This window comes from Carcharodon carcharias, chromosome 4 (assembly GCF_017639515.1).
Source record: "Carcharodon carcharias isolate sCarCar2 chromosome 4, sCarCar2.pri, whole genome shotgun sequence".
Classification (NCBI taxonomy): Eukaryota; Metazoa; Chordata; class Chondrichthyes; order Lamniformes; family Lamnidae; genus Carcharodon; species Carcharodon carcharias.
In genome coordinates, this window is record NC_054470.1 from 141,837,089 (window position 1) to 141,909,177 (window position 72,089).

Here is a 72,089-nt window from a genome sequence, read left to right on the forward strand (position 1 = left end):
GCAGCCGGCATTTTAAAAAAAAATCACAACAGTTTTTGTTGAAGCTACAACGACACAGAGGTGGGAAGTCTGGACAGTACATCAACAGTTTCCAAGTCATCAATGAATGTTCGGGAAGTGGCTGCTGGTAATGAGCTGGACCAGGCATCGATGGAACCCAGGATCCAAGCCCCCCCATTCAGCTGGTGAATCAGTACTCCTCCAAGTTGAACACCACTTGGAGGAAGCACTGAGGATAGCAAGGGTGCAGAATGTACTCTGGGTGAGGAACTTCAATGTCCATCACCGAGAGTGGCTCGATAGCACCACCACGGAATGAGCTGACCGAGTCCTAAAGGACATAGCTGCTAGATTGGTTCTGCGGCAGGTGGTGACGGAACCAACACAAGGGAAAAAACATACTTGATCTCATCCTCATCAACTTGCCTGCCACAGATGCACCTGCCCATGACAGTATTGGCAGGAGTAACCACTGCACAGTCCTTATGGAGACAAAGTCCCATCTTCATGTTGAGGATAGCCTCCATCGTGTTGTGTGGTACTACCGCCATGCTAAATGGGATTGATGTTGAACAGATCTAGCAACTCAAGACGGGGCATCCAGGATGCACTGTGGGTCATCAACAGCAGCAGAATTGTACCATACCACAATCTGTGACCTCATGGCCTGACATATCCCACATTCTACCATTACCACCAAGTCAGGGGATCACCCCTGGTTCAATGAATAGTGCAGGAGGGCATGCTGGGAGCAGCACCAGGCATACTGAAAAATAAGGTGTCAACCTGGTGAAGCTACAACACAGGACTACTTGCATGTCAAACAGCATAAGCAGCAAGTGATAGACAGAGCTAAGCTATCCCACAACCAATGGATCAGATCTAAGCTTTGCAGTGAAGCCCACATCCTGTAAATGAATAAAAAAACTATGCTTATTTCCACGCCAGAACAGCTTGCTGCAATGCAGACTCAAACTCCTGCCAACATGGCTGTGGGTGCCAGTACTGAAAGGGATGTGCAGGCTATTATAACAGCTCAGCAATCTGTCCTCCAATTGGCTGCAGAAGTGCCAAGCTGGGGGAATGGCTCCATGGTGCAAGAATCTGCATACTTCTCTGAGGAGGGCAGTATTCATGCTCCCAACACTGCCACTCTGCTACTGCCCCTGCTAATACCACTCAACCCACCAGCCCAGACTGCAGCCATGCTGAGGTGTTGCATTTAAAACTAGGACCCCAAGGTTCAGAGCATTTTGTGGCCATCCAGCAAGGCTATCTTAATATGTGCATAATTTTTGGAGAATAATAAAAGCCTTCAGTTCTAACTACCTTTTTGGATGTGTTTATTCTGATCTTCAGCCAGTTGTTTGGGCTGATAGGGGATTCTGTCATGTCTTTAGCAGATCATTGCTCAGTCATTCTCTGTAAAATGTAAATGTAAATGTGTTTCCAGGTAAATTATGACAATCAGAATCATTGCACAAAGATGCTCCATGATGTGGTATTTTACTTTGAATATGGTCCCTGGTGTTGTGTGCCATTCTTCAGTGGGGTAGATGGTCAAGTAGGTTTCTCCACAGCTGGTGCTACTGTTGAGCCAGACATTGGATACCCAGGTGCTGTCCTTGTGTTTCTTTCCCTGCACCCTGGGTTTTCACCCTCACAAGAAGGTAATCAAAGGGAAAACTAATGTTTCTACCCAACTGAAGTTTAATAATTCCACCTATGTGAAGTGGCCTAGAAGCATTTTCATTTCACTACAGATCATTAAAAGTGCTATCATATCCGGCCCCTCATGCTGCAGTGACTTGTCACTTTGCACTTGCATCATTCCTTGTCACAAACATTTTTCAGGCCTTTTTGTCGTTGGCCGCTCTCATCCCTGGGTTTTATTCGGATTTGCGATGAATTCATTTTGTTTTTATTACTGTCACCCTTGTCTGTCGCCCACTGTTTTCTCTTTGAAAACCTGCTCAATCCATTTTCTTCACCACCCTGCTAGTCCCGAACCATACAGGCAATATAAAAAGGAGCATATGCCAGCCTACTTCACGCAATTTTTATAATGTTGAAAATAATTCTACCGTTCTCAATGTTTACCTTTGTGTTGCATTTGGTGACAATACACACTTTAAGAGGAATACTGGTACAGCAACTCCGTCCTTTAATTTTCACTACCAATTTTTGCAAAATATTTGACATCCTCTGTGGGACTGTTGTCTACATTATGTCTATTATGTTCCTCACTGATGATCCTTGCCTGCATACTATTGGTTGTTGTGTCCAGGGCGCCGCCAGCAGCTTTGATCCTTACAGCAAACGGACAGGGATTTGCCGCGTCCTCTGTCCCACCTGGCACTTATCACCTGGCACTTGTTTGGACGGTGATCCGGCCCCGCCCCCGGCCACTGGGCTTGAAACTGTCACTCCTCGAGTTTCCACTGACGGTTAGACAATACGCTCTAATTGAAAGCGCAGTCAGCCAATAAAAAAAGGGTGTGGGCATGCCGTCCTATCATAAGTGGCAGGTGGCCTAATCTGCCCAATGGGCGCTGGGGAGAATTGGGAGGCGGGACTTGGTAGTGGCTGGTTACCCAGGTAGCCGACTGCTGGAAACGGTGCAGGGTCTGGTGCTGCAATGAGTCTGTCGCTCAGGTAGGTCGACCTGTGCTGTTATTGACAACGGAGCAGTAAATAACAGCCCCGCTTTTCCTTCTAATTCCGGTTGACTTTGGTGATCCTGCAGCGCTGGTTGTTTTTGCCAAATGCGAGGTTGCGGCCTCTTTCTGTTGTTGGCTTGGCGGACGGCAAATCTTGCAGCTCACCCCGTGATGAACTAATGGCGGCGGTGGGGGTTTCCTGGACAATAGCAGCTTGTCCTTCAGTGCCTTTGACTTATTCGGAGCGGATGAGTTTTTCCCAGTCATTATTACTGTGCTGTTTGTGGGGGCTTACTGTTCGCAGATTGGCTGCCTGGTGATGACTTGAATTTAGATAGCACCTTTAACGTAACACCCAAAGGTGCTTCAAAACAAAATTAGGTACTAGGCCACATTAGGTGATATTAGGGCCAGAAGTTTAGAGGTAGATTTTAAGGAACAGAAGAATGTAACAAATAGGCCCGGAAGTACAGCTTGCTCTACCATTCAATAAGGTCATGGCTGATCTTGCGTTTCGATTTCCACATTCCCGTCTAACCCCGATAACCTAACATTTTCGTAGAGATTAGAGAATTCCAGAGTTTGGGGCATCCGTGGTGGTGTGGTTAAAATTGGGGTTTCTCAGGAGGCCAGAATTAAATGAGTGCTGGTGTCTTGGTGGAGGAGATTACAGAGAGGTGATTTCATGGAGACATTTGAAAACAAGGATGAGAATCTTAAAATTGTGTCGTTGTCACATTGGGAGCTGGTGAAGGTCAGTGAGCACAGGGGTGGTGGGTAAATGCCATTTGGTGTGTGCTTGGGGCACAGGCTGCAGAGCTTTGGATGATTTAAGTTTATGGAGGGTAGATTGTGGGAAACCAGCCAGGTTATGCTGGAATAACCAAGGCTGGAGTGAGGTTTCTGCAGTGGAAGAGCTAAGTGAGATGGGTGAAAGTAGACAGCCTTAGTGTCACTGATTATGTGGCTGAAACATTTTTTTCTGGGTCAAATGTGACATCAAGGTTGTTAATGGTCTGGTTCAACCTCAGACACTTGCCAGGGCGAAGGATGGAATTGGTGGTGAGGGAGCAGAGTTTGTGGTGGGTACTGAAGACAATGGCTTTAGTTTTTCAAATATTTAATTGGAGGAAGTTTTCACCCGCCTGGATGTCAGATAGGCAATCTGTCAATTTGGAGACAGTGGAAAGGTTGAGAGAGAGAGAGAGAAGTGGGTGAGGTGGTGCTGTTGTGGTGTTAGTATATATGTGGGAACTAATGTTAAGTTTTTGGTGATGTTGCTGAGGGGCAGCATGTGAAAGATAAATAGGAGGAATCCAAGGATTAATCCTTGTCGGACACCAGAGATAACTGTGGGAATGGGAAGAAAAGCCAGTGATAGTGATTCTCTGGTGATTTAGATAAGAATGGAACCAGGTGGGTGCATCCCACTCAGCTGGAAGGTGGTGAGGTGTGGAGGAGGATTGTGTGATTAACCGTGTCAAAAGCTGCAGATAAGTTGAGAAGGATGAGGAGGGTTAGTTTGTCTTTGTTACAATTACATGGATGTCATTTGTCACTTTGATAGTTGTTTCAGTATTGTGGTAGAGATGGAAACCTATTTGAGAGATTCAGGTATGAAGCTCTAGGGAATAATTGACATATATTTGGGATGTGACAACATGTTCCAGTACTCTGGAAAGAGGTTGGAGGTGTGGCTGTAGTTTGCAAGGATGGAAAGGTCAGTGGTTTTTAAGGAGAGGGATAGTGATGATGGCAAATTTGAAGAGGAGAGGGAGAGAACCTGAGCAGAGAGAAATATTAACAATCTCACTATCCTGAGAGCCAGGAAGGAAAGTTGGGTAGTCAGCAGTTAGTGGGAATAAATTCGAAAGACCAGGTGGTGGGACTCATGGACAAGAGGACATGATGAACAATAGGAGAGAAACCAGGGAAAGAACCAAATTCAGGGCTAGAGCAGGGGATGCCTTAGAAGTTTGACCTGATGGGCTAGAAGAAGAGAGGGAAGTAACGGATTATTTGAATGCTCTCAGTCATGATGACGAAGAAATCTATGTGGTCCTTGCACTTGTCATTGGAGTTGAGGATAGAGAGCTTGCAGTAATGAAAAGTCAGGGGTTACCTTCATTCCAGGAAAATCCTGGAATTGAGGAGTTTTTGCAGATGTGTGCAGGACTCTGGTGCTTTGTAGTTCAGTCAGATCTTAGTGAATGGCGGACAACTAGTTTAGCCATATACATTCGTTTGTGCCCCTTGGACTTGAAGGTGTGGCGATGATGGCTGTTACTTGTCAGCATAAGCCTGGATATTGTCCAGGCCTTGCTGCATTTGGACATGTCTGAGGAGCCATGAATGGTGCTGAACATTGTGCAATCATCAGCGAACATTCCCACTTCTGACCTTATGATGGAAGGAAGGTCATTGAAGCAGCTGAAGATGGTTGGACTGAGGACACCATCCTGAGGAACTCCTGCAGTTGCGTCCTGGAGCTGAGATGACTGACCTCCAATAAGCACAGCCATCTTTCTTTGTGCAAGATAAGACTCCAATGAGTGGAGACTTTCCCCCCCGATTCCTATTGACTTCAGTTTTGCCAGGACTCCTTGTTGCCACCCTTGGTCAAATGTGGCCTTGATGTCAAGGGTAGTCCCTCTTGCCTCAGCTTGAGTTCAGCTCTTTTGTCCATGTTTGAACCAAGGCTTTAATGAGGTCAGGAGTTGAGTGGCCCTGGCGGAATCCAAATTGGGTATCGGTGAGCAGGTTATTGCCAAGCTAGTGCCGCGTGATAGCACTGTTGATGATCCCTTCCATTACTTTACTGATGATGGAGAGTAGACTGATGAGGCAGTAATTGGCCGGGTTGGATTTGTCCTGCTTTTCATGTACAGCACATACCTGGGCAATTTTCCACATAGCCGGGTAGATGCCAGTGTTGTAGCTGTACAGGAACTTGGCTTGGTTTGGGGTGCAGCAAGTTCTGGAGCACAAGTCTTCAGTACTACTCCTGGAATATTGTCAGGGCCCATAGCTTTTGCAGTATCCAGTGCTTTCAGCTGTTTCTTTATCATGTGGAGTGAATTGAACTGGCTGAAGATTAGCATCTGTGATGCTGGGGACCTCTGGAGGAGCCGAGATAGATCACCTACTTGGCACTTCTGGCTGAGGATTGTTGCAAATGCTTCAGCCTTATCTTATCCTTTGTGTGCTTTTCACCAGTGTTTCATCTTTTTATGCTGATGAAGATGAAAGATATGGATGTTCATGTTGAATATATTTAAAGATGAATTACATTTACCACCACCTGCAATAGTTTTAGCTGTCTGCGAGGGTCAGAAATTGAATCATGTTAATGTGCATAGTATAAATATACCGTAGAAAGGATAAGTGACTTCTACTCTGGTACTATTTTCAGTTCATGAAAAGTGATGCCATGGTAGAAATGGATGAACAAAACTCAGAAGCTTTGGAAACTGACTGACTTGTTTCTGTTTTGAGTTGTAGAGATGTGGATTGTGGCTTTTGAGGTGTGGGTTTGGGGCGAGAAAACCTGCTGCTTTGTTCAACTGGGCTAACAGTAAAAGATGAAAGGCCTGTCATTGAAACTGAAGGAAGGACAAATGGAGGTGATGTTCCTATGCACTTTGATGTTATAGGCATCTATGACCAATATTTTTAGTGTTAATTGTTCAATTGACATCCTTAAGGTTTTGTGTGATGCTGATCCCCAGAAATTGCATGCAGTGGCTTTTTTGAGGTGGCTCTTTGGGCTGTTACATGTTAACCAGATGGACTGAAAGCAGTTACATAGTCCAAGCCTTGATAATGTTCCCAAATTACTGCACCACTTGGTCCTGAATGTTGCAAGCACCTGAGAGCTCCAAATTATTGAGGGATTGTTGAGACAAACCCAAGTTTCAATTATATTGATTTTACTGTTAAAGAAAGACCATTGTCTGTCACCTCTTATCAGCATCATCTAAAATAAATGTTTAAGTTAAAGCTGTCATCCATCAGAGATCCCCAGTATCAAAATAAATTAATTGGTACAAGTGCCTCTGTATCTTCTAATCAATATCTTTGAGATTCATTCTTGAGCCATGTAGAACAAGAATACTGCATTGAGCAAATCTATTACCACACCCTGTAAAATAGCCCATTGCTTACGATAGATTGTTCTACTATTGTGAGAGATTTGACAAAGCATTATAGGAATCCTCATTTGTGAAAAACATTTGTTGTTGCCAGACATTAGTACTAGATTAGAAAACAGTACCATCAGATCAAGTGGCTGCTGACTGGAGTACAAGTGAAAAGTTATTTTGAGGCTGAAGTCATGGTAGGTTTGAGCTGTCAGTAGTATACTTGTCATTTTGTTAAATTGAAGCCCTGACTTAATGTTGCAGTATACTGCTGTATTATATAACAGGAAATGTAGTATTTGGATTTTTTTTTATTATCCTTGTTTTGTTATAACTCTAGATTGCCCTGAGGCTGTGCCCAGTTCTGTGAATTTCAGGTAACAGTGGAGGCATGTGTGAAATAATATGGTAGAGTGAGTAGCATGGCAGTGATATGATCAAGGTCTTGATAACCATAAGGTCTGCCCCTGTGATTTATGATGTTATCATGCCCCTAAGACCTGAAAGAGATCATAAACTGTTTAAATCAAGCCTTACTTTCTTTTTTTTTTAAAAATGGACTTTGCTGAACCAAAGGATCGTTGCTACAGGTCACATTAACAAGTTGGCTACGGTTTCTGGAAATTTCCAACAGCCTTTAACAGGATAAAGCTCATCCTTGTGGAATCTTGCACCCCTCATTGTGAGGACACAATACAATCAACAAAACCAGGGACAAGCTGTTTCTCCAGTCAGGTCCTATAACAAAGGGAGAGCCATTAAAACTTGTTATACCTGCAGAGGCGCTAATAGCCACCATCTGTCTCCTAAGGTGACAATGGATTTTGACCAGAGGCATAGAAACTGCTTGTGAGCTTGCACCTGACTCATTAATGGGCAGCATCACATGAACTAAGCTTCTGGCCTTGGAAACTTTAAGTATTACATTTCTAGTCCCGCAACTCAGTCTGTTTAACCTCTAGCCTACAAACAACACAGCCGGACCCCAGGCTGAGCAACAGCCTACATCAAGTCTAAGCCTCCTTGGAGCTGTTTCCCTGGAATATTTCTATCATTGCCTGCTGAAAAGACCAATTCTCTATATGCCAACCTCAGCTCTCTGAGTCATGTCAACTTTTAAAGGAATTCTGCAATCCTTGCTTCAGCTAGCTGATCCTGCCTGAACTATAACTCCCTTGTAAAGGAATGCTCATTGGACTCTGAATTTCTGGACTCACGCAATCCTGTGAACTGAGATCCATACCTGTGGTTCTTTTTCTTTAAGTTATAGTTTTAAAGACTCCTCTTTCATATCTTAGTGTGTGCACGTAATTGTGACCATTTTTTCTATGTATGACTAAACGATCACCAACCAAGGACAGGATTTTCCCGTCGGCGAGCGGGCCCTGCTGCCACTTGCTGACACGTAAAATGACACGCGGTGACATTGTGCGGAACTCCCGACGTCACCGCGCCCCATTTAAATTTTCAGGTAGGCGGGGGCACAGCGAAATTAGCTGTGCACCTGTCAATGGCTAATTGAGAGGCCATTGACAGTCAATTAAGTAATTAAAGGACCTGCCCGTCCAACCCTAAGGTTGGTGGGCAGGCCAGGAGCCCTGACGTGAATTAGAAAAAGCATGAAACCTCACCCATGGGTGGGATGAGGTTTCATGTAGATTTCAAAAATTTTAATGAAGTTTTGGTAAAAAATTATGGACATGTCCCAACTCAAGTGACAGTGTCACATGAGGGGACATGTTAGGAAAACTTTTATTTTTCTATTTTGAGCTTTTTTACATTTTACAGCCGATTTTCCCTGCACTTAGCCTCAGGGAGATGAGTGCGCTCTTTCGTGCATGTGCGAAAGAGCGCCCACTCGGTTTTGGTAAAACCCCCCTCTGCACAGGAAGCGCATAGCGATTCCATGTGGATGTCACACTGGGCGGGCCTTAATTGGCCCTCCCTCCCATGTAAAATGGCACTGCGTCCCTTGTTGGGGGGGGGGGGGGTGGGGAATTCAGCCCAAGGGTTTGGGGATACCCATCTTACTTCAAAAATTTAAAAGGCCCCTGCTTACGGAGAGCTAGTGAGAAAATAAAGGAGTTCAGGTGTCGTTGTGTCCCCTCCACCCCATAACAATGCAATCTAACTATTTTAAGTTGTTGTGAGAAAGTAAAGGATCCAATCATATGTTATTGTAAATAGTGTAGGCTCTTCATTCCAATCCTTTTCAACTCACTGAGTTCCTCTGGAAATTTCAGCTGGATAGGACCACAGAAGGTTTATAAATTTGTTGATTTTTAAAAAATTTGTTCTAAGGTAAGTCTTAGAATGGTCACAGCATAGGCCTTTTGGTCCATATCCCTACCAGCTTATTGCAAGAGGAATTTAGTTGCTCCCACTCCTCAGCCTATGCCCCACAAGGTGTTCATCTAATTCTCATTTCAAAGCAATGATTCAATCCATCTCCACCACACTCTCAGGCAGTGCATTCCAGATTTAACCACCTCCTTGCATAAAGGAAGCTCTTCCTCAAGTTGCTGTCGGTTCTTTTGCCAATCTTTTTTTTTATGTCTCTTTTTGGTTCTTGACCTTTCCACCAATGGGAACAGTTTCTGTCTATGTCTAGACCCTTACATGATTTTTGAGCACCTCCTATCAAATGTACTCTATCATTTCTCTAAGGTGAACACTCACTGCCTCTCTATCACAACTGAAGAGTCTCTCATCCCTGGAACCATTCCCATAAGTTTTTTTTAATTTGCAGCCTTCCTAATATGCGGTGGCCAGAATTGGATACCATTATCCAGTTAAGGCTGAACCAGCATTTATAATAGTTCATCCTGTGATCCAACTGCGTGGAGTCTTCAGAGAGCTCTTGAGTTAAACCTGAAAAACCAACTAGTCCAGACAGTGTTCCAGTCATGTCTATCTGATGCTTTGCCTGTGAGTTTTTAGTGTTCCACTAATGTTTCCTTTTCTGAGGGAGTAATTCCGTGTCGATGGAAGCAAGCAAATGTTCCAGTGCCAAACCAGCAATGCTGGACAAACTACGCTGCATTGTCTTGCCAACACTTTTTTTTTCTAAGGATTGCAGAAAAGTTCATGATTTAAGTGGTCAGATATCGATCCTTAACTTAATTATCATTAGTTTGGGCTGGAAGATTGACAGTTTACTGACTGGTTGATGTTGTGAACTGATTTTTTTTGTAAGAATGCTGATAAGCTGGGAACAACCTCACCACTATTAGAATGGATTTTTCAAAGATGTTTGATTTAGGGTTGATTCTACAGCTGTGTTTAAAAAGTTGATAAAGTTAAACAGGTATGATATTCTTATCCAATGGATTGCTAACTTTCTCACTGACTGCACTGTTGGATACTGTGGCTACCTATCTGAAAGTGTTCAATTAACAGTGTACCTCAGCACTTGGCTAGGGCCTATTCTCCTAATCAGTAATGTTACCCTCTTCTTCTGGCCTCCAGATACTGGAAACACATGGATGATATGGCAGTTGTGGAGTCTAGGCGGTGGGGTGTGATCAGTGAGCCTCGGGAAGCTCTTGATGCCCTCAAGGAATGATGTGAGGAAAACAGTATTGTTATGACCGTGCAGTTGATACAGCTGAGTTATTTAAAAATCCAAGAAGGAAACTTTAAACAACTGTCATAACTCGTAACCTATAATTTTAAGTGATATGTTTGAGATGCAACTTCAAATTCAGGAATCAGACCACCAGTTCTTGAGGTTTTGTATTAAGTTAAATGAAGCCTTTTTTATTAATTTACACAAGTTAAATATAGACACATGGCTACAAATTACTGCGATCAGAACTTTTAACAAATTCCCAAATTAATCTCCACTAAGGTAACAACAACTCTCAGACTTAACCAGCCACCAGGCAAAGCATTTTCACCTTATGAATTCAAAATGAGGTTCTTTTCACTTTGGTTCCTGTGGAGACAGTTGGAGGCTTACAGGTGCTTTTGATCTCACATTGCCTCTGCTCTATATACACACACACACAATTACTGAAGTTATACCTAGCACAGCCCATCGAATGTAAATTCTCATTGTATCACCAGCCTCTGAACTAAACCTCTCTAACAATAAAACCCCTTTCATAGTACCAATTTTATTAGTAACATAAAATATTGCTCGGTATCTGCTAGATAAGTGTCAGTTCTCACCCCACTTCTTGTAAGCTTTCTTCAAAAAATGTAAATGCGCTCTACTTCTGTGTATTAGCCTTGAGATGTAAACATCAAAGCACCCGGACTAGCTGGCTTTAATCCAATTAAGACACACTGAGACTAAACCTCTATTTTAAAAGAAAAATACTTTTTCAATAATATTATATACATTAATAGCTTCATGACAGGATGGTATGTAATGTCATGCACGTAAACTTTCAGTAGACATGAGCACATGCCCTTGACATAGACAGTTGCACAATGATACAGGTGAGAGCTTTAAATCCTGGGTATACATATTAAAACCAACTTGAATTGGGATAGCCAAGTGGACAGTATGCTTTTTTTAGAATGAACATCCTTTTTAGCCTCCCAACCAGTGACTTGTTGATTTACACTGGCTAAATCTATTCTTTGATCGAATAGGCTGTGCCTGTGTAGCACCCTGGCCTCATGCACATGCAAACTGCCCAGATCGGAAAGAATGCAGAAGTGTGTACTAAGGTTGATCTTTGGCCCAAAATACAAATCGTACAACTGTGCCTTTTTGTGTCACAAAGCCCAACTCTACAAACAATGAAAGTTAATATTTTGTGCTAACTTCGGAAAATCCTTTAAGCAATCTACCCAATTAACTAAAACAAAAACAGAATTACCTGGAAAAACTCAGCAGGTCTGGCAGCATCGGCGGAAAAGAAAAGAGTTGACGTTTCGAGTCCTCATGACCCTTCGACAGAACTTGAGTTCAAGTCCAAGAAAGAGTTGAAATATAAGCTGGTTTAAGGTGTGTGTGTCAGGGGCGGAGAGAGAGAGAGAGAGAGAGAGAGAGAGGTGGAGTGGGGGTGTGGTTGTAGGGACAAACAAGCAGTGATAGAAGCAGATCATCAAAAGATGTCAACAACAATAGTACAAAAGAACACATAGGTGTTAAAGTTAAAGTTGGTGATATTATCTAAACGAATGTGCTAATTAAGAATGGATGGTAGGGCACTCAAGATATAGCTCTAGTGGGGGTGGGGAGAGCATAAAAGATGTAAAAAAAAAAAAAAAAATTTTTTTTTTATATAATGGAAATAGGTGGGAAAAGGAAAATCTATATAATTTATTGGAAAAAAAAGAAAAGAAAGGGGGTGGGAATGGGGGAGGGAGCTCACGACCTAAAGTTGTTGAATTCAATATTCAGTCCGGATGGCTGTAAAGTGCCTAGTCGGAAGATGAGGTGTTGTTCCTCCAGTTTGTGTTGGGCTTTACTGGAACAATGCAGCAAGCCAAGGACAGACATGTGGGCAAGAGAGCAGGGTGGAGTGTTAAAATGGCAAGCGACAGGGAGGTTTGGGTCATTCTTGTGGACAGACTGCAGGTGTTCTGCAAAGCGGTCGCCCAGTTTACGTTTGGTCTCTCCAATGTAGAGGAGACCACATTGGGAGCAACGAATGCAGTAGACTAAGTTGGGGGAAATGCAAGTGAAATACTGCTTCACTTGAAAGGAGTGTTTGGGTCCTTGGACGGTGAGGAGAGAGGAAGTGAAGGGGCAGGTGTTGCATCTTTTGCGTGGGCATGGGTTGGTGCCATAGGAGGGGGTTGAGGAGTAGGGTGTGATGGAGGAGTGGACCAGGGTGTCCCGGAGGGAGCGATTCCTACGGAATGCCGATAGGGGGGGGTGAAGGGAAGATGTGTTTGGTGGTGGCATCATGCTGGCGTTGGCGGATATGGCAGAGGATGATCCTTTGAATGCGGAGGCTGGTGGGGTGATAAGTGAGGACAAGGGGGACCCTATCATGTTTCTGGGAGGGAGGAGAAGGCGTGAGGGCGGATGCGCGGGAGATGGGCCGGACACGGTTGAGGGCCCTGTCAACGACCGTGGGTGGAAAACCTCGGTTAAGGAAGAAGGAGGACATGTCAGAGGAACTGTTTTTGAAGGTAGCATCATCGGAACAGATGCGACGGAGGCGAAGGAACTGAGAGAATGGGATGGAGTCCTTACAGGAAGCGGGGTGTGAGGAGCTGTAGTCGAGATAGCTGTGGGAGTCGGTGGGTTTGTAATGGATATTGGTGGACAGTCTATCACGAGAGATTGAGACAGAGAGGTCAAGGAAGGGAAGTGTCAGAGATGGACCACGTGAAAGTGATGGAGGAGTGGAGATTGGAAGCAAAATTAATAAATTTTTCCAAGTCCCGACGAGAGCATGAAGCGGCACCGAAGTAATCATCGATGTACCGGAGAAAGAGTTGTGGAAGGGGGCCGGAGCAGGACTGGAACAAGGAATGTTCCACATACCCCATAAAGAGACAGGCATAGCTGGGGCCCATGCGGGTACCCATAGCCACACCTTTTATTTGGAGGAAGTGAGAGGAGTTGAAGGAAAAATTGTTCAGTGTGAGAACAAGTTCAGCCAGACGGAGGAGAGTAGTGGTGGATGGGGATTGTTCGGGCCTCTGTTCGAGGAAGAAGCTAAGGGCCCTCAGACCATCCTGGTGGGGGATGGAGGTGTAGAGGGATTGGACGTCCATGGTGAAGAGGAAGCGGTTGGGGCCAGGGAACTGGAAATTGTTGATGTGATGGAAGGTGTCAGAGGAATCACGGATGTAGGTGGGAAGGGACTGGACAAGGGGAGAGAGAAGGGAGTCAAGGTAACGAGAAATGAGTTCTGTGGGGCAGGAGCAAGCTGAGACGATCGGTCTACCGGGGCAGTTCTGTTTGTGGATTTTGGGTAGGAGATAGAAGCGGGCCGTCTGAGGTTGGGCGACTATCAGGTTGGAAGCTGTGGGAGGGAGATCCCCAGAGGAGATGAGGTCAGTGACAGTCCTGGAAACAATGGCTTGATGTTCAGTGGTGGGGTCATGGTCCAGGGAGAGGTAGGAGGAAGTGTCTGCGAGTTGACGCTCAGCCTCCGCGAGGTAGAGGTCAGTGCGCCAGACAACAACACCACCCTTATCAGCGGGTTTGATGACAATGTCAGGGTTGGACCTGAGAGAACGGAGTGCAGTAAGTTCAGAGAGAGACAGGTTAGGATGGGTGAGAGGAGCAGAGAAATTGAGACGACTAATGTCGCGCCGACAGTTCTCAATGAAAAGATCAAGAGAAGGTAAGAACCCAGAGGGAGGGGTCCAGGTGAAGGGAGAATATTGGAGATGGGTAAAAGGATCCGTTGAACTGGGAGAGGGCTCCTGCTCAAAGAAGTGAGCCCGGAGACGAAGACGGCGGAAGAAGAGTTCAGCATCATGCCGAGCCCGAAATTCATTGAGGTGAGGGCGTAAGGGTATGAAACTAAGTCCTTTGCTGAGCACTGAACGTTCAGCATCGGAGAGGGGAAGGTCAGGGGGTATAGTGAATACACGGCTGGGGTTGGGATTGGAAGATGGGGTGGGGATGGAGGGACAGGCCGGGGTGGAGGGTCCTAGATGGGTGTTGGTGTCGATGAGTTGTTGGAGCTTGCGTTCCTTAGCACTTGAGAGAAGGAGAAAAAGTTTCTTGTTGAGGTGTCGGATGAGCCGAAGGATAAAATGAAACTGGGGGCACGCGCAGCTTTGAAAAAGGGTACGGCGGTGCTGCTGGAGGGAGAGGTCGAGTGTGTTCATATGGCGGCGCATGGCACTGAGTGTGGATTTCAGAATGTGACGGGAACAGCAGTCCGAGAAACGTTTTATGTCCCGGAGATACCTGTAATCCTGGGTGGGTTCAAAACATGAGGGGTGGAATTTCAGTTGAAATCCACGTGGGGTAACTCTTTCGAGTACAAACCCGTTTCCATCTGTTTTTCAGATGAAGTTACATTGTTTCATAGTTTGCCATTGTGAGATTTGAACTCTTGATCTTGGGCTTACAAAACCAGTTCCATAACCACTTGGCTATTTAGGCCAAGCTCCACGTGGGGTAAGTCGGAGATGGAGACAGTCACTGAGAAAGGAGATGTGGCTGTGAAAGCGGGTTTTAGTAAACAACTTGTCAAACACCAGGAGGGAAATGGAAAGCAAGGAAGGGGAGGAGGGCAAAAGAGAGATACGGAAATCTTGTCGCAGAAAAGAACAGAACTTCTTCAAGGAGGTAGGCATTTCTTGAAGAGCAGTGGCAGTCAATTAAACACCGAGATAAAAACAAAAAAACTGCGGATGCTGGAAATCCAAAACAAAAACAGAATTACCTGGAAAAACTCAGCAGGTCTGGCAGCATCGGCGGAGAAGAAAAGAGTTGACGTTTCGAGTCCTCATGACCCTTCGACAGAACTTGAGTTCGAGTCCAAGAAAGAGTTGAAATATAAGCTGGTTTAAGGTGTGTGTGTCAGGGGCGGAGAGAGAGAGAGAGAGAGAGAGGTGGAGTGGGGGTGTGGTTGTAGGGACAAACAAGCAGTGATAGAAGCAGATCATCAAAAGATGTCAACAACAATAGTACAAAAGAACACATAGGTGTTAAAGTTGGTGATATCTAAACGAATGTGCTAATTAAGAATGGATGGTAGGGCACTCAAGGTATAGCTCTAGTGGGGTGGGGAGAGCATAAAAGATGTAAAAAAAAAAAAAAAAAAATTTTTTTATATAATGGAAATAGGTGGGAAAAAGAATCTATATAACTTATTGGAAAAAAAAAGGAAGGGGGAAACAGAAAGGGGGTGGGGATGGGGGAGGGAGCTCACAACCTAAAGTTGTTGAATTCAATATTCAGTCCGGATGGCTGTAAAGTGCCTAGTCGGAAGATGAGGTGTTGTTCCTCCAGTTTGTGTTGGGCTTCACTGGAACAATGCAGCAAGCCAAGGACAGACATGTGGGCAAGAGAGCAGGGTGGAGTGTTAAAATGGCAAGCGACAGGGAGGTTTGGGTCATTCTTGCGGACAGACTGCAGGTGTTCTGCAAAGCGGTCGCCCAGTTTACGTTTGGTCTCTCCAATGTAGAGGAGACCACATTGGGAGCAACGAATGCAGTAGACTAAGTTGGGGGAAATGCAAGTGAAATACTGCTTCACTTGAAAGGAGTGTTTGGGTCCTTGGACGGTGAGGAGAGAGGAAGTGAAGGGGCAGGTGTTGCATCTTTTGCGTGGGCATGGGTTGGTGCCATAGGAGGGGGTTGAGGAGTAGGGTGTGATGGAGGAGTGGACCAGGGTGTCCCGGAGGGAGTGATCCCTACGGAATGCCGATAGGGGGGGTGAAGGGAAGATGTGTTTGGTGGTGGCATCATGCTGGAGTTGGAAATGGCGGAGGATGATCCTTTGAATGCGGAGGCTGGTGGGGTGATAAGTGAGGACAAGGGGGACCCTATCATGTTTCTGGGAGGGAGGAGAAGGCGTGAGGGCGGATGCGCGGGAGATGGGCCGGACACGGTTGAGGGCCCTGTCAACGACCGTGGGTGGAAAACCTCGGTTAAGGAAGAAGGAGGACATGTCAGAGGAACTGTTTTTGAAGGTATCATCATCGGAACAGATGCGACGGAGGCGAAGGAACTGAGAGAATGGGATGGAGTCCTTACAGGAAGCGGGGTGTGAGGAGCTGTAGTCGAGATAGCTGTGGGAGTCAATTAACTATTAACTATTAACCCAATTAACTAGCTTTCTCCACGATGCCTGGAGCGATCAAGGCAACTTAGAAGTTGGGCTAAGTTCAACTGCATAAAATGCAGGACTGGAAGGCACCTATTCCATACATGGTTTGGGTCCCCTTTATGAAGCACTTAAATGATAGATAAAAGCAAAATACTGCAATGTTGGAAATCTGAAATAAAAACAAAATGCTGGAAAAAGTCAGCAGGTCTGGCAGCATCTGTGGAGAGAGAAAGAGTTAATGTTTTGAGTTAGTGTGACTCTTCAGGTGACATTTTATGTACTTCAGTGCCTGTAATATAGGAATGGTGTATTAGTTTGTAATTTCAATTTAACATTATCCTTTTTATATCCTATTTAATCTTTTTTTCTGCATGCTTTTAACCTGGTGACATAGTCTATATTGTCATGACTCGCTGGGGGTAGTGTGCTGCAATGTCAAGCCCCAGTGCTCCCTGAGCTGAGACGAATGTGGAAGTTTGATCAACCCACCTAATTGTTTAATTTCAATTAACACAATGAGCACCAGGTTTGTAAACTTAACTGTTTATTGAACAATCTGTCATTAGCCAGTGGCAAAAAGAAATATGAACTGCTAATTTCTAACTCTAACCTAAACTCTACCCCTTACACACACATACAAGGCACACAAAAACATGGATTTTAAGGGTGGGATAAAACCGTTCATTAGCGCCAATTCCAGAGTGCAGGATTTGCTGGGTTGATTTTGATTGATGTCTCCCAAATTCCTTTTAGTCCTTTGTTAATGACAAAGTCTTCCAGCACTTTCAGTCTTTAGTTCACTAGTTGACCACTTACTATTCAGTATTTCTAATGGTAATTTTCCCCTTTGCCTCTTGACAGGGGTTTTCAGAGATCAGCTTATAGAGATGAGGAGAAAAATCCAGCTAGCTATTATTGAAAGGTTACTGGAATCTTGCACACAGGAGACTGAAGTTTTAGGTCTTTTACCTTTCAGGTTAGGAGCTATTCTGCTGCACCTCTCACTCTCTCGCACTTGTTAGGAGTCAATTTAAAATGTTGCCAGGCAGTTCCCCTTTAGACCAGACTCCTCCTCAGCACCATCCTGTCTTTCATGGTACATTCTCCCAATCCTTTTTTCCTATCTAATACTACATCATTGTTCCCATTCCTTGCCAAATTAGTTTAAATCTCTTCCACAGCTTTAGCAACCGTCCCATGAGGATATTGGTCTCAGCTTTTTTGAGGTGCAACCTGCCTGGCCTGTACAGTTCCTGCCAACTGGAACTGATTCCAGGAATTTGAAGCCCCCCACCCTCCTACCATCTGTCCAGCTATTCATTAATTTGCTCTGACCTCCTAATTTCTATGCTCACCACTGTTCAGCACAAGCTGGGGATTTGTACCTTTTTGAGGTTTTGCTTATTAATTTCTTTCCAAACTCCCTAAACTTTTCTTGCTGGACCTCACCCCTCCTTTCTACCGATATAATTGGTGCTGATATGGACCATGATCTCTTTTTTTGCAGGTACTCCTGGCCCCCTACGTACACATCCAGAATGCTCTGCAGCCACTCTGTGGCATCCTGGATTCTGGCATCAGAGGCCAACGTAACATCCTGGAATTGCATCTGGCTAGAGAAATGCCTGTTTTCCCCAACTATAGAATTCTCTCTCTCGCATTACTGATTTTCCTTCTCTGCCCCTCACCCTCTGCATACCTGAACCACTGTGGGTACTTTGTCTCTGGCTGCATTCTCCAGAGGAACTAACATCCTCACCAGTATTCAGAACTAAATACTGGTTTAGGGAGTGATATACACTTGGGGAATGCATTATTTATCTAGCAGTCATCATTCTGCCTGCTCATGCTTAACCTGTGGAGTAGCCACCTGTGTAAGCATGCTATCCATGAAATGTCATCCTGGGGGTTTCACTGCAGTGACACCAGCTGCCACTCAAAGTTCAAACCTGGAGCTTGAGCTCTTCCAACTGACAACACTTCCTGCACATGTGCTTGTCCAGGACACAAGTGAATTTCATGAGGTTGAGGTGCCCTTCATACCTCTATCTTGTTATTAACTAACTTAAGACTTAAATGCTCACCAGCTACTCACCAATCAACGTTTTATGCTGCTTCACAATTTTAGGTATGTTAACGTAAATGTTTTAGTTGTACATCTGAGATAAATGAAAAATTAAGATCATTGAATGTTACCCCTCTTTTTAACTTTAAGACCCTAGATCTGATTAAATACTGTATAAAATATGATACACTTAACCGAGCTTTACTTTATAAAATAATCAAATTGGCTTGCTTTTCAGTTTCTATACAATGAAGAGAATTTCATTTTTTTTCTAATATTACTGTGGGACACTGAAGTAGACTTGTGACAGCTATGTGTAAGTTGGTCTGTGTGTGACTAATTGAATTAAACTGAAGACAGTCGGACTGCAACGTTTAAAACATCAAAGAGGTTAGGTGTAAAGGCAGGCATTTTGAAATGGAAATGAATGAACTAACGTTTGCATTTGTAGATAAATTGAGAGATTGAAATGAAACAAAGGGTAATTAGGTCACAAGGAAAATGTTTGCATCTTGCAGGAGTTCATATGATATCCTCACTACTTGTTTACTTGTCTTTGCTTTTGGGCTAATAAAATTAAGATGGAAACATGAAAGATCTTATATTTGGAAGAGTTTGAGTTTCAAGAAGTTTAGAACAATGAGTTTTAAAAGATCAAAAGGGAGAAAATGTATTTAAGGAAAGATTGAAAGTTGTTTTGAGGGAAGTGGCATTGTGAGATCTTGAAAGATGGGCTGTGCGAAGATACACCTGTAAAAAGCAGCCTCCAGCCACCCCAGAGAAGTGCTTGTTCCAGAAAGTAAGTGTTTGTTACAAGCCTTGGATTTCCATTGTTGAGTGAGAGGGAATCTTGTGAAATAGCTCCCTTATATCAAGAGGTGGGTGCCCTGTGGTAATATTACTGGATGTTTTATAGATTAAGAATCTATTTGGACTGTTGCCTGAAAAGGATATTTATGGCGAGTCTAGCTAAGTAGAAATGTTGTAAGACTAAATTTGACTGTGGAACTAATCTTGTGTGTTTAAGTTTTCTTAATAAATATTTTAATTTCATATTTAAAATCTCCATGTGGTAGCGGACTTGTTACTTCTGACTTCTCATAATAAAAATACAAATTGTAAATCGTTGTGATAGCTTGACCAAGTTTCCCTTTGGGATATGGTCAGCCTGGCAATTACCACCTTCTATATCATAACGTTAATTGATCTAGCTTGCATTACAAGTTGATTTAAATGCCTATAATGTAGACTTAACCCTGCGTGCCCCCTTGCACTGTGATGTCATTTATACAAGTTTCATATGCCCATGTGTCACTGATTCGGGCAGACCGACCTCTCACCGCACTATTCTGCAATCTCCCCCTCTGGGACTGCATCACCCAGTGCTGTTGGTTTATTTCCCTCCTACAGATGCTAAAATACTGTATATTTGCAGCATTTTCTATTTTTATTTTAGACTTACAGCATTTGCAGGTTTAAAATTCTTGTTTAAATTAGATTATTATTTATTTGACCACTAATTCCTTCACTTGAGTTCATTGCCTTGATATTCTATAGGAAGCCTACAAAGTAAGTTTTAAAAAAAACATTCCTTTGAATGACCTGAGTGACTTTATATTTAAGCAGACAATGTCTTTGCCAAAATATCAAATGTACTCACTATAGGGTTAACTGATTACTAATTTAACCAGATTCTCTTTTTGTACAAGTATTGTAAGGTGGAACGGCAATAGAGTTGTTTATTTAGAAATTGAATGAGTGATGCATAATAGCTCCTGAGTTTCAAAAATATTTTGTACAGAAGAGCTTTGTGAAAAAGCTATATATATATATAAATGCTGTTGATATGGCTGAAACTTTAGTTTTGAACAGCCATTTATTAATTTTTATTCAAAAAAAATTGAGTTTTTTTAACCCCTGTCTTTCAGAAACGAGCTTGCCATTGACAAGCCAAAAAGGAAAAAGCGTCGAGAATTGACGGAAGAACAGAAACAGGAGATTAAGGAAGCTTTTGACTTATTTGATACTGATAAAGATAAAGCAATAGATTATCATGAACTGAAGGTATGTTTTGGTTTGAATCCATTTTGATAGCTGAGCACTGTGCATTAAGTAGTGCAACTGTTATTTCCACAGCTATTTGGCTCATGGATTTATCTCTTTATCCAATTGTTCTTCGGACGATTGGTAAGTATGTAGTCTGTTGTGGAAAATGCATGTTGTAGATTTGAGCTTACTGATAATTTTATAGTAGCCCAGCAGGAGGTGTATCTTTCTACTAATCTTTGCAATAATACCAGCAAAATATCACACCACCAAACAGCTGGATCTCTTGCTATGCCATCAACCCCTGTGTGGTCTGGAAAGTCATGAACATCTTTTTAAAATAAATGAGAATCGGTGCATCCACTGTAGCTTTGCTCAAGGTGTTAATTTGTCAATTCATAATTTCCTTCTGTCACCATGGGGAAATATCTACTTGAATGAAACTTGGGAATTATAAAATTTACAAATTTGTGTACAGCAATATGAAAAATGGTTGCCTAGTAAGTTTTAAAAATTTCTGCTGACAATCTTAACCTGTAGTTTTATAAGATGGCGAAGTGAAAAATCATTTGACACATGAATTTGTCATTTCACCTAAAATTTGAAAAAAGATTCCTTCCTCAAAGGAGCCATCTTCCACTGTGCCCACAGTTTTTCCAGCTTTTTTTAAAGTTGTACAAAATTTAGAAATACCTTTAACTGATTGTGTCTTGAGACTTTCTCAATTTACAGCAGCTATAATTTCACTATCGTCGAAAGCCGATCTTTCATCGTTTGAAAGGTCAGTTAAATTTCAGTTGTTCCAATTTAATTCAGACTAATATTATTAACTAATTGAAGTACAGAACAAACAAGTTAATCAAAATAGCACATGCTTCACTTTTCTTCCTTTTAGGAGTTGTTCCAAGTCATTTTATTACATTCAATACTTTTAAAGTTAGTTTTTTTTTCAGTGAAAAGATCTTTAACACCCCTGCATAGAGGGGGGAAAAGAGGGTGGACCTTTCCATAGCTTGTGGGCTCAAACATTCAGTGTTATTGAAAACAACTTTTGCAACTTCTGACATTAGAAAAAAATGCAGTATCTCTTCCTTTTCTCATTCTTTCATTCCATCCTAGATTAACTTTTTAATGCCGTTTCTCTCAATCCAATTTACAATTTCAGATCGCTTCCTTTCAAAGTAAGGGGTGGGGAAGAATTGAATCACAATAGTATGTCTCAGATTTGTAGTATCCTCTGTACTGTCTTTTTCTACAAGTCTGAGGAATATATTTTGATTTCTGCTATCTTCCTCACTACCCAGTGCTCTGTTTGTTACCTGATCTGTTTCCCCGTGGGCTTGCAAACAATGGTCTGCTGTTACTTACATGTTTGAGACAATTCGTAGTCATCAACCATTATTGCAGCTGCCCTTTTATCTTAGAAACTTTGATCTTCCATGTGGGACCTTATTCCTAAAGGGACATTTCGTTTTAAAATTATTCCATTAGCATTACCTCTAAGGTTTTCAAAATCTTGATCAATCTGCATAGCTCTCTACTACCTATCAAATTTCATTTTCCTTTTCTCCAACTGATTCTTTCTTAGGTTTCTACGCTTTTGCCTGTGCACTTCCAGAACTAACTGGTAACATTGAGAACAGCATTCACTCTCAGTCACTAGATTTCATATCTGAAAGAAATGAGTATACTTCTAATGCTTTCCCAATTGAAATGTAGAGAAATTACTCAGGATTGTGAATCTTTGGAATTTTCTACACAGATGGTTGTGGATGCTCCATCATTGAATACATTTAGGGCTGGGATAGACAGATTTTTGGTGTCTTGGAATTAAGGGATATGGGGAGCAGGCTGAAAAATGGGTCAGTAATTATCTTGAATGGTGGAGAAGGCTCGATGGACCCTTGTTCCTATTTTTATGTTGTTCTTAGAACTGTCCAACTTTCCTGTGGCAATTGTAACTTGGTTGTTTGAGAAAATTGCTACAAGATACACTTCAACTCCTTCCTTACTAAATTTGAGCACTAAGTGAATATTCCTTGCCAAATCAAAACCAGGAATTAAATCTGAGTCATAGTCAAATTTTCCTGCAACACCCTGTTTGCATAATCTAAGCTTTTCTTTGTCGAGATCAAATTTCCTTTTTCTCTTTGAAACTTAAGGTTTTCTGTGTTCTCATTCTTTGGAATTTGAATTCAAATTTTAGTATTTCTGTTCCGAATTCATTTCCAGCTAAATCTTGGCTAACTCCCATCTGTGTGCTAATGTTCAGGTGTTGAGCCAATACTTCAGCAGTCTTTGCCTTTTTAGTGCCTACTTTTGAAACCCTTTCCAACTTCTCTGCTATCACCTTCAAATTAACCTTGTCTTAACTGTTGCAAGACATTAACAGACAGATCCTCCCTTTTGAGAAATGCTTCAGCAGTAGAAGTAGCCATGTTAGCTTTTTGAATAAGTACTGCAATCTTAGTTTGTTTAAACTTTGGCAAATTCCAGTGTGCTCCCAGCCTCTAGATTCATATCCCAGAAGAGCCTCAAATTTGTTACAGCCCCCATAGAGACCTAATACCAATCTTTTCAAAAAAAAAGTTTGAATTGCCAGTGATCAACTTGAAATCTTGTTGTGCAATTCATTTAAGTTTAAGACTTTCATTTTACTTTTTAAAAAAAAACTAAAAGCAACATTGTTGCCTAGCCTAATACATTAAAATACAAATAAGACACCCTTTATCAGTGCTTTAGCATTGTTTTTAGCAACTGTCTCTCTCCCCACTCCCCGAACATTTACTTCTTAAAATTCATTCATGGGATTTGGGTGGCACTGGCTAGGCCAGCACTTATTGCCCATCCCTTATTGCCATTGGGAACTGCCTTGAACTGCTGTAGTCAGTGTTGTAGGTACACACACAATGCTGCTAGGGAATTCCAGGATTTTGACCCAGCAACAGTGAAGGAAAGGCGTTATAGTCCCAACTCAGGATAGTGAGTGGCTTAGAGGGGAAATTCCAGGTGGTGTTCCCATGTATTGCTGCCCTTACCCTTCTAGAGGGTAGTGGTCATTGGAAGGTGCTATCGAAGGAGCTTTGGTGAATTGCCTGCAGTACATCTTGTAGATGGTACAAACTGCTGCCACTTTGCATTGGTGGTAGAGGGCATAAATGTTTATGGATGGGTGCAGTCAAGAGAGCTGTGTTGTCCTGGATGGTGTCAGCCTTCTGGAGAGCTGTTGGAGCTGCAGTCGTCCGGGCAAGTGGAGAGTATTTCACCACACTTCTGACTTGTGCCTTGTAGGTGGTGGACAGGTCTTGGGGAGTCAGGAGGTGACTTGCTTGCTATAGGATTCCTAGCCTCTGTCCTGCTCTTGTAGCCACAGTATTTATAAGGCTAGTCCAGTTCAGTTTCTGGTCAATGGTAACACCCCTCCAGGATGTTAATGCTTTAGATCTTGGTAATCTATGGCAAGAGCTACATTTCACTGTTATCCATCAGTGAACTCTGCCGAGAGCTTCTAAGGCTTTCTGTACTGACTGTGGTATATTACTGTCCATGCTAGAACGTTCACTCAATCTGTATGGTCTGCATGTTCCAAGATTCTATTGTACCTGACCCTTATGTCATAATCTGTGTGGTCATGCATCTATAGTATTCTATCTGAATTAATTTGTACTGGTAAACTTGACAATCAGCTGATTTGGTGTCATAATCCACATTACTGATAGGCCAATTATGAAATTGGTCATTTGGGCCTTCATGAATTCTTAACAAATATGTGCAGCCATGTCTGACATCACTGATTCCAAACATGACCTTTCTACCTCGATTGAACATGGGTAACATAACTTTGTTCTTATTCAGTGATTATTTCCCACTGCTATGACAAGATATTGTTCATGAAAACTCCAGGCAAGACAACAGAACACATTAAAGTTAACAAACGTACGTCATTTGATATTTCAAGTCCAGTTTTCAAGTTTCAGTTTCTGATTTTTCTTAAGTATAAGAAACCAGCTACCAAAATGGTTTTTCATAATTGAAAACAGGAACATTTTACTAGTGCTAGTTAAGCTGTGATTATTTCTATGGGAGCATGATGAGTCTACAGTCTCCAATATATGATATGGAATTATGGACTAAAACTGACATAGTATGTTGATTTAGAATGTAGGTTGAGCAAAGTTCTTTGACAAAACTCTATGTAAGTGACCAACTGAGATATTTATGTTGTGGCCATTGCAGTTATTTTTTCATGTTGAACAAAATCTCCAATCTTTGGGTCATTGTACAGTGCAGACTTTGCCAAACTTCAAATTACAAAACCTGTAAATATATTTTTAAAAGTAATGTGGTTACTCATTTGGGTTGGGAGTATCTGGGCTCATTCTTGTGCTTCCTTCATAGGGTGAAGGGTACACTACATTGGGTTGGGAAGTAGTATGCCTGTGTATGTGTTTTTTAAACTTTTCAATCGTGCACTCTGCTAGAACAATAGGAAAATAAAGATAATCAAAATCAATAACAATTTTGACAGCACATTACTAATATTTTAGAATTATCCTCTTTAATCTATTTTTTCTGCCCTGCTAGGTTGCAATGAGAGCACTGGGATTTGATGTAAAGAAGGCTGACGTATTGAAGATACTGAGAGATTATGATCGGAATGGCACAGGCAAAATTTCTTTTGAGGACTTCAATGAAGTTGGTAATTATGCTAACGTTTTTTTTGTTGCTTAAGTTTTTTTATTTACAGCTATGTTTTAAATCATCTAGAAAGTTCAGATTTAAACCCGAGGGAAAACATTCCCCCTGTTGGGGGGAAGTGTGGGCGCAGGCAGGTGGCCTTCTGATCAAGGGTGTTGCCATTTTACGTGGGCAGGCCAATTAAGGCCCGCCCAGTGTGATGTCCACTAGGAAGCGCTATGCGCTCCCTGTGCAGATGGAGGAGGGGGGAAGATTCCCTCAGCCATGAGCACATGGATCTCCCTGAGGCAAACTGTTACCTCAGGGAGATTGGCCCCGATTTAAAACTTTCAATAACATTATCAAAAATTTCCCTGCATGTCCGCTCATGTGACATTGTCACATGATTTAGGACATGTCCATAACTTTTATTTAAACCTTTCATAATTTTAGCACTCTCATGAAACTTCATCCCACCATAAGGTTGGATGGGCAGGTCCATCAGTCATGTTAATTAGTTTTTTAATGGCCTTAATAGGCTGTTGACAATTCAGCTGTGCGGCCGCAGAACTGAAAATCTAAATGATGTGGGGTGACATCGGGACGCATGCCCGACATATCCCCATGTCATTTTGTGTGTCGGGGAGCGGGCCCCGTCTCTGCTTGCTGACCGGAAGATGCTACCTTAGGAAGATAAAGCATAATTTTCACTTTCATTTTTCTTGTAATGCATCAGCCAAGTAAAAGTTTTTGGTATGGGAGGGGCTGGGGAGGAATGAATATTTGGCATATGGAAAAGCAAATTAGTTTAAACGATTTATCACTTGAGTAAAATCAGTCATCTTAATAATACCATAGAGTGATAGCATGTGAATTCTACTTTCGTATGCCTGAGATATGGGATCATATTTTCCATCTTCCCATTTGGATCCTTCAATGCTCTCACGTAGAGTTTACAAGACAAACAGGCCATCTGGATCAGCTGGTCCATGCCAGTGTTTATGCTCCACGTGAGCTTCCTCCCACTACTTCAACCCTTCTTCCTTTCTTTGAAATCTTTTTATCTTTCTTTATCTAACTTCCCCTTTAAATGCAACTGTTACCATACGCAAACACAGCAAATGCTATCAGACCTGCTGAGTTTTTCCAGCATCTGTGGCGAGAGAAACAGATTTGATGTTTCAAGTCTGAATGACCCTTCAGATTTAATTAGCCCATAAATGTGAAATCACAGTCCGGTCCTGATCATGCACCTGCCAAGGGCAAAATTCCACCCCATAGCTTGCACCTCTTGGAGGAACACGTGGCATTGTGAGGGATCAAGTCTGTCTGTGTCACCAGATATTGCCAAAACAATTACAATCACCAGGGAAAGGGTACTCAGAAAATTATTAGAACTGAAAGCTGACAGTCCCCCAGGTCCTGATGGGCTTCATCCTAGGGTCTTAAAAAAAGTGCCTGTTGAAATGGCTCTGAAGGTTGCAGTTGCCCTCAACTTCTATGCCTTTGGTTCCTTCCAGGGCTCGGTGGGTGATCTTTGCATGTCTCCCAATCAGCTGTCCACACTTGTGTCAAGTAAGTCATAGACGTTCTGTTTAGGTGTGCATTGACCTTCATCCACTTCCGTTGGGACCAGGCAAGCCAAACAAAGCGATCTAGAGGCTTTGCAGCGACTGCTGGCTTTCCCCGCGTCCAGGGTGCTATAGACTGCACACATGTGGCCAACAAGGCGCCAGCAGGTGAGCCCAGTGCCTTCGTCAACAGGAAGGGCTTCCACTCCATGAACGTGCAGATGGTGTGTGATCACAGGATGCTGATTTTACAAATCTGCCAGGTACCCAGGCAGCTCCCACGACGCCTACATCCTCAGGTGCCAGGGCTTTTCAGTGCTCTGTCTCAGCTTGATGGATGGCTGCTGGGTGACAAGGCCTATCCCCTCAGAAGGTGGCTCAAGATACCTCTCCGCCATCCAATATCAGAAGCTGAGCAGCGGTACAATAGGGCCATGCCTTCACAAGGTCTGTGGTGGAGAGAGCCATCAGTCTTCTCAAGATGCACTTCTGATACCTGAACTGCTCCCAGTACCCCCAGATAGTGTGTTGGTAATGGTGGCTCATGCTGCACCTGCCACAATCTTGCGCTGGAAAGGGGGGACGCCGTGGTGATGAAGACGTTGATGCAGTGGATGGGGCTGCACACGATGAGTACAGCACTGATTCTGAGGATGAGGAAGCACGGGAATGATGAGGGGCTAAACGCTGACCCGGGACTTCATCAAGGAGGCAGGGACACCTGGGATACTTTAATCCAATGAACCTACAGCTAGCTCCACACAAATGGATCAGCAGGACCAGCCTTGTCTGGTGCTTCCATACTTGGCACTTAAGTGCTAAATCTGCCAGGTTGTCAGCTGCAACAAAGGGCTTTGGACAAATTTCAATGTCCGCTCAAACACTCATGACATGCATATAAAACATACAAATGCAGAACAAAGGAGCCACCCTCAGCCATGGTAACTCATCTGGTTTTAATTTTCACCATCAGAAGTTCTCAAAGTCAAAACAAAATGTTATTCAAGCAGAAACAAATGAAGTCCTTAATCTAGGGCCAACACAAAAGCACCAGTGCCTAAGGTGCCTTATGCTTATGTTTAAGGGTGCTACGTCTTGGTGCCGCCCCATCACTCGGAGTGGCATCTGAGGCAGCCTGCTGACTCTGGCCTTGATGACCTTGGCGGTCGTCCTCTGGCCTGTGGGGTCTGTGCTGGGTCCGCCTGGGAGGGATCTGCCAGTCCACAGCTGGCATCTCCCCAGTTGTCGCAGCCTCACCCGATGAAGTGGTCACAGAGAGGGGCGGAGCAGCTGTTGCACTCATCCGGAGCGCTGAGAGGAGCCCGCAGGTGCGACAGGCAGCTGCTCCGCTGACGCTAGGTCGCCCTGGATCTCCCTGCTCACCATCGATGGATGGGCAGTGAACTGGGAAGCTTGAAGCCCACACCATCTCTCACTTTGGCAATGACCAGCTGTGGCCACTGGCACTGTGACCCTGAGCGTAACCCCAGGAGAACTTGCATGTTCTCCTGGAGGCCCCTCTCCACGAGGGTCACCACTCTCTCTGCCATGAGGCTCATTGCATCATTGATGCTCCACGTGGATTCCTCCACCATGGACACTCCCTGATGCTCCCGCACACTCGGCCGTATTTCCTGCAGCTACTGCATTGCGGACGACTGCAGAGGCACATCGTCACGCACTGACTAAGCATTTGCCTGGTCCCCTGCAGTTCTCCGACTGCTGGTGCCATTGGCATTGTGTCTCTGCCAGCTCCTCCAGCGATTGTGAAGTGCCGTCTCCACTGTGCCCTGAGACACTAGTCAAGGTGCTAGTATCTGCACTGGTGCCTGCCTCGCAGAAATGGTGTGACGCAGGTGACACTTGAGGGTCCTCGGGTGTGAGAGGGGGCATCTGGAATTCCTCCTGGCGGACCGGTTCTGATGCTGAAATTAACAACAAGGACAGTGGATCAGTTAGTGTGATCAGTGACACTTCACACTTCATCCCTTTCCCCCTGGCTCATTATGCACTCAACCTTCTGAAACCTATGGACATGAATATTGGTGGGGTGGCAAAACCTAGAACTAAGGGACACAGTTTAAAAATAAGGTGTCTCCCATTTAAGACTGCACTGACGAGAGATTTTTTTTCTGAGGATTGTAAGTGTTTGGAACTTTCATCCCCAGAGAGTAGTGGAGACAGAGCCATTGAATATTTTTAAAGCAGAGATCAATTGACTCCCTCATTAGCCAAGAATCTAAGATTCCTAGGGCTGGGCAGGAATGTGGAGTTGGGGCCACAATCAAATCCATCGTGATCTTATTGAATTGAATTTTTAAACTGTGTCCCTTTTTAGTTCTAGGTTTTCTCACAAGGGACAAACATCCTTTCAGCATTAAGTCAAGTCCCCTCAGGATCTTATACGTTTCAATAAAATCATCTCTCAATCCAAGCCCCAATAGATACAGGCTTGGCCTGCCCAACCTTTCCTCATAAGATAACCCCTTCATCCCAAGTACCAGGCTCAGAACTGAATGACCTACCCCTAATTTGTATGGTTATATATTTCAGCATGCTTAATACAACAGTGTAGGAATTATTGCAAAAAACCTACCAGCTGAAGATGACACCAGTTGCCCATGTATTGTGCAAGTTATAACTAGTCTTTCTGGTGCAACATTGTTTATTAGCTGAGGCATAGAATATAAAAACAGGAAGGTTATGCTGGAACTGTATAAAACACAGGCTAGGTCACAGCTTGAATACTGTATGCAGTTCTGGTCACCACATTATAAAAAAGAATTGATCACTAGTGAGGGTATAGAGAAGATTTATGATGTTGCCTGGACTGGAGAATTTTAGTTATGAGGAAGAATTGGATAGGCTAGGGTTGTTTTTTTACTTTTGGAACAGAAGAGGCTGAGGGGAGACCAGTTCTTGATTGAGGGGACCATAATTGGGAGGCATGGATATAAGGTGGGAAGTTTAGAGGGGATTCTAGGGGAGATTTTATTTCTTTTTAATCTTATAGGGTGGTGGGGATCTGGAACACTGCCTGAAAGACTGGTAGAGGCAGAAACTCTCACGACATGTAATAGTATTTGGACGTGCACTTGAAGTGCTGTAAACTATGAAGCTATGGACTAAGAGTTGAAACATGGGATGGCTTCTTGTCAGCCAGCACAGACAAGATGGACCAAATGGCCTCCCTCTGTGCTGGATATTTCAATGATTTTATGTACCTTTAGTTGATGTAGAGTATTCTACTTTAATGTTAGATTTCCTTGGATTTGTTCCATAACTTGGTAGTGTTTCTCCCAGTTGACCTTTAGGTTTCAGTAAACCTTTAAACCTTGCAAGCCCAGACCTAAAAGGAAGGATTTTGAACCTTACAGTTTTAATAACCCATTATTGCACCAAAATTAGTCTTTGTTTGAATTTTGTATAAAATATGCTATTGTGTTTTACCTAATTAGTGACCGATTGGATTTTGGATAGAGATCCACAGGAAGAGATGCTGAAAGCATTCAAACTGTTCGATGACGACGACTCTGGTAAAATCAATCTTCGAAATTTACGTCGTGTTGCAAGAGAACTTGGTGAAAACATGACTGATGATGAGCTACGTGCGATGATTGATGAGTTTGATAAGGATGGAGATGGAGAAAGTAAGTGAATTTTTAAAAAGTCACTATATACTGTTTTATCTATGTAGATGAATGTAAACTAATATGGGGCATGAGTAAGTAATTTGGACCTTTTCAGCCTACTCTCCCATTTAATAAGATAATAACTAATCTATCTCCAATCTACTTTTCCAGCATATTCTTCGCATTCAAATCTGTCTGTCTCATCAGACTTGAATGTACTTGATTGAGTACAGTAAGTCCTCACATTAAGTCTCTGCTTAATGTTGTTTTGTTTTAACACTTATCCTCTGGGGCCATTTTTCTTTTTTGATTTTGCATTACCATTTTTTGTTTTGCATTGTCTGCACTCTGGGCTAGCAGCTGCCTCACCTGAGGCTGAGGCTGCAGTGGGAGGAGAGAGCAATACCTGAGATTCAGGAGCACAGGACAGGGATAGGGAGCTGCCAGCTGATTTAGATAGTGAAGTGTAAGGAATGGGTGGGGGAGGTGTTGGGGATGGGGGAAGCAGCACTGCCAGCTCCATTTATGCCATCCCTTGCCACTCTCCCTTCCCTGGCTCCATCAACCACTCCTTTGCCCCCAGGCTTGATCAGTGACCTGGGACAGGGGCTTGCTCCCTGCAGAATGTCAGGAAGGGGGTCTAGGCTCTGTGGGGGGCAGGGAGGAGGAGATGTGAGGGAGCTTGGTGGGAGAGGGAAAAAGCCAGGGGTAAAGGAAAGCAAGCAAAAAGTTGAGGTGAGTTTCGGGAGTGCTGTGGATGAGACCGAGAAGCTGTACTACTCGGGGCTTGTTTGGGTGACTGAGTGTTATCAAATTTGAATTTATATAGTATTTCTGTTAAATTCGGTGATTTATTTTGCAAGTTATTCCAGCTAGAAATGCACAGACATTTCAATTTGTACATTGGCTTTTCTGGGTAAGAAATGTCTGAAGGAGCCTAACTCCAGCTTTAATATTGAATCATGGGTTTCCATTGGAATCACTTAGTCGTTTCACTTAAAGTTGTGAAAGCAACCACAACTTTGTATTTGCTCTGTCCACAGTATGCTGCAGTAGAAAATTCCAATGATTCACAACCCTACAGAGTAATTATGGCACAAAAAGGCCATTTGGCCCATCGAGTACATCTTCGCTCTCCGTGGAGCAGTCCAGCCAGACACACTTCCCTGGCTAGTGTCGATCCAATTATCTTGTGAAATCATTGATCATCTTCGTTTCCACCACCCTGCTAAGCAGTTGAGTTCTAGGTCATTGCCACTTGCTGTGCTTTTTTAAAAAAAATGTTTTTCCCCGCATCACTTATCTAAAACTGTATATCTCTGTTCTCTATGATGAGTGAAGAAATATTTCCTCATAACTTAAATGGCTGACCCCTTATCTGAGACAATGACCCCTATTTCTGGAGGCCCTGGTCGGGGAAATGCCAGCATCTACCCAGTCAAGCTCCTTCAGAATTTTGTATCAATTAGGTCACTGCTCATTCTTCTAAATTCTAGGGAATATAAACCTAGTCTGCTCAATTTCCTCCAAAGGATAGTTCTCTCAACCTAGGAATTAATCTAGTGAACCTTTGTTGAACACCCTCCTTATTAAGGGCACTATATCATTCCATGGGCAAGGAGTCCAAAGCAGTGTACAGGACTTTGGCTTTAGTGTCAGCTAGGCACAATATGATTGTAATCAGATTTGGCTAATATATCATTTGCTTTCTGAATTGTGGGTGTTGCTGCCAAGGCCAGTATTTGTTGCTGCTCTCTAATTCTCCTTGGAGGTTGTGGTGAACTGTCTTCTTGAACCACTGTAGTCCATCTGGTGTATGTACACCTATAGTCCTGTCAGGAAGGGAGTTTTGGTATTTTTATCCAGCGACAGTGAAGGAACTTTTTTTTTTTGTCGAAGGTTTTTGTCTTGCACTCATCAGGACAATTCGCAAGAAAATATCAGTGTCAGGGAAAACAAATTTTATATTGTTTGAGAAGAATGTGCTGATTGGTAGAGGTGTTGCCATGGTGAATGCACCAGCTAATTGTCATTGACCGTTAACTACCAAGCATTGTTTGAAGAAGAGTGAGGCGATGCATTTTGGGAGGACTAACATGGCAAGGGAATACACAATGAATGGTAGGACCCTAGGAAGTACAGATGTGTACTAGGTGTACATGTCCATATATCCCTGAAGGCAGCAGCACAGGTTGATAAGGTAGTTAAGAAGGCATATGGGATACTTTTATTAGCCGAGGCATAGAATATAAAAGCAGGGAAGTTAGTTGAAGCTGTATAAGACACTAGTTAAGCCACAGCTGGAGTACTGTGTGAAGTTCTGCTACACTATAGGAAGAATGTGATTGCGCTGGAGAGGGTGCAGAGGAAATTCACTAGAATGTTGCCTGGGCTGGAGCATTTCAGTTATGCAGTGGCTGGATAGGCTGGGGTTGTTTTCCTTAGAGCAGAGAAGGCTGAGGGGAGGGACCTGATAGAGGTATACAAAATTGAGGGGCATGGATAGGGTAGCTAGGAAGAAACTTGCCTCTTAGCAGAGGTGTCAATAATGATGGGGCATAGATTTAAGGTAAGGGGCAGAAGGTTTAGAGGGGATTTGAGGAAAAATGTTTTTCAACCAGAGGGTGGTTGGAATTTGGAACTCAATGTCTGAGGGGGTGGTAGAGGCAGGAACCCTCAACATTTAAGAAGTATTTAGATGAGAACTTGAAATGCCATAGCATACAGGGCTACGAGCCAAGTGCTGGAAAATGGGATTAGGATAGATCGGTGCTTGATGGCCAGCACGGACACGATGGACCTGTTTGTGTTATAACTCAATGAAATTTAAACGAGGCAGCTTGACTCTGGTCAAGAGAGAGCCATTTGCTGGTTCATTCCACAGGGCAGTCACTTATTTTGTTTAGCTGAATCAGGCACAATGTGTGTACTTGTTTCTGTCTGTAAAAACCAGGGCTCTGGTTAATATAGCTTCCAGTACATACACATGTGCCACACTGCAGGGCTGGCTGACAATATTAAATTGGTGGTCAGCATAATACCTAGCACACTTGATGATTTTTTAGCAAATGTTATGCAATTGTGGAATCATGCCTAATGTTGGATGCTGTTTTGAGTTTTTAAGCATGGGCTGGTTGGGTACAGTCCATACCTTGCCCGTTGCGAACAAGAAACATGCTGTTTTATACGATCCGCCAGCCTTTTGGACGTACTGCCGACATACCTAGCATCACACTAGCACTGAAATTCATACACCACATTACTTATCTGTGTGATAGGCTGAACACCTTTTTGGCTTGACGGCAGCATCCTGTTAGTGGCGAGTGCTACTCGTGTTGCTCGGCATGAAACCACTATCTTCACCTGTTGCTCAAATTTGAGATACTTTACCCTTCCAGGGTAATCTGAGGTAGACTGGGCACCTTTCAGAGCTGAAAGTGATGCTCTTGGGCCTATCTTGGGTTTGCTCAATATATAGCACTAAATGATCTGATCAGGGTAGCCATTACCCTGTAGTCTGTCTTTGCGCCCTATTTCAGCAAAAAACTTGCATGATGACCAAATGGCTCAGGCTCTGTTTATGTATTTAGGCAACATTTGCTAAATGATCCTCATTGTGCTAAGAATTATGCTAACAACCAGATTTAAGATGCAGGGCTTGCAATGTGGTGCATGTGCATGTACTGGAAGCTACATATATTAATACACAGGGCCCTGTTCTTTGCAGGCAAATAACATGTGCACACATTGTGCCCGCTTCAGCTAAACAAAAGCATCAGCCACGTGTTGGTTTGTTCCCCAGGGCAATATCTTGACCAATGTTGTCCAGGTTTTGCTGCATGCTGACAGCTACAGTGCCTGAGGAATTGCGAATGGTACTGAAGATTGCAATCAAGGGGGCTAAGTTAAACTTGTGTAGAACACTGGTTTGTCTTCATCTGGAGTATTTTGTCCAGTTCGGAGTGCCACACCTTAAAGGTGTGAAGGAATTGGAGAATGCAGAAAAGATTAACAAAATTGGTTCCAGGGATGAGGAACTTTGGTTGCCTAGATTGGAGAGGTTGAGACCGTTTCCTTTGAAAATTGAGAGCTATGCAAAATTGGCAACAGTCTGGACAGAGTGGCTAGGGTAAAACTTCCATTGGTAGAAGGATCAAAGACACAGATTTAAGAAGACATGAAGAAAAACATTCTCCCATAACACATGGTTGGAATCTGGAATGCACTGCTTGAGCATGTGCTGGAGGCTGTTTCAATCAAGGCATTTAAGAGGGAATTGAATTATCTGAAAAGGAAGAATGTGCATGGCCATGGGAGGAAGGCTGGGGAGTGGCACTGTTTGTGCTGGCTTTCTGAAAGAGCCATTTAGATAGATTGGACCAAATGGCTGCCATCTGTGCTGTAAGTATTGTGATCCGCAAACGCCTCTTCCTCTAACCTTATGTTGGAAGAAACGTTATTGATGCAGTAGCTGAAGATGTTTGGACCTAGGATATAGGAATTCCTGCCGTGCTGTCCTGGGGCGGAGATGATTCTTATTCAATAACCACAACTAACGACTACAACCATCTTCCTTGTGTTAGATCTAACTCCAACCAGTGGAGAGTTTTCCCTCTGATTTCCATTGACCAAGTATGGCATCAATGAGCCTTAGCAAAACTGGAGTCAATGCTGTCTTGATGTCCACTCACCTTACCCCTGGGGTTCAACTTTGTCCACGTTGGGCCAAAGCTTTTGAGGCCAGAAGCCAAGTGGCTCTGGTGGAATCTAAACTGAATGTAATTGAGCAGTGTGTGCGCCCCTGGATAGCATTGTCGACAACAACTTCCATCATTTTGCTAATGATTGGGAGTAGATTGACAGACCTTTAATTGACCAGATTGGATTTGCCCTGCTTTCTGTGCACAGGACCTACCTGGGTAGTCTTCCACATTTTCAGGTAGATTCCAGTGTTGTAGCTGCACAGGGGAAAAACTTGACTAGAAGCACAGCTAGTTCTGGAGCGTAATCTTCAGTCTTCTTGTTGTACCTGCATGTTAACTTTGATTTTGGAAGAAGGAACTCTGGTCATCCTGACCAGTCTCACCTCTGCTTTTCTATTTTTCCTACTAAAGTGGCAACTTCACATTTTTCCATGTTGTATTCCCTCTGCCATATTCTTGCCCACTCACTTGACCTTTTGGCAACCACGTTGTATCTACCTCAACTCACTTTCCCACCTAGCTTTATGATCAGCAAACTTGGATACATTACCTTCATCTCATTTCCACCCCCTCCCCCCAAGTTATTATTAGTATAGAAGGTAAATTGCTGAGGCTCAAGTAACTTTGTGGCACCCCACTAGTTACAGCCTGCAAATAACCACTTTATTCTTATTCTGTATTCTGTCCATTTCATCAAATCTGCACATATGCAATATAATAATACCTCCAATTGCATGAGCTCTAATTTTGTGTAATAACTTCCTGTGTAGCACTTTTTTATTGAATGAATGCTTTTTGAAAACCCAAATGCACTCCATCCACTGGCTGTCTTTTTAACCACCCTGCTAGTTGCAACCTGACAAACACCTAACCATTGTTGCTGAATAACATTTCCCTTTCAATAACATGTTAACTCTACCTAATCAAATTATGATTTTCTAATTGCCCTGATACCATGTACCTATTAATAGATTCTAGCATTTTCCTTCTAACTTCAAGCTAACTGGCCAATTTCCTCTCCCACCTTTCTGTAATAGTGGGGTTATACTTCCTGCCTTCCAATCGATGGGGACTATTTTCAAATCTGGGAAACTAGACAATCAAAACCAAGGTGTCTACCCATATTTTAAAACCCCAGGATATAGGCCATTGGGCCCCAACATGTGTCAGCTTTTAGTCTCATTAATTTCTTTGCTAAAACGAATTACTTTGTTCCACATTCTCACCTAACCATTGGTTCCCCTGTCTTTGGGTGTTTTTTTTTTTTGGACCTTCAACTGTGAAGACATACAAATTATTCCTTTATTGTCTCTCCCGTTTCCTTATTCCCCATTTCTTTTCCTGGCCTCCTAACTCTTCCTTTCTAATCTCTCTAAAACCTCCTTTTGCTATGTAATCTGTTTTCACATCATGCATGCTTACTCTTGTTTTCTCTTTTTTTCTAATGAATTCTAAAATCCTCCATGTCCTTGTTGGTAACATAATAAGCCTTTTCCTTAAACTTCTAATCTAGTACCATCTCTAATTTATATTGTTAGCCATGGTTGAACCACTTTCATCCACCCATGGGATTTATTTTTACTCCTTAAGGAAATATATTAGCTGTGAATTACTTTTTAATATGTTTAACACATTGTCCAGTATATTTTTAATCCAATTTCCTAATTTGCTTTAACCAACTCGCTTTCCATACCTACAGAATTTGCTTTGATCAGATTTAAGACCCAAATTTTGGGCTTAATTAAATCATTCTCAAACACTCTCTCTCATTTAAAATCCATAGTGTTATGATCACCCTTCTCCCAGAGGGCCCTTACAGTAAAAGGTGATTAGTTAACCATTTCCATTGCACAATACTATATCTAAAATAACCTGTTGCCTTGATCAGCAAGTAATATGCCCGTCACATGTGAATCAGCCAGTGACGTAGCAAATTGATGCTGTTCATTTTTAGCGCTACACAATACTGAGTTGTCAAAGATGCAGTGGTGGATAAGAGTATTAGGTGTCACTCTGCTACTTATTGTCTGCCCCTAATTCAGCAAAGAAGAATTAACCATATTGCTGTAAGACAGCAGTCACATTTAGTCAGACCGTGATTTATCAGAATGTAGTTAAATTGTCAGGTTTCTGGTGACCCGGGAAGCTGAAGGGCCAGTTGCTCAGTACAACAAGAGTAGTAGTCCACCATTTGTTACCTTCAGTTCCCATCCTTCCAGGTACCTCTAAATTACAAATATAGATTTGCAGGACCACTCTGCAGTGTTGTAGAAGCAGGACTGGCCATTTTAGAACAGCAGCCTGATTGCTCTCTTTTCTAGGGAAATCTTTTGACATGGGATGCTAACTGAAGAACTTGATTTTGTTTAGCTGATAGCTGGTGGTTTTTGTAAGACAATTGAGCAACAGACAGCACTATACAGCTGCCAATGAGGGTTGAAATGTACAATTTTGACAAGTACTGAAAGGTAGTGGTATTGTCAATTTCCTAATCTGCTTTAACCAACTTGCTGTCCATACCTACAGAATTTGCTTTGATCAGATTTAAGATCCAAATTTTGGGCTTAATTAAATCATTCTCAAACACACACTCTCATTTAAAATCCATAGTGTTATGATCACCCTTCTCCCAGAGGGCCCTTACAGTAAAAGGTGATTAATTAACCATTTCCATTGCACAATACTAAATCTAAAATAACCTGTTGCCTTGATCAGGTAATCTAGAGACCTAGGGTTATGCTTTGGTGACTTGGGTTCGAATCCTGGAATTAAATCCTCACAATCGGGAGTTAAAAGTCTCTAATGATGACCATTGTCGATTGTCATTAAAAACCCACCTGGTTCACTAATGTCCTTTTTAGGGAAGGAAATCTGCTGTCTTCACCTGCTGTCTCCAGACCCACAGCAATGTGGTTGACCCTTAACTGCCCTCTGAATGGCCCAGCAAACTCTATTGTATCCAACTGCTTAAAGTCAACAAAAAAGAATGAAACCAGACAGACCACCTGGCATCGACTTAGGCACTGGAAACAACAGCAAACCCAGCTCTGTCAACCCTGCAAAAGCCTCCTTACTAACATCTGGGGGTTTGTGCCAAAATTGAAAGAGCTGTCTCAGACTAGTCCAGCAACAGCCTGACACAGTCATACTCACAGAAACATACCTAACAGATCATGTCCCAGACACCACCATCCCTGAGTATGTCCTGTCCCACCAGCAGGACAGACCCAGCAGAGGTGGCAGCACAGTGGTGTACAGTCGAGGAGTGGGTGGGGGGAGTTGCCATTGGAGTCCTCAACATCAACTCTGGCCCTCTCATGGCATCAAGCCAAACATGGGGAAGGAAACCCCCTGCTGATTACTATGTACTGCCCACCCTGTATATAAATTTGTACTCTATATTGAACACCACTTGGAGAAAGCACTGAGGGCATAGAATGTACTCCGGGTGGGGGACTTCAATGTCCATCAAGAGTGGCTCAGTAGCACCAGCACAGACTGAGCTGGCTGGTAAACTGGATCTGCGGCAGGTGGTGAGGGAACCAACAAAGGGGGAAAAAACATACTTGACCTCATCATCAACCCGCTTGCCAGAGGCATATGACCATGACAGTATCAGTAGGAGTGACCACCATACAGTCGTTGTGGAGACGGAATCCCACCTTCAAATTGAGGATACCCTCCATTGTGTTGTGTGGCATTACCACCATGCTAAATGGGATAAATTTCAAACAGATCTAGCAATTCCAGACTGGGTACCCAGGAGGTACTGTGGGCCATCAGCAGCAGAATTGTACTCAACCACAAACTGTATGTAACCTCATGGCCTGGCATATTCCCCACCCTACCATTACCACCAAGTCAGGGAACCAACCCTGGTTCAATGAGGATTGAAGGAGGGCAGAACCAGGCATGCTTAAAAATGAGGCATCAAACCTGGTGAAGCTACAACAGAACTACTTGTGTGCCACACAGCATACTCAGCAAGTGATAGACAGAGCTAAGTGATTCCACAACCAATGAATCAGATCTAAGCTCTGTAGTCCTGCCACAACCAGTCATGAATGGTGGTGGACAATTAAACAACTCCACAAATGTCCCCATCTTCAGTGATGGAGTCCAGAACATCAGTTCAAAAGATGAGGCTGAAGCATTCGCAACAATCTTCAGCCAGAAGTGCCAAGTGGGTGATCCATCTTGGCTGCCTCTGGAGGTTCCTGGCATCACAGATGCCAGTCTCCAGCCAATTCAATTCATTCCATGTGAAATCAAGAAATGGCTGAAGGCATTGGATGCTGCAAAGGCAATGGGCCCAGATAATATTCCGGCAATAACCCCAGGAATTAACAGCACAGAAGGAGGCCATTTGGCAGTGTACCACACTTCCAGGCAGTGTATTCCAGACCGAAACCACTTGTGTGAAGTTTTTTTCTCACATCACACTTACTCCTTTTGCAAATCATTTTAAATCTGTGCCCTTGTTCTTGATCCTTTTATGAGTGGGAACAGCTTCTCCCTATCTACTCTGTCCAGCCCTCTCATGATTTTGAACATCTCTATCAAATCTCCTCTCAGCTGCCTTCTCTCCCAGGAGAACAGTCCCAATCTCTCCAATTTATCCTTGTAGCTGAAGTTTTTCATCCCTGGAACCATTCTTGTAAACTTTTTCTGCGCACTCTCCAATGTGTTCACATCCTTCCTATAAAGTTCTGGCTGGTAAAAGTAGGGAAAATCCCAAGATATTCTATAAGTATATCAATGGGAAGAGGATAACCAGGGAAAGAGTAGTCCATTAGGGACCAAGGGGGGAATCTATGGGTGGATCCAGAGGACATTGGCAGAGTGTTGAATGAATACTTCACATCCGTCTTCACCCAAGAGAATGAGGATGAAGGTATGGAACTCTGAGAGAGACTGCGAGGTTCTTGAGCAGATTGATATAAGGAGTGACAAGGTATTGGCAGGCTTAAAAGTAGACAAATCTCCTGGTCTGGATGATTTGTGTCCCAGACTGCTGAGGGAGGAGATTGCAGGAGCTCTGACCCAAAGTTTTAATTCCTCTCTGGCTACGGGGGAGGTGCCAGAGGACTGGAGAACAGCTAATGTGGTTCTGCTATTTAAGAAGGGTTATAGAGATAAGCCAAGGAACTACAGACCAGTGAGTCTCATGTCAGTGGTAGGGAAATTATTGGAGAAAATTCTGAAGGAGAGAATCTATCTCCACTTGGAGAGGCAAGGTTTGATCAGGGATAGTCAGCATGGCTTTGTCAGAGGGAGGTCATGCTAACAAATTTGATTGAATTTTTTGAGGAGGTGACTAGGTGTGTGGATGAGGGTAGTGCAGTTGATGTAGTTTATATGGATTTCAGCAAAGCCTTTGACAAGGTCCCACATGGGAGACTTATAAGGAAGGCAAATACACATGGTGAGTTCAAAATCGGCTTCGTTGTAGGAGACAGGGTGATGACAGGCTGTTTTTGTGACTGGAAGCCAGTGTCCAGTGGCGTTCCACAGGGATCTGTGCTCAGTCCCCTATTATTTGTCATTTATATAAATGACATAGATGACTATGTGTGGGGTAGGATTAGTAAGTTTGCAGGTGACACAAAAGATTGGCCGGCTGGTTAACAGTGAAGTTGAGTGTCTTGGGCTACAGAAAGATATAGACGGGATGGTCAAATGGGCAGTTAAGTGGCAGATGGAATTTAACCCTGATAAGTGTGAGGTGGTACACTTTGGCAGCGGTAATTTGACAAGGAAGTATTCAATGAACGACATGACACTAAGAAGTTCTGAGGAACAAAGGGATCTTGGCGTGTGTGTCCATAGATCTCTGAAGGCAGAGGGGCATGTTAATGAAAAAGGTAGTGAAAAAGGCATATGGGACACTTGCCTTTTTCAGTCAAGGCATAGATTACAAAAGAAGGGAGGTCATGTTGGAGTTGTATAGAACTTTGGTGAGGCCACAGCTGGAGTACTATGTGCAGTTCTGGTTGCCACATTCTATGAAGGATGTGATTGCACTGGAGGGGGTTCAGAGGAGATTCATCAGGATGTTGCCTGGGATGAAACAGTTAAGTTATGAAGAGAGGCTTGATAGACTTGGGTTGTTTTGTTGGAGCAGCGAAGACTGAGGGGGCGACCTGATCGAGGTGTACAAGATTGAGGGGCATGGACAGGGTGGATGGAGAGCAGCTGTTCCCCTTAGTTGAAGGGTCAGTCATGAGGGGACACAAGTTCAAGGTGAGGGGCAGGAGGTTAAGGGGGGATGTGAGGAAAAATCTTTTTACCCAGAGGGTGGTGACGGTCTGGAATGCGCTGCCTGGGAGTGTGGTGGAGGTGGGTTGCCTCACATCCTTTTTAAAAAGTACCTGGAAGAGCACTTGGCTCATTCAAGGCTATGGGCCAAGTGCTGGTAAATGGGATTAGGTAGGCAGGTCAGGTGTTTCTCACATGTCAATGCAGATTCAATGGGCCAAAAGGCCTCTTCTGCTCTGATTTTGAATGTGATGCCCAGAACTGTACACAGTATTCTAGCTGGAGTCTAACAAGTGTCATATAAATTCAGCATAATTTCCTTGCTCTTGTACTCTTATGCTCCTATTAATAAAGCCCAGGATACTATATGCTTTAGTGACTGCTCTCCCCACCTATCCTGCCACCTTCAATGATCTATGCACATATACACCCAAGTGTTTCTACTCCTGCACCCCCTTCAAAATTTCACCAATTATTTTATAATTACTGGAGACCTGAGCTCCAGAACATGTGCCCTTACCCAAGCTGTTCCAGTGCAGCTACTAAACTGGCATCTACTTGGCAATGTGGAAAATTGTCCAGGTACGTCTTGTACACAAAGCAGGACAAATTCCACCTGACCACTTACCACCCCATCAGTCTACTCACGATCATCCATAAAGGAATGGAAGGTATCATCAACAGTACTACCAAGTGACACTTGCTTAGCAATAACCTGCTCACTGATGCTCAGTTTGGGTCTGCCAGGGTCACTCAGCTTCTGACCTCCATTTCAGCCTTGATTCGAACATGGACAAAAGAACTGAACTGAAAGTGACTGCCCTTGACACCAAGACAGCATGTGACTGAGTGTGGCATCATGGAGCCCGCCCGAGACAAACTGAAGTCACTGGAAACCGGGAGAAAGCACTTGGCTGGTAGGAGTCATACCTAGCACAAAGGAAGATGGTTGTGGTTGTTGATCAATCATCTCAAGTTCCAGGACATCCATTGCAGGAGTTCCTCTGGGTAATGTCCTAGGCCCAACCATCTTCAGCTGCTTCATCAATGACCTTCCTTCCATCATAAGGTCAGAAGTGGGGATGTTCGCTGATGACTGCACGTGCACAATGTTCATCCCCATTCAAGACTCCCCAGATTCTAAAGCAGTCCATGTCCAAATGTGGCAAGACCTGAACAATATCCAGGCTTAGGCTGGCAAGTGGCAAGTAACATTGGTGCCACACCAGTGTCGGGCAATGACCATCTTCAACAAGAGAGAATCTAAACAGTGTCCCTTGACACTCAATGACATGACCATCACTGAACCCCCCCACTATCAACTTTCTGGGGGTTATCATTGACCAGAGAATGAACTGGACTAGCCACATAAACACTGGTTGCAAGACCAAGTCAAAGGCTAGGAACCCTGTGGCGAGTAACTCACCACCTGACTACCCATTGCCTGCCCACCATCTACAAGGCACAGGAGTGTGATGGAATGCTCTTGACTTGGCTGGATAAGTGCACCTCCAACAACACTCAAAAAGCTTGACACCATCCAGGGCAAAGCCTGCTTGATTAGCACCTCATCTACAAACATTCACTCCCTCCATCACCAAACAGTGGCAGTAGCGTGCATCATCTACAAGATGCACTGCAGGAACTCAACAAGGCTCCTTTGACAGCACCTTCAAACCCACGACTGCTACCATCTAAAAGGACAAGGGCAGCAGATACATGGGAACACCATCACCTGGAAGTTCCCCTCCAAACCACTCACCATCCTGACTTGGAGATATTGCCATTCATTCACTTCATCGGGTCAAATCCTGGAATTCCCTCCTTAAGAGCACTGTGGTTGTACCTACACTACAGGGACTGCAGCAGTTCAAGAAGGCACCTCTCCACCACCTTTCAAGGGCAGTTAGGGATGGGCAATAAATGCTGGCTTAGCCAGTGATGTCTACATCCCGTAAATGAATTTTTAAAAAGTGTAGCAGTATCCAAATGTGTTCAGCCTTCATCTTTTTTAATGGATTTGAAATGAGTAAAAGGAATGAGGCACTATTGGTGTAAAAGGAGATGGCAAAAGTGTAAGCAAGGCAAAGTCAGGACCATAAGTGGAAATTTGACTATTTTCTCTTCCCCTACCCTTTTGCCTGTCTTTTAATCAAAATAATTGATTTATTAAAATAGAGACAGCTTTCTCATGAAGAAATTACTTGCTTTTTTTAAGAAACTGGAGCATAATATCAGAAATAGAACAATTTAGTTAACAGATTGTCACCACACTTTTGAGAGTATAGTCAGCAAGCTTATTTAGCAGAACAGTTGGATTGCAAAACCCTTTGAAGTTGTCCTCCTGGCTCTGGTAGTGAGTGTACAACAGTCTTAATTGCTGACCCTGACCTTATTCGCAATAGATTGTGTATTTGGTTTTGTTGGCCATGGGCTGCAGAGAAACTCCTGAGCAACTTTTGAACTGAAGTAACCTGAGCTCAGTCACTGGCCTGAGCAACTTTTGAAACCTGAGCTCAGTCATTGGCCTGAGCTGGCTAGAACTGGTTTGAATTAGCAAAGACAAAGGAAATGTGATGAGGCTGAAGTCCTTACTTAGAAAAGGTGTAACGAGATTAATGCTACCTAAGTCTTGGAACAGAGTCAATGAGAATATGCCACAGACTAGACAAGCAGGCCTAAACCAACAGGAGAGAGACAGCACAGCTTGAAGAAATAAGATTCAGTATAAAACTGGTGGATTTCAGGCGTGGAGCCAGCGAGAACTCCGGAGACCAACCATCGAAGAAGCGGAAGAACCTACGTCAGCAACGTGGAGACGTAAGAAAGAGAGAATGGAACTCCTGGTCAGCCCCAGCTCTCCTTTTTCGGGTATTAGCTTTTATATTCTGTGACCACTAAGGGAGTGTCAGAGAAACCTAGTGGGTGTGCGCTTAGATCCTAGTTTTGGGTATAAAACTGTATAATCTGCTGTAAACTGCATGTCTATATTTAACCAGACGTATAAGCTTTTTGTAGATGATCTAACGGTGTGAATAAAGTGAATTTAGAGTTAAGAGAGAATTGACTCTTCTCTTTGTATTAAGCCAACAACCGTTACCGGTGACCTCCGGCAACAGTTAATTAATATTGCGCATATGGTATTTTGTATCGTAATTGATCAGCAAACGTGGCATTGAAATCCTATTGTACAACACTGCTCTAGTTGATTCGCTGAAAACGGTCGAGTGTATTCCATGAATTTGTCCTCCACACTTTTGCTGCAAATTGTTTGCCCAGCCCATATGAAAATTGAAGTCCTCCATAATTACTGTAAAGCACATTTACCAACAGATCAAATAAAACATTAGATGTTTGCATTTTGCATATTTTGTTTATTTTTATGTTCATTTTAAAATTCTATATCACAGTTGTGGGAAATATTTTTTCAATTAAGACACAAATTTAATATAAATGACAATTCCTACCAGCCATTAAATGTTTCAAATAGGATTATCAAAGATGTTGGCTAAAGCTTGAAATTCATTTTTGAGTAGACCATCCATCCTGATGCCACTGCAGATTTCTTCAGTTTTTGTAAACAGAACTAAATTGATAAATTATTCTGAAAATAATGGGGGAGGTGGGGTGTCATACCAATTGTATGAAAGAACATCCTTAAGGTAGCATCATAGAAATTACAGCACAGGAGAGAGCATTTGAGTGCATTGAACAGTTGCTAGATTAACTGATTATCTATTCTTAATATCATTTCCCTGCACTTACACCCTTTTATATTCACTTTCAAATAATGTTTTGGGCTGTCTCCATAGTTTTAAGAATTCCATGTTCTAATAATCTTTGAAATTCTTATCTTTGTGATAATCCTGACTCTCCTTAATCATGTGCCAACCAGTAAAAACAATTTTTTACTATTTATCTTCACAGAGCTCAACTTGTATTTTTTGTTTCAGAAAGTCCTACTTTTTCCACCTGTTCTAAACATAACATGTATCTGGTAGCATTCTAATATCCTTAAAATTGGGTGCATGTAACTGTACACAATCCCATTTCAGGACCTGATTAATTTCTCATAACTTTAAATGTTCATAATCTCTTGGTTTTTATTTTCTTTTCTGTACCTGTGTTGGGTCCCTTTTGTAAAATTAGTGGAAAAACTGGAGCATAAGATTGCAGAACTGGAAACGCTAGCCTGGCATGCACCGAGGCCTATCCATTGGCTTTTTTAAAGGAACTGCTGCATGCTGTTGAAGAAATCTTGGAATCTCTTTCAATACCTGTTTTGCTGAAGGAGCACTGCTGCATGCCACTGCCAGCCTGCACTCACTTCCCCCAATGTTTTCCTTCCTCCTATGGAAAGCAGCACAAATGGATTTTTGTCATCTGGTAAATTGCCTCAAGAGGCATGATAGGTGCCAGAGGCCTTTCTCTCTTAACATGAGACCCAAGGCACAATTTTGAATAACCCTCTTCCTGCATCTTCAATCATATCTGCAGTGTGTCACATATCTGCAGTGTGTCACCTATTTTTGAGCTAGAAAATGGAACAATTTAGAGGCAACCCTGTTGGGTGTTTTTTTTTAAACCTTGACATTGGTGGTGTTGAAGGTACTGAAAGCCAATTGGATGTAACTTTACTGGAGGTCTCTAACTGCAATGTACCTGTGTCTCACTCTACCTAATAGAAAATGGTGTATTTTTCTGGTTCTTAATGAGACCAGGAGCTCAAAAATATGCATAATGATTGGGAAGAGTCCACATCCTCTTCTCTCTGCTACAGTATGTAGTTTGAATATTCTAGAGCAATTACTTATTAATCAGTTCAAAATTGAAATAAAATTGAGACTAGTATCCCTTTGATCTTATAATAGGAGAATATTGTCTCTTTAAAAATTGTGAACCATAAGTGTTATCACAGCTTCATGATCATTGGAACCGACAGAGCATGTGAGCAGAGATTTGACAAACATCAAGAAAATGCAAAATGTCACTTGTAACCATGTATGTATTAAGTAGCTGGGTTGATGTGGGTAGAATATTCCTGCTATTTCATTAATCTAGATGATTGTTAATCTCTCGGTTTTTATTTAAAGTAGTCAATATAAAATATGTATTTTATTTTCCTTAGTTAACCAGGAAGAATTCATTGCTATTATGACTGGAGACATCTAACCTTTATGGAAAAAGTTACTGCAGAAGTATTGAACAATTTCTTCAGGGCTTTTTAGTTATCCCTGACCAAGCACTGCATAGGAGGAAAAAGAAGCACATAACAGAGGATTTCTACCCTATCCTCCTCAAAACCAATCAGATGTATTTAAGTACTGCTTCTGAAAGAAAGAACTTTGAATTAACTTTTGTCATTATTCCCAGAATTGTTTGTATTTTTGTTAGCTGTTTGTTTTGTTTAGAAACCCTAGAAAGTATTAAATGTAATAACTTTGTCATTTACTGATGACCTTAACAGTTTTTAACATTCAATCTATTCCTTTTGATACCTTTCAATATGATTGTATTAATGCCATTGTGGAGTATTTCTGGTAGTCTTTAATAAAAATATTTGTAATATGCATGTACCAAAGTTTGTCTTTGTGCAATTTTAAAAATATTCTTTAATTGAAAATTGGGCATCCTTCATTTGGATAACAAATGCCATTGTAGTCAAGCATTTTGAGTTGAATGCAGTGCAAAGTTCCTTTTATTTAGTCTAGTCTAGTCCAATGATGTGCCTCAATCACGAACTCAAAATGCATCCTTTTTTTTTGATTTGCCCAATAAAGTCAGCAACTTTATACTCCATTTATACTCCATTACCCATAGGCCAATCTTCAATTATCTTATCAATCACTTGCTTTAACTGCATACTAATTTTTTTTTCTGATGTTTCATGAACAAGGATACCCTGGCACTCTGTACCGCAGCATTCTGCAGTCTCTCCCCATTCAAATAATCTGTTTTTCTATTCTTCCTGCCAAAGTGGGCAAGCTCACATTTCCCTATGATATACCTCATCTGTCAAATTTTTGCCCTTAACCTATCTATATACTTTTGCAGACTCCTAATAAAATTTGTGGGGTGTTGGAACTAGGGGGGCTGCCCAACAGCATGTTGGAATAGTCCAGATTTCTTCAGTAATGCCTCTCAAACCCAGGCTCATGGGACACCATTATTCCCAATACCACCATCCTCCTTATTTGGACATGGAAGGCTGTTTCTTCATTATCTCTGTTCAAAATCCTAGAAGTCCCTACCTAGCTGCATTCTGGGGCAACATTTATTACATGAAATGCAGGAGTTCATAAAGTTGGCTCATCACCATTTTCTCAAGGGCAACTGGGGATGGCAAATAAATGATGCCCTTGTCAGTATTGCCCATATCCCAAGATTTTTTGATGAACTAAAATGCCAAAACAAAATTAAATTCGTTGTTCAATCTGTAAACCAATGTAAAACAAAAAACAGAATTACCTGGAAAAACTCAGCAGATCTGGCAGCATCGACAGCACCGCTGATGCTGCCAGACCTGCTGAGTTTTTCCAGGTAATTCTGTTTTTGTTTTGGATTTCCAGCATCCGCAGTTTTTTTGTTTTTATCTCTGTGTAAACCAATGTATAATATTTCCTACACAGGATAAAGACCCCTCTTGTAAAACTAGATTCCTGGCTCACTGGTCAACTGCATAGGAGATCTGCTTGTAAATACATTCTTAACAGACTTTTGTCTGTGAGCAATGCCAAGGGAGGCAGCTACTTAAGGATAATAGATGACTGCTGGATAAATTGAAGGCAATACTTGGATCAAATGAGTTTAAAAATCAATCCTGATTTCAATTATTAGAACTCCGATTTAATTTCTGCCTTGCATCTTTCCAGCAATTTCTTATTCCTTTTATGTATAGTGTACGTCAGGTGAAGTTTACAGCGTAGATATCTGACCATTCATAATAAATGTATCAAAGACCATTACAAAAGAGGTCATGCAAGAAGAGGACAGGAGTTGTTTATATTTACCATTGATTAATTAGGCTCTATTGAAGTTCTTCACATGAAATGGTCCCAGTGCATTAGAAAACTGCAAATGTAACACCTCTATTCAAGAAAGGAGGCAGAAAGTAGGAAACTATAGGCCAGTTAACCTAATATCTGTGATAGGGAAATGTTTTAGAACATTATCAAGAAGGAATAGCAAGACATTTAGAAAATCTTAATGCACTTAGGCAGAGTCAACATGGTTTTGTGAAAGGCAAACCATGCTTGACTAATTTATTTGAATTCTTTTGAGGAAGTAACAAGCGAGGTGGATAAAAGGAACCTGTAGATGTGGTGTACTTGGTTTTTTAAAAGGTATTTGAAAAGGTGCCACATCAAGGGTTCTACATAAAAGAGTTCATGATGTAGGGGAGGTTAACGTTAGCATGAATAGAGGATTGGTTAGCTAACAGGAAGCAGAGAGTAGGCATAATGGGATATTTTGGGTTGGCAAGATGTAAACGCTAGAGTGCCAGAGGGATCAGTGCTGGGGCTTCAACTATTTACAATAATATCAATGACTTGGATGAAAGTACTGCATGCATGGTAGCTGAATTTGCTGATAAAACAAAGATAGAAAAGTAAGTTGTCAAATGGAGGTAAAGCGTCTACAAAGGGATATAGATAGCTTAAATGAATGGGCAAAAATTTGGCAAATGGAGTATAATGTGGGAAGTGTGAGCTTGTCCACTTTTGCAGGAAGAATAGAAAAGCTGTATATTTGAACAGAGAGGGACTGCAAAACATGAAGTACAGTGGGATCTGGGTGTCCTGTTACATGAATTGCAAAATGTTATTATGCAGGTACAGCAAGTGACTAAGAAGGCAAATGGAATGTTGGTGTTTATAGTGCAAAGGGGATGGAATATGAAAGTAGGGAAGTTTTGCTACAGCTGTACAGGGCCTTAGACTTCATCTGAAGTTTTGGTCTCTGCATAAGAAAGGATATAATTGCATTAGAAGCAATTCAGATTCACTCAACTGATTCCTTGGAAGAAGGGGTTATCTTATGAGGAAAGGTTGAGCAGTTTGAATCTATACCCATTGAAGTTTAGAAGAATGAGAGGTGATCTTAATCAAACTTATAAGATCCTGAGAGGGCTTGATAGGGTGGATGCTGAGAATTTCGCCTTGTGGGGGGAGTCTAGAATTAGATCCCTAAAAATTAGGGATCTCCCATTTAAGACTGAGATGAGGAGAAGTTTTTTCTCTCAGAGGGTCATCAGTCTGTGGAACTCTCTTACCCAGAGCAGTGGAGGCTAGGCTGTTGAATATATTCAAGGCTGAGTTAGATATTTGATTGGCAAGAGTTATGGGGGGGCAGACAAGAAAATGCAGTTGACACCACAAACAGATCAGCCATGATCTTATTGAATGTTGGAGCAGGGCTGAAGGGGCTGAATGGTCTATTCCTCTTAATTCTTGTGCTTTTGTGTTCTTATGTTCAGTAGCCAGTCCCTGATCCCACACCATTCCACCTCACCCAATATCCCTGTACTCACAGACCTACATTGGGTCCCATTCGTAGTGCCTCAAATTTTAAATTTTCATCATTTTGTTAAAGTCCCTCCATGCTTTACCCCTTTCTATTCCTGTGACCTCCTGCAGCGCTACAACCCAGGTTCTAAACTCTGTGCCTCTGATTCTGACCTCTTGTAAAGCCCCTCATCCCTACAGCCACCTTTGACTGGCGTGTCTTCAACTACTTAGACCTGCACTCTGGAGTTATCTTCATATACCCTCTTCTTCACCAGCTTCCTTGGTCCTCCTTTAAGATTTTAATTAAAACCTACTTAGTTGGCCAAGCTTTTGTTCATTCTCCCAATATCTTTCTTTGACTCAGTATCTAATATTGTTAGGAACTGTGAACTGCCCAGGGACTACACTACATACCAATATGTAAGTTGTTATTTTCACTGGAGCTGAGAAGATGAATCTGATTTAGTAGAGGATTTTAAATATTAAAAGTTACTATAGTGACTAGGGAAAGATTAATCCCTTTGGTTGAGGAACTGTGATGAAAGGAAATCAATTTAAAATTGTCACCGAGAGTGAAGGAAGAGGTTAGGAACAATGGCTTTATGCAGAGTTGTTGGAGTATGGATTAATTTGCTTCAGGGAATGGGTGTGGCAGAGACAGTTTCATCTTTTAAGCAAAAATGTTTAAACATTTGAAGGGGAGAATGATACAAGGGTATGGTAAGAGCATAGGACAGCAGGATTAGCTGTGATTTGGTCTAGCAAAAAATTGGAAGAAACATGGTGGGCCTCCTGTGTGGTAAACTTCTATCATTCTGTATTTTTATTCAGTGGTGAGTGAAGTTCAGAATCAATTTGGAGAATCAGATAATCCAGGTAACAGCAATAGCAGAACATAGGGAAACCTAAGAACTGATATTAGCCTATTTTCAACTAGTGCTAATGTTATTGGACTGTTATGCAAATATTTGTGCAAGTATAATGGAGCAGGAGATCATTAGCCCTGTTAACATAGCTCCACATTATGTCGCAGAATTTAAACAGCCATAATGAAATATCCTAGGTAGTTGTTAGAGTCATAGAGGTCTACAGCACAGAAAAAGGCCCTTCAACCCATCAAGTCTGTGCCGGTCAAACAAGTACCTAACTATTCTAATCCTATTTTCCAGCACTAGGCTTATAGCCTTGTATGCCATGGCATCACAAGTGCACATCCAAATACTTCTTAAAATACTTACTTGTTGAAGATTTTATTAGATAATGCAATGCCACAAACTTGTCTGTTGGCTTTTTGTTTCTCTAAGATTCCTGCAAGATTGTCAGGGTTGTCTCCAGCTGCACCTTGTTGTTACAGAACTTACCACACACAAAAATAAATCTCTTGACTGTGCATTGTTGGTTTTATTATTCAAATTTAATTTAAAAGTGGTGTTAATTTATCTTCGTACATATTTTACTCAATTAAGAATATTATAGAAGAAGAGATTGTTTTTCTCCAGAATAAAATACCTTAATTCTGATTATTATGCTGTTCCACCCAGAAGACCTAGTGTCAAAATACTAATGATGTGTATTTGTATTTTCATATTTCCATATTAGAGGAACTCATGGCCCTGAGTCTTTATACCATTTCATTATTCATCATTTTTTAAATCTGTCCCATTTTAAAAAACAAAAATATGCTACTTGGATGAAGACAATTCACATGGCTCTCCTCCATTACTCAAGTTTTCTTGTCTTATCAGTCTTCTCCTGGAGACACTGACTCCTGTTTGGGTTATGTTTAAACAGAAGGAAGTCCACCCCCAAGGACTTCCATATTGAATATACTCAGGGACTGAGTATTCACAGCCCTCTGGAGTCAACAATTTCAAAGTTTCACAATTCCTTGAATGAAGAAATTTCTCCTATTTTCAGTCTTAACTGGCCAACTCCTCATTCTGAAACTAGCAATTTGCTCTCTATTTTTTTTTTTAATAGTGCATGGGCAATTTGTTTAGGTGCATGGGCCTTTACATTTTTTATGCAGCCGCACATGTGTGCTAACTTAAAGCTAACAATTACTGTGTGACCTGTGCGGGAGCTTTCAGGTTAGAGTGCACAGCTTAGAGGGAACATTAACTATGACCCCCAGACCTAAACTCTCCAGCCTGGAAAACAGTGTCTCAGCATCTACTCTGTGAATTTTATATATTTCAATATAATCACTTCTCATTCTTCTAAACTCCATTTGTCAACTAATCTCTCCCTTTTTCTGCTTTTATATTCTACCTACAAAAGTGCATAATTTTACACTTTCCCACATTATACTGCATCTACTGCCTCCTTGTCCTGTCACTGAACCTGTCTATAACCCTTTGTAGCCTCTTTGCATCCTCCTTACAGCTTATTTTCCTGCTTTGTATTGTCAACAAAATTGAATATTTTATGCTTGGCCCATTCTACTCAATTACTCCTCTTAGGACAGTCCTCTCATCCTAGGAATCAATCTACTGAATGTTTGTTGCAATCCCTGTCAGGCATGTGTATCCTTCCTTAGGTAAGGAGACCAAAACAGTACACAGTACTCCAGGTGAGGTCTCAGCAAAGCCCTGTACAATTGCATCAACACTCCCTAATGCTCCAACCCCCTTACAATAAAGCCTAATATAAAAGTTTCCTTCTTAATTGCATGCTGTACCTGCAGGTTAACTTTCTATGATACATGTACAAGAACACCGACATTGCCTCTGAGTAACAACTCCCATTCTCCTGCTGTCCCTCTGTAATCCTGCACATTCTTCCTTTTCAGATAACTGTCTAATTCCCTATTAAATACTTCGATTGAACCTGCATCCATCATGCTCTCAGACAGTGCATTCCAGACCTTAACCACTTGCTGCGTGAAAAGGTTTTTCCTTGCGTCGCTTGTGCTTCATTTGTCAACTAATCTTTCCCTTTTTCTGCTTTTATATTCTACCTACAAAAGTGCATAATTTTACACTTTCCCACATTATACTGCATTTACTGCCTCCTTGTCTTGTCACTGAACCTGTCTATAACCCTTTGTAGCCTTTTTGCATCCTCCTTACAGCTTATTTTCCTGCTTTGTATTGTCAACAAAATTGAATATTTTATGCTTGGCCCCTCACCTAAGTCATTGATATAACAAAATCACAGAATTGTTGCAGAACAGAAGGAGGCCGTTTGGCTCGTCGTGTCTGCACCAGTTCTCCAAATGAGCAATTCACTTAGTGCCATTCTCCCGCTGTCTCCCTGTAACCCTGCGGGTTCTTCCTTTTCAGATAACTGTCTAATTCCCTATTAAATACTTCGATTGAACCTGCCTCCACCATGGTCTCAGACACTGCATTCCAGACCTTAACCACTTGCTGCATGAAAAGGTTTTTCCTCGTGTCGCTTGTGCTTCATTTGTCAATTACTTTAAATCTGTGTCCTCTCGATCTCGATTGTTTCACAAGTGGGGACAGTTTCTCCCTATCTACTCTGTCCAGACCCCTCGTGATTTTGAATATCTCTATCAAATTTCCTCTCAGCCTTCCTTTCTCCAAGGGGAACAGTCCTAACTTTTCCAATCTGTCTTCATAACTGAAGTTCCTCATCCCTGGAAACAGGGATGAGGAATCTTTTCTGCACTCTCTCCAATGCCTTCACATTCTTCCTGAAGTGTATGCTTTAGTAACTGCTCTCTCAACCTGTTCTGCCACCATCAATGACTTATGCACAGATACACCCAGGTCCCTCTGCTGCTGAACCACTTTAGAGTTGTTCCCTTTATTTTATATGGTGTCCATGTTCTTCCTATTAAAATGAATTGCTTCATATTTTTCTGCATTGAACTTGATCTGATACTTGCGCTCTCATTCCACCAACTTGTTTATGTCCTTTTGAAGTTCTACACTACCCTCCTCACAGTTCACAATGCTTCAAAGTTTCATATCATCTGCAAATTTTGAAGGTGTGCCTTGTACACCAAAGGGTGGAATTGTCCCAGATTTGCACCAAGTGCGGTAGCAAGGTGCGGGGAAAATGATGTTTTATCTGTCAGCCGTAATGGCAGCTTATCGCACCGTATCGTTCCAAAACCGCTGCATTAATTATGCATTCCCCGGAAAGACGCCATTTCCATGGCGGACTGACTCTCATTCGCCCGACACACCATCAACTCACAGCTTCATCATGCCGGGCACCACATTTAAAGTGCAGCCGCATGCACACATCTCAGTGCTTCCAGCCCAGGACTGCCACATGGAAGACAGAATGTCCCCGAAAGGCAAAAAGACAGCAGCCACCACATCCCCCCTGCCCCGGTTTAGTGACACGTCCCTTGGACACCATGGAGACCCGTAATGATGTCCTCGACTCTTGCTCTTGGCCGCAGGAGGGGCAGCAACATCACCAATCCGGCTTGGGGGGCAGCGGCAGCAGTGGTCAGCGCCAATGCCCTGAAAAAGAAGACAGCCATTCAGTGCCGCAAGGGGATGAATGATCTCCTCCGTTCCACCAGGGTAAGTCACTCTTCTCATCACCCTGAACTCACACACTCAAAAACCCATCACAAATCCATAGGGCCCTCACTCAATGCTGGTTCAAGGGACACCACCATTCACTCTGACACACGCGTTCTTTGTCTTCATCCCGTCCATGGGAACACTCACCATACACACATGCCAGGCGAAGTTATCATCTGGCTTGGCAGGCTTCCCATTTGCACTCTCTTCATCTCTGTTCATGCAGGACAAGCTGGCACACAACAATAGGGGGAGGTCGCACACTGGTGGAGGAATGCCTGAAATCAAGGTCTTTATGGACTTTGAAAACAGAGCCATCCAGCTGGCTGGTTAGGATCTGGACTGTTCCTATGCTGACGGTGAGGTCGGCATTGCCCTACCACATGAGGATCCAGCAGTGCAACATCCATCAGACAACCATGCTGTGAGTGATGTGTCCCCTTTCACAGGCCACTGCCATGCACTAATTATCCCTCCTTGCTTCCCCAGGCACATCTGACAAATAGCCAAGAGGGTCCATGACCCAAGACCTCCAATCAAGCCCTTACAGAAGCTCAGAAGATGAATCTGCTGAAACCCTCCCTGAAGTCCCATCACAGCACTCACTCACACCCTCCACCAGCGCGTGGACACACACCTCGGTGGGACTTAGCTTTCGAGTAGCCTCAGGATCACAATCTGCTGAGCACATCGCATTGCCTGATCCACAGCAGGTGGTGTCAGGGACTTCCCAGGTCCTCGGCATTCGGAGAACTGCTGGAGGCCAGAAATTTGCTGAATCCAAGTCAGATGATAAGCCTCTGGACTCGGTCATGTCACAGTTGCTAGAGCTGCAAAGGGAACTTTGAGAACATCAGGTCAGGATGTCTACTGTGCTCTTCAGGTTGCAAGGCACGATGGAAGAGTTAATCCACATTCATTCTGTGGTGATAGCGCTGGCATGCCAATGCACTGAAATCAACACTGGTAGGATGGCAGCTGCCATGGATACCTTGGTCCAGGTCATTACTCCTGCAATGCTGCACGGGCTGAGCTCCATGATGCCATAGTTGGCCTCCCAACAGTGTGTACCCGAGACGGGTTCCAGGCAGCCCAATGTCACTCCAGCTTCCCCTGCTCCTCAAGGAGTCAGCCTGGGGCCCTTGGGCATCCATAGGGAGGAGGATCAGCAGGCGCACACCCCGGGACAATCCACCCAGGTGATCTGGGAGTGTTCGGCCCACCCAAATCCCCTCTTCCTGTGACCTCAGCATCTCCAGCTGAGGAGGGAGCCACTGCCAAACTGCACGACTCCGAAAGCAGGCCTGGGCTCTCCAAGTCTTGGCCCTCCAGAGGATACCCACCAAGGTCCTCACCGATAGGGCGTCGCAATCAGCAGGCTGTCTTCGCCTCCACTGTGGATGTCCGTGGAGCACCAAGATGTAGTGGTAGGTTTAGGAAAGTTAAGAAGATGTAGTTGCACAGCCTGGGGATTGGTGTTTATCACTTGTACATAATGTTCACTATTATAAATAAACTCTCAAAAATGTCTCCATGTCTATGACTCCTTGTTCTAATGAGCAGTGTTCATGTCATTCAGATGTGAAACCTTTCTGCACAAGATAAAGGCAGGTGTCACAGTCCAGGGCTTCTTCCCTGTGCTTTGTGCAGCCTTCAGACCAAAGTGATGGTCCGGCCTCTCACCCCCTGGACACATTACTGATGTCTGCACCTCGATGGTGCTTGTCATTGCTGCCAGAATGTTGTGCTGCCATGAGATGCATGGGTTAGCTGCACTGTTCCAAGAACCTCTCTTGGTTAAGTCTGGAGGCCCCTTGATGCATCTCAGAGAGTGCTGGCCACCACTTGAATGGCCAGAGTTCAGTGAGCTGCATGGCTACCCGAAACCCCAACCACTTCTGCATCTCTCCACCTGACCGTTATTTTTTTTTCGTTCATGGGATCTGGGCATCACCGGCTATGTTGTTGTCACATTGGAAAATCACTCATAGCCAGATCAGGTAAGGATGGCAGATCTCCTTCCCTAAAGGGCATTAGTGAACCAGATGGGTTTTTCCAACAATCAATGATAGTTTTCTGGTCATCATTAGACTTTTTTAAAATTCCCAGGTTTTTATTGAATTCAAATTCTACCATCCGCCATGATGGGATTCAAATTGCAGGGCAGCTCTTGCCCCCAACCCAAAGTCACCTCAACTGCAGGGCAGCCCTTGGACCCACCCCACCACTACCACCCAACGCGCCTCAACCTTGAAGTCCAACAGGTGACCTGGGTGAGCACTGTGCAACATTACTGTGTACTCCCCTCCGAGTTCCCCTCAAAGTGCAGCCTGCCAACTGCATACCTTATATATGCCTGCAATCACACTGACATGGGTGGACGATCCAGCAGGGAGGGGGCGATTCTTGTGAACTGAGCTTATAATGATATGCTGATGTATTACAATGAGGTTCCCAACGTCCGATGTGGGAAATACAGCCTGCTATTGACGGGCTGAGCGGATGATCACAAACTGGTTTCATGACATCGTGAAACCGATTTCTGGCCCTCTTGCCGTATCGTGCACTCACGCCTCTGAACATGACTGATGTCAGCGGGCATGGAAAATTCCGCCCAAGGTCTTAGCCATTAATATATATCAGGAAAAGCAAGGATCCCAACACTGACCCCTGGGGAAGTCCACTACAAACCTTCATCCAGCCCAAAAAACATCTATTAACCAATACTCTCTGTTTCCTTTCACTCAGCTAATTTTGTATCCATGTTGCCACTGTCCCTTTTATTCCATGAGCAATAAATTTGCTCACAGGTCTCTTGTGTGGCACTGTAACAAATGCCTTTGGGAAGTCCATGTACACCCCTTCAACAGCATTGCCCTCAACAACTCTCCCTGTTACCTCATTAAAAAAACTCCAGCAAATTAGTTAAATACAATTTTTCCTTCAATCCTTGCTGGCTTTCCTTATTCCTGCATTTACCCATGTGACTCTTAATTTTGTCCTGAATTATTGTTTCTGGATGTTTCCCCATGGAAGTTAAACTGACTGGCCTGTCTTGGCTTATCTTTACTTTTTTTTTGAACATGGGTGTAACTTTTGCAATTCTCCAGTCCTCTGACACCACCCTTGAGTCTTAGGAACACTAAAGAATTATGGCCAGTGCCTCTGCAATTTCCACTGTCACTTCCCTCAGTATCCTTGGATGCATCTTATCCAGTCCAAGTGTCTTATCAACTTTACCTACAGCCTATCTAATACCACCTCCTTATCAATTTTAAACCCCTTTAGAGTCTGAATTATCTCCTCTTTCACCATTGCCTGGGCATCATCTTCTTCCTCAGTAAAGGCAGGTGCAAAGTATTCATTTAAGATCTCAGCTATGTCCTCTGTCTCCATGTGTAAATCCCCTTTTTGGTCCCTAATCAGCCTTACTCCTCTTTTTGCCATCCTTTTACTGTTTATATGCTTGTAGGAGATTTTGAGATTCCTTTTTATGTTAGCTGCCAGTCTCTTTCCATATTCTCTTTTTGCTTCTCTTATTTGCTTTGTCACCTCCCCTTTTAACCTTCTACATTCATCCTGGTTCTCAATTATATTTTTACCTGATATCTGTCATAAGCACAATTTTTCTTCTTTATCTTAATTTCTATCTCTTTTGTCATCCAGGATGTTCTGGATTTGTTTGCCCTATTTTTCCTTTCGAGGGAAGATACCTTGACTCTGCCTGAGCTATCTCTTCTTTGAAGTGTTTGTGGTTTGTGTTATGACCTAATCTGTACCAGGAAGGTTTCCATCTACTCATGAGTGGCTCAGATCAGACTCAGGTAGGTTACTTCAAAACCACTTTATTTACACTATATACATGATAAGCTGCTAGGTAAGTACATCTCTCTCATGTGCAGACTATTCCATCTTTCTAACAGAAGCTCTAGCACATGACTGCTGATGTCACTGTTACATCATGATACACATTACTATCTCACTACTATAACTATTAACCCATTATGCTGCATCTTGCCCAAATATAATGTCAACTCATTTAATAACAATGTTAAACTATTTCTTAAATTATTGAGACTACTTTTTGATCTTCTGTAACCTACTTTACTGTTACAGATTCCATCCAATTCCTACTCCTACTCTTCCGCATCCACCACCTCCCCCCCACCCCTGCCCCCACTCCCCAATTATTGTCACTGTCATAAAGGATTCAGTCTCCCACGGTGTCCTTAGCTGTCTGGGAGGACATTGTGGATACATACGGGCGCTCGTCTTTTCCCTGAAAGACCACCACTTGACGGAGTGGGACAGCACCTTTCCACGAGTGCAGGTAATTGGGCGGTGACCTCCATGACACCTGAACTGATCCAAAACTGCAGGGCCATCTTGGTAAAGATGGATGCAAAGTATTCATTTAATACCTCAGCCAAGGCCCCTTCGTCCATGTGTAAATTCCCTTTTAGGTCCTTAATTGGTCCTAGTCTTCCTTTTACCACTCTTTTATTATTTATATGCCTTTAGAAGGCTTTGAGATTCCCCTTTATGTTGGCTGCCGGTCTTTTGTCATAATTCCTCTTCACTTCACTATAATGATTTTTCACCTCCCCTCTGAACCTTCTGTATTCTTCTGTATTCTTCTGAGTTCTCAATTGTATTTTTTATCTGACACCTGTCATAAGCGTGCTTTTTCTTTATGTTAATTTCTATCTCCTTTTTCATCCTGGGAGCTCTGGATTTGTTTGTCCTACCTTTTCCTTTTGATGGAATATACCATGACTGTGCCCGAACCAATTCTTTTTTGAAGGTAGCCCATTGTTCAGCTACAGTTTTTCCCTGCCAATCTTTCATTCCAGTCTATCCGGCTCAGCTCCAATCTTGCCCCATTGAAGTTGACTCTTGTCCAGTTAATTATTTTTACTTTGGATTGCCGATCGTCCTTTTCTATCATCGGCCTAAAACATACAATACAGTGATTGTATCATGTACCCACATTATTGTTTCAGCTATTAATTTAAATCAAAAATGGAAAGAGCATATCAAGCATAAAACCTAAGAACAAACAGTTCCAACAACAAAGGAAAAGATGGAATGAATTGGAAATCATTATGTAAAACCTTTGAAATATGAGGGGAAAATATCAAGAAGCTCAAAATCCAGATCCCTTAGGAATACACTATGAAAACAGCAACATCTTTAAATATAATACGAGCATTCAAAAATTAACTGTTTTTTAAACATCTTTTACCAACACCAGATGGCACTCTTTCTCCTCAATGATCAAAATGTCTCAGTTCTCAAAACTGTACTCCTTATTTACCTGCAGGAGAGCAGAATTTAGCTTTATATCCATTTATCATATTAAAAACTCCTACTGTTCAATGTTACACTGCCTATCCGTATTTCAAACTTTATTTAATCAAATTTGAAATTATAAATATTAACAATTCAAATCATAATTCAAGAACTTTGTAACTTACCACTCAAAATTGAAACAAAAATAACCAACTAGAAACCATAAAGTATCTTGCACAAGATCAAATAAATCAACAGTCATTAATCTGCAAAGTCCACCAATATGAGAGCAAAGGCAGAGCCAATCAAATTTCTCAAACTAGTTTGGGAGTAAAGATTAATTTACTTTTGTCTCTAATAGATTGTGGTAATAATTTTGGACATGTAATAATTTCATTATGATTTGACTTCAACCCTATTAAGGGAAGCTGCTACATTGGATTAAGAAATTTATGCATGTCTGTAAGCAAGACATTGGGCGGAATTGTCCCAGATTTGCACTAAGTGCAGTAGCAGGCGGGTAAAACAACCGCAATGGTGTCTTTTCAAGCCGTATCGCCCCAAACCCGCCATATTAATTATGCATTCCTGGGATATACACCTTTTCGATGACAGGCGGGCTCCGATTCACCTGCCATACTGTCACCTCGCCGCTTCATTACACCAGGCACCACATTTAAAATACAGCTGTCCTCAGGGCTTCCAGCACAGGACTGCAGCAGGAAGACTTGACCCTAAAAGGCAAGAAGACTGCAGCCCTTAAGTGCCTTTTAGATGTTATGGAGGCCTACTGTGGTGTGTCTACCGCAGCTCTGGCCGCAGGAGGGGCAGCTACATTACCACTCCAGCTTGGTAGTTGATGGCAGTGGTGATCAGTGCTAATGCTGCACAGAAGAGGTTGGCCATCCAATGTAGATACAGGATGAATGATCTCATCTGTGCCGCCAGCGTACGGCAACCATCTCATCACTCTCCCATAACTCACACACTCAACCCATCACACAGTCATTGGCATCTCACTCACTGCCACCTCAAGGGATATCATCACCCATTCTCACACACATACCCTTACATGTCCATCTGGCCTCAAACCTCTGGAAACTACCTCCTCAGCCCTCATCATCTTGAGGCCACTTGCACAGATCAACATGTGCCCCCACACACACTCTCCTTCTCCAGTACAGTTCTTATCCTGCAGCCTCTTCCCTTGCCAGAGGCCACTTCTCCCCCTTTTCCAAGCAAGCCCTAGCCCTGCAGCCATTGAAAAGCCACCCACATATGGCTGATCTAGTAGATTGAAACCTACCCGTGAGCCCTCTAATAGTGATGTGGTGCTGTCTGTGAAGCCTGCCGCTGATGACTGCGAGTGCGAACTGAAGTAAGGTGGGCAAACAAACCTTGAAGTCCCGAGTGAAGTGCAGCCCACCAAGTGCACCCCTTATATATGCTGTTGTGAAACACGTTGGTGTGTTGTCCTGCCAACGTGGGTGGACAATCCACCAGGGGAAGTAGGGGTGGAGGGGATGTGTTGAGTCCGGCAGGCTGGCCTTATAATGATATGCTGATGTATTAAAATGAGGTTCTGACATCCATTGGTGGGGACCACAGCCTGCAATCAGCAGGCAGAGTGGACAGTTGAAAATTGGTTTCACGTCTGGCTTCTCACCATATTGTCCACTCTTGCCATCGAACACATCTACGCTGACAAGCAAGGAAATTCCCAGCCACTGCTATCAAGCACTGTTGATCAGTTTGGCAGCCAGTTACTAACTATGTCCTGAAGGGATCAGTGTTAGACCCCTTTCTCTTTACTATCTATATTGAGATTGCACAAAGACACCTCAGAGAGGAACATGCTGTATCAAGGAATGTTGAATTCTATTGCACTTAATGAATTTTTTTCATTTTAAATGTTTTGCCCCAGGCTGTCTGCCTGACATGAAATGTATATGGTAAATAATCAGAGAATTACAATTGTATAGAGGCGCCTAGGAATCGAATATGCTGTAGGCAGACAAGTTGAATTAATGACACTTTCTGTAATTTTCAGGTTAAAATGTTTTGCAGTATACTTTTTCAAATTTTATGAATGAAGTATATTTTTGAAAAAGGAAAAAACAGAATCTATATTAATGGCCTGTGGATTGTAGAAGAAGATAGTAGATCCCGATATTAGGGGAATGGGCCTGAATTTGGCCAATAGCATTTAACTTGGGCAAGTTTCTGCAGCTTTATGCATACGGGAAGGACCAATGCTAATCATGTTTACGCATTACGGGGAACAGACCTCAAGCTTGGGGTGAAAGTAAAGATATTGGTATCATAGTTCATAACTCTCTAAATATGCCTGATCAATGCAGAAAAGTTAAACTGAAGGGTTCTGCGCCACATTCATAGGGCTATCCATTACAAAGTGAAGCATACCATTTTGTGATCAGAAGTGGGTTGGGGACGGTGGTGGGGTGGGGATGATAAAATAGAGGATGGGGACGATGATCCCGGGGTGAGGTCACAGGTAGAGGGATCAGATTGTTGGGGCTTTGGGATATTTGGGTCTGGTTGTACAGGGGGAGGAGTAGGCAGGGAGGTTGGGATGAAAACAGAGGCTTCGGTTAGGGCTTAGATTAAGCCTGGAGGTAGTGGGAGGATTGGGGCCTTGCGGTGGATGTGCCTGGTCTGAGTTGAGGAGGCCTAATGGAGATGGCCATTGAGGGTTGCCTCCTCAGACAACGACCTGAATCCAGGGTGAGTATGAAGACTTGAATCCTTGAATTCACCAAGTCCTCACCTTGAAGAATCTGCTGCAGTCCCCAACACTCGAGAAAACCAACCAATGGCAGTAACAATTCAAGAGCAGAATGACAGCCTCTTTATCACATTTAAAGTCCAGTCTGCCAGCTTGGATCAGGTTGGTCACCCTTCCATATCCAGGCCTCATTTAAAGCCAGAAATGGGTTGGAGGCAGATTTTGATCGGGAAACTGACTTCTGTGACTTTAACCTTCTATCCAACACAAACCCGTCTGTTTTCTTCTGTTAACAATCAGCTTGTACATTCAGAAAACCGGATAGAGGTCTACAAAATGATGAATGGACTAGATTGTGTGCACACAGGTAACTTATTTTAATTTGATAGGTTGGTGAGGAGCAGGGGTCATTAGTAAAAAGGGAAGGAATAGGTTAGATGCTTGTGGTAATCTGAGGTGCAATACACCTTTAAGAGAATGTGAGCAGATTGACCACGTGACTGTATGACCCAATTGCTGTGTAGTGCGGGTTACAGTGTTAAGGGTAGTTTAGAGTAGGGCCTGGTTTGAGAAGCATACACCATGTTGGTGCTCTGTTATCTGTGTAAATAAACAGTATGTGCTTCATCTTATCTTGGTCTCTGCGTCTGCAGAATATTGTTGCCAACTCACCAGCCGTTAGATAGGCGTGCAACTGCGTTCGTGAGCAAAGTGACCCAACCATAGAATATAAGAATGCTAGATGCTTCTTCTTATTCCAGAAATAGTAATTCCATGAAACAGGCTGCTGGCTTAATCTGTGGGTGCTGATTCATTGGGTTCCATGATGAGTGAACTGGATCATCAGGGTGGGGTGGATGTTACCTCATGAAAGAGTTATGTACCAATTCATATAAATCATGGTCAATGCTTATATTTCATAATATTTCATAACTACATAAAAGACTAGTTTCAATCCCCTAGAGGGATCAAAGGGGAATTACCCAGATTTTTTCCCTAATTGGCAGCAGGCTTTTGATCTGTGTTTTTGCCTTTTTGGGAAGAATGCACGGCACCTAAGGAGTAGGGAGTTTTGAGACCTGAATCAGGCATCACAACTGTGCAGGACAGGTTAGATGGACCAGCTGGTCCTTTCCTGTCTGACATTTTTGTATGTTCATAAGTGATGTCTGTGAACTAAATAGCTAACTGTGGTTTGCCATTTAGCTTAACATTGGCTTTTAGTTTTTTGCTTGTTCTCTTGAATTTTAATAATGCTCTGAATCAAATCTGATTCATACAGGTTTTTTTCTTGTTTCATGGTAAATGTAGAATCTGAAGAACAACCCCAATAATGGGCTTTTGGAATTCAAATTTCCTTCTAGTTTTTTCCTATTTCTATGCTAAAAATGGAAACTCAAAGGCCCTCAAAAATATGGTTTTTTCAATGAATAATTAAAAGTAACTTTAATGATCCTTAACTGTACTTCACTCCCTCCATTCATTCCTACTTGCTCCCTCCACCATCCCTAGATACATCACTATATCTTAGCATCTTATAGTTCAATCATAATCCTGCTCCATATACCAAATAAATGTATGCCTTTGCCAACATGCCTTTTACACTGAAATGAAACCCATCCTGTTGTCTGTCTGAATATCCCTCCTCACCCAGTGGCCAGTCATTTTCCAGAGCCAAAGCCCAAGAAGGCAGAACAAACATTGCATTCAGGGTATTACAAAAACATCATGGCAATTGGTCAACATACCACACAGGAAGAAACATTCTGTGCAATTAACATTCGTCCTATTGTTCACCTAATGTTTTAAATGCAAATCCTTTCTTCACCTTCTCTTAGATCTTGGTTTAAAGTGTTCCTTATTTTTCTACTTTCTAACAAATTTCATAGCATTTATAATTCTGCTTTAAGCAAACTCGTTCTACCTATTCCAATTTTCCCCTTTGTTTCCAAGAGTTTATTTTGAATTTCATTTTTCATTTTCTACTAGTCAATAAATAACATTGATCATAAATTATGTATTCAACTCAATTGTCAATTTGTTTTAACTTGTAAATTTTTACAAATAGAGCAGACTATATTTATGTATTAATAAATAAAGCTTTGTTTCCATTTATATAAATACATAATATATAAGATATCTACTATAGACATGCATATGAATATATGTAATATTGATGATATTTTGCTGAATGTCCAACATTTGATTTTATATCAATGAATATATAAAATATTGATTAGATACTGACAAATACAGGAAATATCATTACATCAAACTTTGTCTATGCGAAAATCTATTTTTAAAGCCCCAATGTGCACCTTCAGTACCAATTATATTGTAAGAAGGTGTTATGATAGGCTCTCTGATTGTTAAAAGATCTGTCCATGGTAATATTAGATTCAAAAATGAAGACCTGGTACAGAATAGTGGTACCTTTTGAATCGGCTTGCATTTCCACACACAGGCATAAATGACTCCAGGTTCCAGACCCCAGCATTGTGGTTGTCTCTTAAATGTCTTTTGAAATGGCCTAGCAAGCCAAGTTGTATCAAACCGCTACAAAGTCACAAAAAAGGAATGAAACTGGACAGACCACCTGGCATCGACATAGGCACTGGAAACAACAATGGCAATTGCAGCCCTGTTGATCCTGTAAAGTCCTTCTTACAAACATCTGGGTGTTAGTGGCAAAATTGGGAGAGCTGTCTCACGGACTGGTTAAGCAACAGCCTGACATAGTCATCCTCACAGAATCATACCATACATATAATGTCCCAGACACCACTATCACCACCCCTGAGTATGTCCTGTCTCACCGGCAGGACAGGCCCAGCAGAGGTGGCAGCACAATGGTATACAGTCGGGAGGGAGTTGCCCTGGGAGTCCTCAACATTGAATCCGGACCCCATGAAGTCTCATGGCATCAAGTCAAATATGGACAAGGAAACCTGCTGCTGATTACCACGTATGACCCTCCCTCAGCTGATGAATCAGTGCTCCTCCATGTTGAACACCACTTGGAGGAAGCACTGAGTGTGACAAGGGTGCAGACTATACTCTGGGTGGGGGACGTCAATGTCCATCACCTAGAATGGCTCAATAGCACCATTACTTGCTGAGCTGGCCAAGTCCTAAATGACATAGCTACTAGACTGGGTCTGCGGCAGGTGGTGAGGGAACCAACAAGAAGGAAAAACATACTTGACCACATCCCCACCAATCTGCCTACCGCAGGTGCATCTGCACTCGTAGCTGTGACGATTCAGCTGTGTCTTCGGCCCAAACATCTTCAGCTGCTTCATCAATGACCTTGCTTCCATCATATGGTCAGAATTGGGATGTTCGCTGATGATTACACAATGTTCAGCATCATTTGCGACTCCTCAGATACTGAAGCAGTCCATGTCCAAATGCAGCAAGATCTGGACAATATCCAGGTTTGGGCTGACAAGTGGCAAATAACATTCGCGCCATACAAGTGTCAGGCAATGACCATCTCCAACAAGAGAGAATCTAACCATCACCCCTTGATGTTCAATGGCATTACCATCACTGAATCCCCCACTATCAACACCCTAGGGGTTACCATTGACCAGAAACTGAACTGTACGAGCCATATAATACTGTGGCTACAAGAGCAGGTCAGAGGCTAAGAATCGTGCGCTGAGTAACCCACCTCCTGACTCCCCAAAGCCTGTCCACCATCTACAAGGCACAAGCCAGGAGTGTGATGGAATACTCTCCACTTGCCTGGATGAGTGCAGCTCCCACAACACTCAAGAAGCTTGACACCATCCAGGAAAAAGCAGCCCACTTGATTGGCACCACATCCACAAACATTCACTTCCTCCACCACCGATGCCCAATTGCAGCAATGTGTACCATCTACAAGATGCTTTGAAGGAATTCACCAAGGCTTCTTAAATAGCACCTTCTAAACCCACAACCACTACCACCTAGGGCAGTAGATAGATGGGAACACCACCACCTGGAAGCTCCCCTCCAAGTCACTCCCATCCTGACTTGGAAATATATCCTCACTCCTTCACTGTTGCTGGGTCAAAATCCTGGAACTCCCTTCCTAACAGCACTGTGGGTGTACCTACACCACATGGACTGCAGCGATTCAAGAAGGCAACTCACCACTGCCTTCTCAAGGGCAATTAGGGATGGGCATTGAATGCTGGCCCAAGCAATGAAACCTACATCCTTTGAATGAATAAAAAAAAGGCATAAACGTGCACACTTATTAGAAAATTAAGGGGCTCACTTTTCGTTCTGTGGGTCCTCAAGTACATTTAACCTCTGTCTTCTAACTCAAAGACCACAAGAGAAAATTGATTGACTTGCAAAACAGCATATGGGAGTGATATAATGGCATAGTGGTTAGTACTCCTGCCTCACAGCTCCTGCGACCCATGTCCGATCCTGACCTCGGGTGTCTGTTTCCGTAGAGTTTGTATGTTCTCCCATGTCTGCATGGCTTTCCGCCGGGTGCTCCAATTTCCTCCCATCATCCAAAGACAAAGGAGGATTGGCTACGGTAAAATTGTCCCCCAGTGTGGGTGTGTGCCCGTAATGGACTGGCATCCTGTCCTGGATGTACCCCACCTAGCGCTCTGAGTTCCCGCGACCCTGAATTGGATGTAGTGGTTCTGAAAAAGTGATGAGTGAGATCCATTTGTTGTTTCAGCATCAGTATACACTTTTCTGGGTGTACCTGGATGCCCCCATGCTGTTGCAACTCAGCTTCACTGCCTGAAGTTTTGGATAGCACATCTTTTGTTCAAACCTTAACTACTTGTACCTCCACCTTCTAAACCCCTACATTGTGCTTAAATCTTGCCAATTGTGCTGTTGGTTTTTTGGTGCTCACCCCTTTGCTACCAACATTCATTTCAATCAATTTCTTTCTCCTGCTTATAGACTTTACTCATCTCACCCTCTGCTTCCCTTCCCCCGCACCTAAGCATACTAATAAATTTGAAATTCCTTCATCCTCTGATACAGGGGGAAGGCAGTACTGATTCTCCTCTCACGTATACCCTATCCCACTCTCTCTCCCTGCCCTTCTTTTCCTTACATCCTTTCCTTCCTTTACTTCTCCCCATCCTCTCCATTCTCTCTTGTTCCTCTCTGTTTTTCCTCAGCCTCCTGTATCCCTATCCACCGTTCTTTCCTTCCTCTTCCCAAGCGTGTTGTTCACATTCATTAGACATTTTACTCTGGCTGTTAAATTGTTCTTCATGCTTTTGTAGCCAATGAGGGCTCACCTCCTATGCTAAGATCCATCAGCACCATTGATATTTTATTTCAGTGTTGGGGTTGATGGTGTGCCCAAATGAATCACAGCTGCACCCCAGGGTTGCTTCTAGCAGTTCCCCTTTATTGCAGGAAACAGGTGACAGTGGTTTAGTTCCTGCCTTAAATCCCACATACTCTTTCTTTCCATTGACTTCAATGGAGTGGAAAATTAGGCAGGATGTAAAACTGGTGGCCAGCACACTGCTACCTGTCCTGTGCCTGGCAAGAACAGCTAAAATCAACATCCCAGTTTTCTACATGTGGCAAAACTAGGGTTGCGCTTCCCGTTGGACAGAAGGCAGGTCTTGTCTGATTTCCCAATCTGAGTATTTCCTCATAATTTGAATAGGCTATAGGCACAGAATAAGCTTCCCCAGAGAGCTTAGCATGCAGCAAATTTGACTGGGAAGAAAAGAAATCGAGACAGGGAGTGGCTCCTGAAAGGACTGCAACTAGCCATTATAGGGAAAGTTGTGGTTGAGACAAAAAGACTAATTGATCCCATTGACATAGCTGGGGCATGTGTTCAACACTGCCCCTGCTGATGATAATGCTGAAGATTCAGAATTCCTGCTGCAGAAAGAGTATCAAAGGTCAGTGACCCTTCTTGGGGCATGTGGGCCACCTTCCAATCAGGATACAAGCGTTATCAGCATCAAAGGTTGCTGACTGGATTCATACATCAATGGTCTTCCTGACCCTATAGAAATACTGCAGTCCTTTGCCAGTAGCTGGGTAATTTCCTGCCTGGTGTGACTCCACTCTTTACTTTAATGCTGATGTCTAGCTTGGCTCGCTCATGGAATTTCTGACCCACTTCATCGAACACTTGGCAGCTCACCTGAGTTATGCTGAACACACCCGAACCTGAAAATGGTTTTGACACTGGCTCCGGTGAGTGGCACAGCCAATCCGCTAACTTCATACACTTTGGGTGAAACTTAAAAATTACACCCATTCTTTCTCTGTGCCAAAGCTGGTTAACACATTCCTTTGTAGCTGGAAGTGGTACACTAAATTGATACTTAGGCTTCCATCACACCACCCTCTTCACCTCTTCAGGGTTTCATAATAGGACCAGCAGGATCAATGCAGTGGTTAGTCCTGGTCTCCTAATGCAATCCCCCAACCCCCAGCATACTCCCCCATTTCAAAGATGCAGCCACTATTGATTGCTGCTGATTGGCATTATGCCTACTTCTTGGTTAATGATGTTTATAATTATATTTCATTAGTCAGGTGCCAGCTGCCCTATAATTTAGTTTGAAGCCTTTCTTAAACCAAGCCTATAGCATGAATATGATGTATAATTTGTTTGCGACCAAAGGAAGCACATCATGCAGGTCTGTGCCTAGTTTCCTGGCAGCAGTCATGATTCATTCTGCCTGTGCCCATCTTCTGTTGCACCTTTAATTCAGCAACTCTGTCATATCACAGGCTGTCTACCAGATGGCAAGAGATGACTTGTGACTTCTGTCAGGAAATCAAGCACATGCTCAGAGCTGGCCTTGCCACCACCAGGAATATCATCAAGCAGATTATTGGTGTATTGGTTTGCCCATTTCAACTAGGCGAGCAGAAGCTCCTGGGTTTTCTCTCACCTGATTAGATATTCAGGCAAGTGGATGATCCATCTTGGCTCCTCTGGAGGTATTCAGCACCACAGATGCCAGTCTTCAGACAATTCAATTAATTCCACATGATATAAAGAAATGGCTGAAGGCACTGGATACTGCAAAGGCTATGGGCCCTGACAATATTCCAACAATAGTACTTAAGACTTGTGCTCCAGAACTTGCCATACACCTAGTCGAACTGTTCCAATACAGCTACAACACTGGCATCTACCCGGCTATGTGGAAAATTGCCCAGATATGTCCTGTACACAAAAAGCAGGACAAATCCAAACCGGCCAATTACTACCCCATCAGTCTACTCTTGATTGTCAATAAAATAATGGAAGGGGTTATCAACAGTGCTATCAAGTGGCACTTGCTTAGCAATAACCTGCTCACTGACGCCCAGATTTGGTTCTATCAGGGCCGCTCAGCTCCTGACCTCATTACAGCCTTGGTTCAAACATGGACAAAAGAGCTGAACTCCCGAGGTGAGGTGAGAGTGATTGCTCTTGACGTCAGGGATGCATTTGACCGAGTGTTGCATCAAGGAGCCCTAGCAAAACTGAAGTCAATGGGAATCAGGGAAAACACTCTCCACTGGTTGGGGTCATACCTAGTACAAAGGAAGTTCGTTGTGGTTGTTAGAGGTCAACCATCTCAGCTCCAGAACATCACCACAAGAGTTCCTCAGGGTAGTGTTCTTGGCCTAACCATCTTCAATGACCTTCCTTCCATCATAAGGTCAGAAGTGGGGATGTTCGCTGATGATTGCACAATATTCAGCACCATTCGCGACTCCTCAGATACTGAAGCAGTCCATGTCCAAATACAGCAAGACTTGGACAATGATGGCTTGGGCTGACAAGTGGCAAGTAACATTTGTGCCACACAAGTGCCAGGCAATAACCATCTCCAACAAGAGAGAATCTAACCATTGCCCCTTGATGTTCAATGGCATTACCATCACCGATTCCCACACTATCAACAACCTGGGGGTTACCATTGACCAGAAACTGAGCTGGACAAGCCCTATAAATACTGTGGTTACAAGAGCAGGTTAGAGGCTAGGAATCCTGACTCCCCAAAGCCTGTCCATCATTACAAGGCACAAGTCAGGAGTGTGATGGAATTCACATTCACAAATATTCACTCCCTCCACCTCCAATGCACAGTAGCAGCAGTGTGTACCATCTAGAAGATGCACTGCAGGAAATCACCAAAGCTTCTTAGACAGCACCTTCCAAACCCACAACCGCTACCATCTAGAAGGTCAAGGGCAGCAGATAGATGGGAACATCACCACCTGGAAGTTCATCTCAAAGTCACTTACCATCCTGACTTGGAAACATATCCCCATTCCTTCACTGTTGCTGGGTCAAAATCCTGGAACTCTCTTCCTGACAGCACTGTGGATATACCTACGCAACATGGACTGCAGCGGTTCAAGAAGGCAGCTCACCACCACCTTCTCAAAAGCAACTAGGGATGGGCAATAAATGCTAGTCCAGCCAGCGAAGCCCGCATCCCATGAATGAAAAAAAGGACGGAGTAATTTTTATTATTCAATTTTAAATGAGGCCCATTGGATGGCAGTAGTACAGCACATTTGTTGCTCCAGAAATCATCTGGTGGATAATTGGATAGTCTACATTTCAAGTGCACTCAACCATGGGCATGACCATAATCCCTACCCACTGCCTGTGAGGTTCACTCCCCATGTGAAACCTTGGAAAATCTACCCTTTCATCTTAATTCTGCTGAATTCAGTGTATCCTTCATCGTTAGCACAGTTTGAGCTCTGCTGTCATATGAGATGTTCAGATACTCTGCAGTTAACAATTTACTGAATGGGTGGAACATTTCTAATCCTCAGAGACTATACACAGAGATGCAAATATGAAATATTTTATTCTGGCTATGAACTTAGAACATTAATCAGTCAATGTACTTATAGTAACACTGACACTGCTCATCCAGCTCTACCATTAGAGATTGGGCATGGTTATGTTTGTAAACTCTTTTGCAGACAAAGAAATAGCAACCCACCATTAGGTCAACCAGTTAATGGTTATATTTATTCAGTAATTGCTATTCTTATGCACATTGTCTGTCATCTTTGTGGTAGAACAGAAATGTTACATTACATGCACAGATGGAATAGCATCCAACCATAATGAGGTCTATGTGATGTTACTGTGGATTCTTGAGGTGTAGCTAGAGCGGAAGTATATAGCTTGCATATATTGTCGACATGAAGTCTGTGTGCTTAAAGTCCTCCCACACATCTGTAAATAGTGCAATTTACAGGAACAATTTTTTTTATCAATCTCCTTCCAATGATACTGACTTCACCACAATCTCAAAGTCAGTATTACATTAGACTTTGTTATTCTTGGGCAAGTTTTATTTTTGTAATCACAGTCAATTGTGTAACATTCTATTCCTTTTAATTCAAAGTTATTTAATTAATTTTTTGTATTAAGTTCCCATTTGTTGTTATTTATGTTGCTTGTTTCAGATTGTTGGACAATTCAATTCTTATTATTATATAAAAAACTTCAAATTATTAAGAGCAAACTTTTTAGACAAATGTGGATATAAACACCATAGAAATCAGCAATTAAGTCATACCCACAGATTCACAGGTTGTTAA

The 72,089-nt window shown here is 42.8% G+C and overlaps 1 protein-coding gene across 3 annotated transcripts; it reads left to right on the forward strand.

Moving 5' to 3' along the window:
• The first annotated feature begins 2,558 nt into the window (after positions 1–2,558).
• Positions 2,559–47,033, forward strand: cetn3 (centrin 3). 3 transcript variants are annotated; one of them, XM_041186256.1, is made up of 5 exons: positions 2,559–2,655; positions 20,499–20,634; positions 25,201–25,315; positions 30,323–30,514; positions 46,586–47,033. In XM_041186256.1, exons 1-5 carry the CDS (start codon positions 2,639–2,641, stop codon positions 46,627–46,629), a joined length of 504 nt encoding a protein of 167 aa, XP_041042190.1. In that variant the 5' UTR covers positions 2,559–2,638; the 3' UTR covers positions 46,630–47,033. The 3 variants fall into 3 exon arrangements, with proteins under 3 accessions (XP_041042190.1, XP_041042186.1, XP_041042187.1); XM_041186252.1 differs by lacking the exon at positions 46,586–47,033 and adding an exon at positions 44,205–44,333; XM_041186253.1 differs by lacking the exons at positions 2,559–2,655; positions 46,586–47,033 and adding exons at positions 10,346–10,365; positions 44,205–44,334.
• Positions 47,034–72,089: the final 25,056 nt, after the last annotated feature.

Excerpts from the sequence above, each read along its gene's own strand:
- cetn3 (XM_041186252.1), top strand. Across the intron at positions 25,316-30,322 it reads TGAGGACTTCAATGAAGTTG|TGACCGATTGGATTTTGGAT; the intron begins GTAATTATGCTA and ends TTACCTAATTAG. Across the intron at positions 30,515-44,204 it reads TAAGGATGGAGATGGAGAAA|GCGTGGAGCCAGCGAGAACT; the intron begins GTAAGTGAATTT and ends GGTGGATTTCAG.